Source organism: Leucopleurus acutus, assembly GCF_964270905.1.
Source record: "Leucopleurus acutus genome assembly, chromosome: 1".
Lineage (NCBI taxonomy): Eukaryota > Metazoa > Chordata > Mammalia > Artiodactyla > Delphinidae > Leucopleurus > Leucopleurus acutus.
This window is the reverse complement of record NC_139142.1, coordinates 108103996-108176084: the sequence shown is the minus strand read 5'-3', so window position 1 is coordinate 108176084 and position 72089 is coordinate 108103996.

Sequence of the window (72089 nt, the reverse complement as noted above, 5' to 3'; positions counted from 1 at the left end):
AAACGCATACGCCCTTTTTGGCCAAGAGCATCATTGTGGACTTTCTGCCTCTTTTCCTATGCGTTACATGCAATTCCTGTCTACCTCCTGAAATCGGTTTCCTGCAATTCTGCCCCACTTTCAACTCCTCTTGGCAGCCTTACTTCAATATATTTTTGGAAGATAGCTGTCATTTATAACTCTGCAGGTTTGTGAATTACAGTGCCCCTGAGCTACTTTCTTCAACTCGCTTTCTTGTGAGCTGGCCGCAACACCGCAGGATTGCTTCAGGCCCTAGTGTGGTTCCGACACGGCATGCTGAGCCTTTGGTTAATTCCTCTTCCTGGTGGGAAATGAGAGTTAAATTTGCCCGTCCAGACAGCTCCAGCTAGTCTCTCATTTGTTCACCTATTCCTGTTCAATTTCCACAGAAATTGCAAACTGGGCCAAACAGGAGGTTAAAGGCACTGACTCTCCAAGTGGGGAGAGTGTTAGTAAAGCGTCTGGAATGTTGCACCCGAGTACCAGGGGACGTAAACTGAGACACATTTGAACACGTTTTCCGATCACACGGTGGATCATACTCTGGGTTCCACATGCATGTTTTAGCTGAAGGAAGAATCCCTTAAACATGGAGAGTTGAGACCCATGGAATGGGTACCATGCAATATGACTTCAAAGGGTCTGCATTTGCTCACCGAACCTCACCAATCCTATCACTGCTGCGTTTATGCCGCTGTACACACGCTTGATTCTCTTTCGGAGACATATAAATCCATAGTTTTTAAGATTCTTACTAGTCAGGTATATTGTTAGGCGTTTAATATGGGGTGTTGAGTCCACTTCGTTGAGCAAGGAGTAGCACTTGTCTATTATATATTTGGCTTATGGAACGGTATCTGTGCTAATTTCAATCTCTTGTTGTATGCAGCACCCCAACTCACCTTTCCCCTTAAGCAAGCATAAATTGGTTTTCTACATTTGACACTCTGTTCTGTTTAGTAATTTAGTTCTTGTGTAACCAAGTTTACATTCCGTGTAGTAGTGATATCTTATGATGTTTCTTTTTCTGTGTGACTTATTTTTTTATTTTTTTTTTTTGCGGTACGTGGGCCTCTCACTGTTGTGGTCTTTCCCATTGCGGAGCACAGGCTGCGGACGCGCAGGCTCAGCGGCCATGGCTCACAGGCCCAGCCGCTCCGCGGCATGTGGGATCTTCACGGAGCGGGGCACGAACCCATGTCCTCTGCATCGGCAGGCGGACTCTCAACCACTGCGCCACCAGGTAAGCCCTGTGTGACTTATTTCACTTAGAATCATCGTACCTGAATCCACTCATTATGCTGCGACGGGCCTGATGACATAGATTTCATTGCTGAGTGATATTGCATTGTACGTAAGTACCACAACTTCTTTATCCATTTTTCGCTTTCTGTGATATTGAACTTGTACGGTGAACAAGGTTCTTGTAAACAGAGCCGTCCCAAACTTGGGGTGGCTGTGTCTTTTTGATTTTAATTTCCCTAAGCTATAGGACCATAAGTGGAAGTGCCCTAGGCTCTGTTGCTTTGTTTTTTGGATGTTTCAGGAAACACCATACACTTCTCCAGAGTGGCTGCTGGCAATTTACATCCCGCCCATCAGCATAACAAGGCTCCCAGTTCTCCATGGCCTGTCCTGCCTTTCTGGATTTTACACTTTTTTCAGATGGCCCTTTTGACCGGGGGGCAGTGAGACTTCATTGTAGTGCAGATTTCCTTTGCAAGCGTGCTTGGTTGGCCAAAAAGGGCGTATGCGTTTTTTCCTGAATATATTCAGGAAAAAACGCATACGCCCTTTTTGGCCAAGTGCATCATTGTGGACGTTCTGCCTCTTTTCCTATGCTTTAAATGCAATTCCAGTCTACCTCCTGAAATCGGTTTCCTGCAATTCTGCCCCGCTTTCAACTCCTCTTGGCAGCCTTACTTCAATATATTTTTGGAAGATAGCTGTCATTTATAACTCTGCAGGTTTGTGAATTACAGTGCCCCTGAGCTCCTTTCTTCAACTCGCTTTCTTGTGAGCTGGCCGCAACACCGCAGGATTGCTTCAGGCCCTAGTTTGTTTCCGGCACGGCATGCTGAGCCTTTGGTTAATTCCTCTTCCTGGTGGGAAATGAGAGTTAAATTTGCCCGTCCAGACACCTCCAGCTAGTCTCTCATTGGTTCTCCCTATTCCTGTTCATCTTCCGAAGAAATTGCAAACTGGGCCAAACAGGAGGTTAAAGGCACTGACTCTCCAAGTGGGGAGAGTGTTAGTAAAGCGTCTGGAATGTTGCACCCGAGTACCAGGGGACGAAAACTGAGACACATTTGAACACGTTTCCCGATCACACGGTGGATCATACTCTTGGTTCCACATGCATGTTTTAGCTGAAGGAAGAATCCCTTAAACATGGAGAGTTGAGACCCATGGAATGGGTACCATGCAATATGACTTCAAAGGGTTTGCATTTGCTCACCAAACCTCACCAATCCTATCACTGCTGCGTTTATGCCACTGTACACATGCTTCATTCTCTTCCGGAGACATATAAATCCATAGGTTTTAAGATTCTTTCTAGTCAGGTATATTGTTAGGCGTTTAATATGGGGTGTTGAGTCCACTTCGTTGAGCAAGGAGTAGCTCTTGTCTATTACATATTTGGCTTATGGAACGGTATCTGTGCTAATTTCAATCTCTGGTTTTATGCAGCACCCCAACTCACCTTTCCCCTTAAGCAAGTATAAGTTGGTTTTCTACATTTGACACCCTGTTCTGTTTTGTAATTCAGTTCCTGTGTAGCCAAGTTTACATTCCGTGTAGTAATGATATTATGATGTTTCTTTTTCTGTGTGACTTATTTCACTTAGAATCATCGTACCTGAATCCACTCATTATGCTGCTACGGGCCTGATGACATAGATTTCATTGCTGAGTGATATTGCATTGTACGTAATTACCACAACTTCTTTATCCATTTTTCGCTTTCTGTGATATTGAACTTGTACCGTAAACGAGGTTCTTGTAAACAGAGCCGGCCCAAACTTTGGGGTGGCTGTGTCTTTTTGATTTTAATTTCCCTAAGCTATAGGACCATAAGTGGAAGTGCCCTAGGCTCTGTTGCTTTGTTTTTTAGATGTTTCAGGAAACACCATACACTTCTCCAGAGTGGCTGCTGGCAATTTACATCCCGCCCATCAGCATAACAAGGCTCCCAGTTCGACATGACCTATCCTGCCTTTCTGGATTTTACACTTTTTTCAGATGGCCCTTTTGACTGGGGGGCAGTGAGACTTCATTGTAGTGCAGATTTCCTTTGCAAACTTGCTTGGTTGGCCAAAAAGGGCGTATGCGTTTTTTCCTGAATATATTCAGGAAAAAACGCATACGCACTTTTTGGCCAAGTGCATCATTGTGGACGTTCTGCCTCTTTTCCTATGCTTTACATGCAATTCCAGTCTACCTCCTGAAATCGGTTTCCTGCAATTCTGCCCCGCTTTCAAGTCCTCTTGTCAGCCTTCCTTCAATATATTTTTGGACGATAGCTGTCATTTATAACTCTGCAGGTTTGTGAATTACAGTGCCCCTGAGCTCCTTTCTTCAACTCGCTTTCTTGTGAGCTGGCCGCAACACCGCAGGATTGCTTCGGGCCCTAGTTTGGTTCCGGCATGGCATGCTGATCCTTTGGTTAATTCCTCTTCCTGGTGGGAAAAGAGAGTTATATTTGCCCGTCCAGACACCTCCACCTAGTCTCTCATTGGTTCTCCCTATTCCTGTTCATTTTCCACAGAGATTGCAAACTGGGCCAAACAGGAGGTTAAAGGCACTGACTCTCCAAGTGGGCAGAGTGTTAGTAAAGCGTCTGGAATGTTGCACCCGAGTACCAGGGGACGAAAACTGAGACACATTTGAACACGTTTCCCGATCACATGGTGGATCATACTCTGGGTTCCACATGCATGTTTTAGCTGAAGTAAGAATCCCTTAAACCTGGAGAGTTGAGACCCATGGAATGGGTACCATGCAATATGACTTCAAAGGGTCTGCATTTGCTCACCAAACTTCACCAATCCTATCACTGCTGCGTTTATGCCGCTGTACACACGCTTGATTCTCTTTCGGAGACATATAAATCCTTAGGTATTAAGATTATTACTAGTCAGGTATATTCTTAGGCGTTTAATGTGGGGTGTTGAGTCCACTTCGTTGAGCAAGGAGTAGCTCTTGTCTATTACATATTTGGCTTATGGAACGGTATCTGTGCTAATTTCAATCTCTGGTTTTATGCAGCACCCCAACTAACCTTTCCACTTAAGCAAGCATAAGTTGGTTTTCTACATTTGACACCCTGTTCTGTTTTGTAATTCAGTTCTTGTGTAGCCAAGTTTACATTCCGTGTAGTAGTGATATCTTATGATGTTTCTTTTTCTGTGTGACTTATTTCACTTAGAATCATCGTACCTGAATCCACTCATTATGCTGCTACGGGCCTGATGACATAGATTTCATTGCTGAGTGATATTGCATTGTACGTAAGTACCACAACTTCTTTATCCATTTTTCGCTTTCTGTGATATTGAACTTGTACCGTAAACGAGGTTCTTGTAAACAGAGCCGGCCGAAACTTTGGGGTGGCTGAGTCTTTTTGATTTTAATTTCCCTAAGCTATAGGACCATAAGTGGAAGTGCCCTAGGCTCTGTTGCTTTGTTTTTTTGATGTTTGAGGAAACACCATACACTTCTTCAGAGTGGCTGTTGGCAATTTACATCCCGCCCATCAGCATAACAAGGTTCCCAGTTCTCCATGGCCTGTCCTGCCTTTCTGGATTTTACACTTTTTTCAGATAGCCCTTTTGACCGGGGGGGCAGTGAGACTTCATTGTAGTGCAGATTTCCTTTGCTAACTTGCTTGGTTGGCCAAAACGGGCGTATGCGTTTTTTCCTGTATATATTCAGGAAAAAACGCATATGCACGTTTTGGCCAAGTGCATCATTGTGGACGTTCTGCCTCTTTTCCTATGCTTTACATGCAATTCCAGTCTACCTCCTGAAATCGGTTTCCTGCAATTCTGCCCCGCTTTCAAGTCCTCTTGGCAGCCTTCCTTCAATATATTTTTGGAAGATAGCTGTCATTTATAACTCTGCAGAATTGTGAATTACAGTGCCCCTGAGCTACTTTCTTCAACTCGCTTTCTTGTGAGCTGGCCGCAACACCGCAGGATTGCTTCAGGCCCTAGTTTGGTTCCGGCATTGCATGCTGAGCCTTTGGTTAATTCCTCTTCCTGGTTGGAAATGAGAGTTAAATTTGCCCGTCCTCACAGCTCCAGCTAGTCTCTCATTGGTTCTCCCTATTCCTGTTCATCCTACGCAGAAATTGCAAACTGGGCCAAACAGGAGGTTAAAGGCACTGACTCTCCAAGTGGAGAGAGTGTTAGTAAAGCGTCTTGAATGTTGCACCCGAGTACCAGGGGACGAAAACTGAGACACATTTGAACACGTCTCCTGATCACACGGTGGATCATACTCTGTGTTCCACATGCATGTTTCAGCTGAAGGAAGAATCCCTTAAACCTGGAGAGTTGAGACCCATGGAATGGGTACCATGCAGTATGACTTCAAAGGGTCTACATTTGCTCACCGAACCTCACCAATCCTATCACTGCTGCGTTTATGCCGCCGTACACACGCTTGATTCTCTTTCGGAGACATATAAATCCATAGGTTTTAAGATTATTTCTAGTCAGGTATATTCTTAGGCGTTTAATATGGGGTGTTGAGTCCACTGCGTTGAGCAAGGAGTAGCTCTTGTCTATTACATATTTGGCTTATGGAACGGTATCTGTGCTAATTTCAATCTCTGGTTTCATGCAGCACACCAACTCACCTTTCCCCTTAAGCAAGCATAAGTTGGTTTTCTACATTTGAGACCCTGTTCTGTTTTGTAATTCAGTTCCTGTGTAGCCAAGTTTACATTCCGTGTAGTAGTGATACCTTATGATGTTTCTTTTTCTGTGTGACTTATTTCACTTAGAATCATCGTACCTGCATCCACTCATTATGCTGCTACGGGCCTGATGACATAGATTTCATTGCTGAGTGATATTGCATTGTACGTAAGTACCACAACTTCTTTATCCATTTTTCGCTTTCTGTGATATTGAACTTGTACCGTAAACGAGGTTCTTGTCAACAGAGCCGGCCCAAACTTTGGGGTGGCTGTGTTTTTCTGATTTTAATTTCCCTAAGCTATAGGACCATAAGTGGAAGTGCCCTAGGCTCTTTTGCTTTGTTTTTTAGATGTTTCAGGAAACACCGTACACTTCTCCAGAGTGGCTGTTGGCAATTTACATCCCGCCCACCAGCATAACAAGGCTCCCAGTTCTCCATAGCCTGTCCTGCCTTTCTGGATTTTACACTTTTTTCAGATGGCCCTTTTGACCGTGGGGCAGTGAGACTTCATTGTAGTGCAGATTTCCTTTGCAAGCTTGCTTGGTTGGCCAAAAAGGGCGTATGCGTTTTTTCCTGAATATATTCAGGAAAAAACGCATACGCCCTTTTTGGCCAAGTGCATCATTGTGGACGTTCTGCCTCTTTTCCTATGCTGTACATGCAATTCCCATCTACCTCCTGAAATCGGTTTCCTGCAATTCTGCCCCGCTTTCAAGTCCTCTTGGCAGCCTTCCTTCAATATATTTTTGGAAGATAGCTGTCATTTATAACTCTGCAGGATTGTGAATTACAGTGCCCCTGAGCTACTTTCTTCAACTCGCTTTCTTGTGAGCTGGCCACAACACCGCAGGATTGCTTCAGGCCCTAGTGTGGTTCCGGCACGGCACGCTGAGCCTTTGGTTAATTCCTCTTCCTGGTGGGAAATGAGAGTTAAATTTGCACGTCCAGACACCTCCAGCTAGTCTCTCTTTGGTTCTCCCTATTCCTGTTCATTTTCCACAGAAATTGCAAACTGGGCCAAACAGGAGGTTAAAGGAACTGACTCTCCAAGTGGGGAGAGTGTTAGTAAAGCATCTGGAATGTTGCACCCGAGTTCCACGGGATGAAAACTGAGACACATTTGAACACGTTTCCCGATCACATGGTGGATCATACTCTGGGTTCCACATGCATGTTTTAGCTGAAGGAAGAATCCCTTAAACCTGGAGAGTTGAGACCCATGGAATGGGTACCATGCAATATGACTTCAAAGGGCCTGCATTTGCTCACCGAACCTCACCAATCCTATCACTGCTGCGTTTATGCCGCTGTACACACGCTTGATTCTCTTTTGGAGACATATAAATCCAAAGGTTTTAAGATTCTTACTAGTCAGGTATATTCTTAGGCGTTTATTATGGGGTGTTGAGTCCACTTCTTTGAGCAAGGAGTAGCTCTTGCCTATTACATATTTGGCTTATGGAACGGTATCTGTGCTAATTTCAATCTCTGGTTTTTTGCCGCACCCCAACTCACCTTTCCCCTTAAGCAAGCATAAGTTGGTTTTCTACATTTGAGACCCTGTTCTGTTTTGTAATTCAGTTCCTGTGTAGCCAAGTTTACATTCCGTGTAGTAGTGATATCTTATGATGTTTCTTTTTCTGTGTGATTTATTTCACTTAGAATCATCGTACCTGAATCCACTCATTATGCTGCTACGGGCCTGATGACATAGATTTCATTGCTGAGTGATATTGCATTGTACGTATGTACCACAACTTCTTTATCCATTTTTCGCTTTCTGTGATATTGAACTTGTACAGTAAATGAGGTTCTTGTAAACAGAGCCGGCCGAAACTTTGGGGTGGCTGTGTCTTTTTGATTTTAATTTCCCTAAGCTATAGGACCATAAGTGGGAGTGCCCTAGGCTCTGTTGCTTTGTTTTTTGGATGTTTCAGGAAACACCATACACTTCTCCAGAGTGGCTGTTGGCAATTTACATCCCACCCATCAGCATAAAAAGGCTCCCAGTTCTCCTTAGCCTGTCCTGCCTTTCTGGATTTTACACATTTTTCACATGGCTCTTTTGACTGGGGGGCAGTGAGACTTCATTGTAGTCCAGATTTCCTTTGCAAGCTTGCTTGGTTGGCCAAAAAGGGCGTATGCGTTTTTTCCTGAATATATTCAGGAAAAAACGCATACGCCCTTTTTGGCCAAGTGCATCATTGTGGACGTTCTGCCTCTTTTCCTATGCTTTACATGCAATTCCAGTCTACCTCCTGAAATCGGTTTCCTGCAATTCTGCCCCGCTTTCAAGTCCTCTTGGCAGCCTTAGTTCAATATATTTTTGGACGATAGCTGTCATTTATAACTCTGCATCTGCAGGTTTGTGAATTACAGTACCCCTGAGTTCCTTTCTTCAACTTGCTTTCCTGTGAGCTCGCTGCAACACCGCAGGATTGCTTCAGGCCCTAGTGTGCTTCTGGCATGGCACGCTGAGCCTTTGGTTAATTCCTCTTCGTGGTGGGAAATGAGAGTTAAATTTGCCCGTCCAGACACCTCCACCTAGTCTCTCATTGGTTCTCCCTGTTCCTGTTCATCTTACGCAGAAATTGCAAACTGGGCCAAACAGGAGGTTAAAGGCACTCACTCTCCAAGTGGGGAGAGTGTTAGTAAAGCGTCTGGAATGTTGCACCCGAGTTCCACGGGACGAAAACTGAGACACATTTGAACACGTTTCCCGATCACATGGTGGATCATACTCTGGGTTCCACATGCATGTTTTAGCTGAAGGAAGAATCCCTTAAACCTGGAGAGTTGAGACCCATGGAATGGGTACCATGCAATATGACTTCAAAGGGCCTGCATTTGCTCACCGAACCTCACCAATCCTATCACTGCTGCGTTTATGCCGCTGTACACACGCTTGATTCTCTTTTGGAGACATATAAATCCAAAGGTTTTAAGATTCTTACTAGTCAGGTATATTCTTAGGCGTTTATTATGGGGTGTTGAGTCCACTTCTTTGAGCAAGGAGTAGCTCTTGCCTATTACATATTTGGCTTATGGAACGGTATCTGTGCTAATTTCAATCTCTGGTTTTATGCCGCACCCCAACTCACCTTTCCCCTTAAGCAAGCATAAGTTGGTATTCTACATTTGAGACCCTGTTCTGTTTTGTAATTCAGTTCCTGTGTAGCCAAGTTTACATTCCGTGTAGTAGTGATATCTTATGATGTTTCTTTTTCTGTGTGATTTATTTCACTTAGAATCATCGTACCTGAATCCACTCATTATGCTGCTACGGGCCTGATGACATAGATTTCATTGCTGAGTGATATTGCATTGTACGTATGTACCACAACTTCTTTATCCATTTTTCGCTTTCTGTGATATTGAACTTGTACAGTAAATGAGGTTCTTGTAAACAGAGCCGGCCGAAACTTTGGGGTGGCTGTGTCTTTTTGATTTTAATTTCCCTAAGCTATAGGACCATAAGTGGGAGTGCCCTAGGCTCTGTTGCTTTGTTTTTTGGATGTTTCAGGAAACACCATACACTTCTCCAGAGTGGCTGTTGGCAATTTACATCCCACCCATCAGCATAAAAAGGCTCCCAGTTCTCCTTAGCCTGTCCTGCCTTTCTGGATTTTACACATTTTTCACATGGCTCTTTTGACTGGGGGGCAGTGAGACTTCATTGTAGTCCAGATTTCCTTTGCAAGCTTGCTTGGTTGGCCAAAAAGGGCGTATGCGTTTTTTCCTGAATATATTCAGGAGAAAACGCATACGCCCTTTTTGGCCAAGTGCATCATTGTGGACGTTCTGCCTCTTTTCCTATGCTTTACATGCAATTCCAGTCTACCTCCTGAAATCAGTTTCCTGCAATTCTGCCCCGCTTTCAACTCCTCTTGGCAGCCTTACTTCAATATATTTTTGGAAGATAGCTGTCATTTATAACTCTGCAGGTTTGTGAATTACAGTGCCCCTGAGCTCCTTTCTTCAACTCGCTTTCTTGTGAGCTGGCCGCAACACCGCAGGATTGCTTTAGGCCTTAGTGTGCTTCTGGCATGGCACGCTGAGCCTTTGGTTATTTCCTCTTCGTGGTGGGAAATGACAGTTAAATTTGCCCGTCCAGACACCTCCACCTAGTCTCTCATTGTTTCTCCCTGTTCCTGTTCATCTTACGCAGAAATTGCAAACTGGGCCAAACAGGAGGTTAAAGGCACTCACTCTCCAAGTGGGGAGAGTGTTAGTAAAGCGTCTGGAATGTTGCACCCAAGTACCAGGGGACGAAAACTGAGACACATTTGAACACGTTTCCCGATCACACGGTGGGTCATACTCTGGGTTCCACATGCATGTTTTAGCTGAAGGAAGAATCCCTTAAACCTGGAGAGTTGAGACCCATGGAATGGGTACCATGCAATATGACTTCAAAGGGCCTGCATTTGCTCACCGAACCTCACCAATCCTATCACTGCTGCGTTTATGCCGCTGTACACACGCTTGATTCTCTTTTGGCGACATATAAATCCGAAGGTTTTAAGATTCTTACTAGTCAGGTATATTCTTAGGCGTTTATTATGGGGTGTTGAGTCCACTTCTTTGAGCAAGGAGTAGCTCTTGTCTATTACATATTTGGCTTATGGAACGGTATCTGTGCTAATTTCAATCTCTGGTTTTATGCCGCACCCCAACTCACCTTTCCCCTTAAGCAAGAATAAGTTGGTTTTCTACATTTGAGACCCTGTTCTGTTTTGTAATTCAGTTCCTGTGTAGCCAAGTTTACATTCCGTGTAGTAGTGATATCTTATGATGTTTCTTTTTCTGTGTGATTTATTTCACTTAGAATCATCGTACCTGAATCCACTCATTATGCTGCTACGGGCCTGATGACATAGATTTCATTGCTGAGTGATATTGCATTGTATGTATGTACCACAACTTCTTTATCCATTTTTCGCTTTCTGTGATATTGAACTTGTACAGTAAATGAGGTTCTTGTAAACAGAGCCGGCCGAAACTTTGGGGTGGCTGTGTCTTTTTGATTTTAATTTCCCTAAGCTATAGGACCATAAGTGGGAGTGCCCTAGGCTCTGTTGCTTAGTTTTTTGGATGTTTCAGGAAACACCATACACTTCTCCAGAGTGGCTGTTGGCAATTTACATCCCACCCATCAGCATAAAAAGGCTCCCAGTTCTCCTTAGCCTGTCCTGCCTTTCTGGATTTTACACTTTTTTCAGATGGCTCTTTTGACTGGGGGGCAGTGAGACTTCATTGTAGTGCAGATTTCCTTTGCAAGCTTGCTTGGTTTGCCAAAAAGGGCGTATGCGTTTTTTCCTGAATATATTCAGGAAAAAACGCATACGCCCTTTTTGGCCAAGTGCATCATTGTGGACGTTCTGCCTCTTTTCCTATGCTTTACATGCAATTCCAGTCTACCTCCTGAAATCGGTTTCCTGCAATTCTGCCCCGCTTTCAACTCCTCTTGGCAGCCTTACTTCAATATATTTTTGGAAGATAGCTGTCATTTATAACTCTGCAGGTTTGTGAATTACAGTGCCCCTGAGCTCCTTTCTTCAACTCGCTTTCTTGTGAGCTGGCCGCAACACCGCAGGATTGCTTCAGGCCTTAGTGTGCTTCTGGCATGGCACGCTTTGCCTTTGGTTATTTCCTCTTCCTGGTGGGAAATGAGAGTTAAATTTGCCCGTCCAGACACCTCCACCTAGTCTCTCATTGGTTATCCCTATTCCTGTTCATCTTACGCAGAAATTGCAAACTGGGCCAAACAGGAGGTTAAAGGCACTCACTCTCCAAGTGGGGAGAGTGTTAGTAAAGCGTCTGGAATGTTGCACCCGAGTACCAGGGGACGAAAACTGAGACACATTTGAACACGTTTCCCGATCACACGGTGGGTCATACTCTGGGTTCCACATGCATGTTTTAGCTGAAGGAAGAATCCCTTAAACCTGGAGAGTTGAGACCCATGGAATGGGTACCATGCAATATGACTTCAAAGGGCCTGCATTTGCTCACCAAACCTCACCAATCCTATCACTGCTGCGTTTATTCCGCTGTACACACGCTTGATTCTCTTTTGGAGACATATAAATCCAAAGGTTTTAAGATTCTTACTAGTCAGGTACATTCTTAGGCGTTTATTATGGGGTGTTGAGTCCACTTCTTTGAGCAAGGAGTAGCTCTTGTCTATTACATATTTGGCTTATGGAACGGTATCTGTGCTAATTTCAATCTCTGGTTTTATGCCGCACCCCAACTCACCTTTCCCCTTAAGCAAGCATAAGTTGGTTTTCTACATTTGAGACCCTGTTCTGTTTTGTAATTCAGTTCCTGTGTAGCCAAGTTTACATTCCGTGTAGTAGTGATATCTTATGATGTTTCTTTTTCTGTGTGATTTATTTCACTTAGAATCATCGTACCTGAATCCACTCATTATGCTGCTACGGGCCTGATGACATAGATTTCATTGCTGAGTGATATTGCATTGTACGTAAGTACCACAACTTCTTTTTCCATTTTTCGCTTTCTGTGATATTGAACTTGTACAGTAAACGAGGTTCTTGTAAACAGAGCCGGCCGAAATTTTGGGGTGGCTGTGTCTTTTTGATTTTAATTTCCCTAAGCAATAGGACCATAAGTGGGAGTGCCCTAGGCTCTGTTGCTTTGTTTTTTGGATGTTTCAGGAAACACCATACACTTCTCCAGAGTGGCTGTTGGCAATTTACATCCCACCCATCAGCATAAAAAGGCTCCCAGTTCTCCTTAGCCTGTCCTGCCTTTCTGGATTTTACACTTTTTTCAGATGGCTCTTTTGACTGGGGGGCAGTGAGACTTCATTGTAGTGCAGATTTCCTTTGCAAGCTTGCTTGGTTGGCCAAAAAGGGCGTATGCGTTTTTACCTGAATATATTCAGGAAAAAACGCATACGCCCTTTTTGGCCAAGTGCATCATTGTGGACGTTCTGCCTCTTTTCCTATGCTTTACATGCAATTCCAGTCTACCTCCTGAAATCGGTTTCCTGCAATTCTGCCCCGCTTTCAACTCCTCTTGGCAGCCTTACTTCAATATATTTTTGGAAGATAGCTGTCATTTATCTCTGCAGGTTTGTGAATTACAGTGCCCCTGAGCTCCTTTCTTCAAGTCGCTTTCTTGTGAGCTGGCCGCAACACCGCAGGATTGCTTCAGGCCTTAGTGTGCTTCAGGCATGGCACGCTGAGCCTTTGGTTATTTCCTCTTCCTGGTGGGAAATGAGAGTTAAATTTGCCCGTCCAGACACCTCCAGCTAGTCTCTCATTGGTTATCCCTATTCCTGTTCATCTTACGCAGAAATTGCAAACTGGGCCAAACAGGTGGTTAAAGGCACTGACTCTCCAAGTGGGGAGAGTGTTAGTAAAGCGTCTGGAATGTTGCACCGGAGTACCAGGGGACGAAAACTGAGACACATTTCAACACGTTTCCCGATCACACGGTGGATCATACTCTGGGTTCCACATGCATGTTTTAGCTGAAGGAAGAATCCCTTAAACCTGGAGAGTTGAGACCCATGGAATGGGTACCATGCAATATGACTTCAAAGGGCCTGCATTTGCTCACCGAACCTCACCAATCCTATCACTGCTGCGTTTATGCCGCTGTACACACGCTTGATTCTCTTTTGGCGACATATAAATCCGAAGGTTTTAAGATTCTTACTAGTCAGGTATATTCTTAGGCGTTTATTATGGGGTGTTGAGTCCACTTCTTTGAGCAAGGAGTAGCTCTTGTCTATTACATATTTGGCTTATGGAACGGTATCTGTGCTAATTTCAATCTCTGGTTTTATGCCGCACCCCAACTCACCTTTCCCCTTAAGCAAGAATAAGTTGGTTTTCTACATTTGAGACCCTGTTCTGTTTTGTAATTCAGTTCCTGTGTAGCCAAGTTTACATTCCGTGTAGTAGTGATATCTTATGATGTTTCTTTTTCTGTGTGATTTATTTCACTTAGAATCATCGTACCTGAATCCACTCATTATGCTGCTACGGGCCTGATGACATAGATTTCATTGCTGAGTGATATTGCATTGTATGTATGTACCACAACTTCTTTATCCATTTTTCGCTTTCTGTGATATTGAACTTGTACAGTAAATGAGGTTCTTGTAAACAGAGCCGGCCGAAACTTTGGGGTGGCTGTGTCTTTTTGATTTTAATTTCCCTAAGCTATAGGACCATAAGTGGGAGTGCCCTAGGCTCTGTTGCTTAGTTTTTTGGATGTTTCAGGAAACACCATACACTTCTCCAGAGTGGCTGTTGGCAATTTACATCCCACCCATCAGCATAAAAAGGCTCCCAGTTCTCCTTAGCCTGTCCTGCCTTTCTGGATTTTACACTTTTTTCAGATGGCTCTTTTGACTGGGGGGCAGTGAGACTTCATTGTAGTGCAGATTTCCTTTGCAAGCTTGCTTGGTTTGCCAAAAAGGGCGTATGCGTTTTTTCCTGAATATATTCAGGAAAAAACGCATACGCCCTTTTTGGCCAAGTGCATCATTGTGGACGTTCTGCCTCTTTTCCTATGCTTTACATGCAATTCCAGTCTACCTCCTGAAATCGGTTTCCTGCAATTCTGCCCCGCTTTCAACTCCTCTTGGCAGCCTTACTTCAATATATTTTTGGAAGATAGCTGTCATTTATAACTCTGCAGGTTTGTGAATTACAGTGCCCCTGAGCTCCTTTCTTCAACTCGCTTTCTTGTGAGCTGGCCGCAACACCGCAGGATTGCTTCAGGCCTTAGTGTGCTTCTGGCATGGCACGCTTTGCCTTTGGTTATTTCCTCTTCCTGGTGGGAAATGAGAGTTAAATTTGCCCGTCCAGACACCTCCAGCTAGTCTCTCATTGGTTATCCCTATTCCTGTTCATCTTACGCAGAAATTGCAAACTGGGCCAAACAGGAGGTTAAAGGCACTCACTCTCCAAGTGGGGAGAGTGTTAGTAAAGCGTCTGGAATGTTGCACCCGAGTACCAGGGGACGAAAACTGAGACACATTTGAACACGTTTCCCGATCACACGGTGGGTCATACTCTGGGTTCCACATGCATGTTTTAGCTGAAGGAAGAATCCCTTAAACCTGGAGAGTTGAGACCCATGGAATGGGTACCATGCAATATGACTTCAAAGGGCCTGCATTTGCTCACCAAACCTCACCAATCCTATCACTGCTGCGTTTATTCCGCTGTACACACGCTTGATTCTCTTTTGGAGACATATAAATCCAAAGGTTTTAAGATTCTTACTAGTCAGGTATATTCTTAGGCGTTTATTATGGGGTGTTGAGTCCACTTCTTTGAGCAAGGAGTAGCTCTTGTCTATTACATATTTGGCTTATGGAACGGTATCTGTGCTAATTTCAATCTCTGGTTTTATGCCGCACCCCAACTCACCTTTCCCCTTAAGCAAGCATAAGTTGGTTTTCTACATTTGAGACCCTGTTCTGTTTTGTAATTCAGTTCCTGTGTAGCCAAGTTTACATTCCGTGTAGTAGTGATATCTTATGATGTTTCTTTTTCTGTGTGATTTATTTCACTTAGAATCATCGTACCTGAATCCACTCATTATGCTGCTACGGGCCTGATGACATAGATTTCATTGCTGAGTGATATTGCATTGTACGTAAGTACCACAACTTCTTTTTCCATTTTTCGCTTTCTGTGATATTGAACTTGTACAGTAAACGAGGTTCTTGTAAACAGAGCCGGCCGAAATTTTGGGGTGGCTGTGTCTTTTTGATTTTAATTTCCCTAAGCAATAGGACCATAAGTGGGAGTGCCCTAGGCTCTGTTGCTTTGTTTTTTGGATGTTTCAGGAAACACCATACACTTCTCCAGAGTGGCTGTTGGCAATTTACATCCCACCCATCAGCATAAAAAGGCTCCCAGTTCTCCTTAGCCTGTCCTGCCTTTCTGGATTTTACACTTTTTTCAGATGGCTCTTTTGACTGGGGGGCAGTGAGACTTCATTGTAGTGCAGATTTCCTTTGCAAGCTTGCTTGGTTGGCCAAAAAGGGCGTATGCGTTTTTACCTGAATATATTCAGGAAAAAACGCATACGCCCTTTTTGGCCAAGTGCATCATTGTGGACGTTCTGCCTCTTTTCCTATGCTTTACATGCAATTCCAGTCTACCTCCTGAAATCGGTTTCCTGCAATTCTGCCCCGCTTTCAACTCCTCTTGGCAGCCTTACTTCAATATATTTTTGGAAGATAGCTGTCATTTATCTCTGCAGGTTTGTGAATTACAGTGCCCCTGAGCTCCTTTCTTCAAGTCGCTTTCTTGTGAGCTGGCCGCAACACCGCAGGATTGCTTCAGGCCTTAGTGTGCTTCAGGCATGGCACGCTGAGCCTTTGGTTATTTCCTCTTCCTGGTGGGAAATGAGAGTTAAATTTGCCCGTCCAGACACCTCCAGCTAGTCTCTCATTGGTTATCCCTATTCCTGTTCATCTTACGCAGAAATTGCAAACTGGGCCAAACAGGAGGTTAAAGGCACTGACTCTCCAAGTGGGGAGAGTGTTAGTAAAGCGTCTGGAATGTTGCACCGGAGTACCAGGGGACGAAAACTGAGACACATTTCAACACGTTTCCCGATCACACGGTGGATCATACTCTGGGTTCCACATGCATGTTTTAGCTGAAGGAAGAATCCCTTAAACCTGGAGAGTTGAGACCCATGGAATGGGTACCATGCAATATGACTTCAAAGGGTCTGCATTTGCTCACCGAACCTCACCACTCCTATCACTGCTGCGTTTATGCCACTGTACACACGCTTGATTCTCTTTAGGAGACATATAAATCCATAGGTTTTAAGATTCTTACTAGTCGGGTATATTGTTAGGCGTTTAATATGGGGTGTTGAGTCCACTTCGTTGAGCAAGGAGTAGCTCTTGTCTATTACATATTTGGCTTATGGAACGGTATCTGTGCTAATTTCAATCTCTGGTTTCATGCAGCACCCCAACTCACCTTTCCCCTTAAGCAAGTGTAAGTTGGTTTTCTACATTTGAGATCCTGTTCTGTTTTGTAATTCAGTTCCTGTGTAGCCAAGTTTACATTCCGTGTATTGGTGATATCTTATGATGTTTCATTTTCTGTGAGACTTATTTCACTTAGAATCATCGTACCTGAATCCACTCATTATGCTGCTACGGGCCTGATGACATAGATTTCATTGCTGAGTGATATTGCATTGTACGTAAGTACCACAACTTCTTTATCCATTTTTCCCTTTCTGTGATATTGAACTTGTACATTAAACGAGGTGCTTGTAAACAGAGCCCTCCCAAGCTTTGGGGTGGCTGTGTCTTTTTGATTTTAATTTCCCTAAGCTATAGGACCATAAGTGGAAATGCCCTAGGCTCTGTTGCTTTGTTTTTTGGATGTTTCAGGAAACACCATACACTTCTCCAGAGTGGCTGTTGGCAATTTACATCGCACCCATCAGAATAACAAGGCTCCCAGTTCTCCATGGCCTGTCCGGCCTTTCTGGATTTAACACTTTTTTCAGATGGCCCTTTTGAGCGGGGGGCAGTGAGACTTCATTGTAGTGCAGATTTCCTTTGCAAGCTTGCTTGGTTGGCCAAAAAGGGCGTATGCGTTTTTTCCTGAATATATTCAGGAAAAAACGCATACGCCCTTTTTGGCCAAGTGCATCATTGTGGACGTTCTGCCTCTTTTCCTATGCTTTACATGCAATTCCAGTCTACGTCCTGAAATCGGTTTCCTGCAATTCTGCCCCGCTTTCAACTCCTCTTGGCAGCCTTACTTCAATATATTTTTGGAAGATAGCTGTCATTTATCTCTGCAGGTTTGTGAATTACAGTGCCCCTGAGCTCCTTTCTTCAACTCGCTTTCTTTTGAGCTGGCCGCAACACCGCAGGATTGCTTCAGGCCCTAGTGTGCTTCCGGCATGGCATGCTGAGCCTTTGGTTAATTCTTCTTCTTGGTGGGAAATGATAGTTAAATTTGCCCGTCCAGACACCTCCACCTAGTCTCTCATTGGTTCTCCCTATTCCTGTTCATTTTCCAAAGAAATTGCAAACTGGGCCAAACAGAAGGTTAAAGGCACTGACTCTCCAAGTGGGGAGAGTGTTAGTAAAGCGTCTGGAATGTTGCATCCGAGTACCAGGGGACGAAAACTGAGACACATTTGAACACGTTTCCCGATCACACGGTGGATCATACTCTGGGTTCCACATGCATGTTTTAGCTGAAGGAAGAATCCCTTAAACCTGGAGAGTTGAGACCCATGGAATGGGTACCATGCAATATGACTTCAAAGGGTCTGCATTTGCTCACCGAACCTCACCAGTCCTATCACTGCTGCGTTTATGCCGCTGTACAAACGCTTGATTCTCTTTTAGAGACATATAAATCCAAAGGTTTTAAGATTCTTAATAGTCAGGTATATTTTTACGCGTTTATTTTGGGGTGTTGAGTCCACTTCGTTGAGCAAGGAGTAGCTCTTGTCTATTACATATTTGGCTTATGGAACGGTATCTGTGCTAATTTCAATCTCTGGTTTTATGCAGTACCCCAACTCACCTTTCCCCTTAAGCAAGCATAAGTTGGTTTTCTACATTTGAAACCCTGTTTTGCTTTGTAATTCAGTTCCTGCGTAGCCAAGTTTACATTGCGTGTATTAGTGATACCTTATGATGTTTCTTTTTCTGTGTGACTTATTTCACTTAGAATCATCGTACCTGAATCCACTCATTATGCTGCTACGGGCCTGATGACATAGATTTCATTGCTGAGTGATATTGCATTGTACGTAAGTACCACAACTTCTTTATCCATTTTTCGCTTTCTGTGATATTGAACTTGTACTGTAAACGAGGTTCTTGTAAACAGAGCCGTCCCAAACTTTGGGGTGGCTGTGTCTTTTTGATTTTAATTTCCCTAAGCTATAGGACCATAAGTGGAATTGCCCTAGGCTCTGTTGCTTTGTTTTTTAGATGTTTCAGGAAACACCATACACTTCTCCAGAGTGGCTGCTGGCAATTTACATCCCGCCCATCAGCATAACAAGGCTCCCAGTTCTCCATGGCCTGTCCTGCCTTTCTGGATTTAACACTTTTTTCAGATGGCCCTTTTGAGCGGGGGGCAGTGAGACTTCATTGTAGTGCAGATTTCCTTTGCAAGCTTGCTTGGTTGGCCAAAAAGGGCGTATGCGTTTTTTCCTGAATATATTCAGGAAAAAACGCATACGCCCTTTTTGGCCAAGTGCATCATTGTGGACGTTCTGCCTCTTTTCCTATGCTTTACATGCAATTCCAGTCTACCTCCTGAAATCGGTTTCCTGCAATTCTGCCCCGCTTTCAACTCCTCTTGGCAGCCTTACTTCAATATATTTTTGGAAGATAGCTGTCATTTATCTCTGCAGGTTTGTGAATTACAGTGCCCCTGAGCTCCTTTCTTCAACTCGCTTTCTTTTGAGCTGGCCGCAACACTGCAGGATTGCTTCAGGCCCTAGTGTGTTTCCGGCATGACATGCTGAACCTTTGGTTAATTCTTCTTCTTGGTGGGAAATGAGAGTTAAATTTGCCCGTCCAGACACCTCCACGTAGTCTCTCATTGGTTCTCCCTATTCCTGTTCATTTTCCACAGAAATTGCAAACTGGGCCAAACAGGAGGTTAAAGGCACTCACTCTCCAAGTGGGGAGAGTGTTAGTAAAGCATCTGGAATGTTGCACCCGAGTACCAGGGGACAAAAACTGAGACACATTTGAACACGTTTCCCGATCACATCGTGGGTCATACTCTGGGTTCCACATGCATGTTTTAGCTGAAGGAAGAATCCCTTAAACCTGGAGAGTTGAGACCTATGGAATGGGTACCATGCAATATGACTTCAAAGGGTCTGCATTTGCTCACCGAACCTCACCAATCCTATCACTGCTGCGTTTATGCCTCTGCACACACGCTTGATTCTCTTTCGGAGACATATAAATCCATAGGTTTTAAGATTCTTACTAGTCAGGTATATTGTTAGGCGTTTAATATGGGGTGTTGAGTCCACTTCGTTGAGCAAGGAGTAGCTCTTGTCTATTACATATTTGGCTCATGGAATGGTATCTGTGCTAATTTCAATCTCTTGTTGTATGCAACACCCCAACTCACCTTTCCCCTTAAGCAAGCATAAGTTGGTTTTCTACATTTGACACCCTGTTCTGTTTAGTAATTCTGTTCCTGTGTAGCCAAGTTTACATTCCGTGTAGTAGTGATATCTTATGATGTTTCTTTTTCTGTGTGACTTATTTCACTTAGAATCATCGTACCTGAATCCACTCATTATTCTGCTATGGGCTTGATGACATAGATTTCATTGCTGAGTGATATTGCATTGTACGTAAGTACCACAACTTCTTTATCCATTTTTTGCTTTCTGTGATATTGAACTTGTACCGTAAACGAGGTTCTTGTAAACAGAGCCGTCCCAAACTTTGGGGTGGCTGTGTCTTTTTGATTTTAATTTCCCTAAGCTATAGGACCATAAGTGGAAGTGCCCTAGGCTCTGTTGCTTTGTTTTTTGAATGTTTCAGGAAACACCATACACTTCTCCAGAGTGGCTGCTGGTAATTTACATCCCGCCCATCATCATAACAAGGCTCCTAGTTCTCCTTGGCCTGTCCTGCCTTTCTGGATTTTACACTTTTTTCAGATGGCCCTTTTGACCGGGGGGCAGTGAGACTTCATTGTAGTGTAGATTTCCTTTGCAAGCTTGCTTGGTTGGCCAAAAAGGGCGTATGCGTTTTTTCCTGAATATATTCAGGAAAAAACGCATACGCCCTTTTTGGCCAAGTGCATCATTGTGGACGTTCTGCCTCTTTTCCTATGCTTTACATGCAATTCCAGTCTACCTCCTGAAATCGGTTTCCTGCAATTCTGCTCCGCTTTCAACTCCTCTTGGCAGCCTTACTTCAATATATTTTTGGAGGATAGCTGTCATTTATAACTCTGCAGGTTTGTGAATTACAGTGCCCCTGAGCTCCTTTCATCAACTCGCTTTCTTGTGAGCTGGCCACAACACCGCAGGATTGCTTCAGGCCCTAGTGTGGTTCCGGCACGGCACGCTGAGCCTTTGGTTAATTCCTCTTCCTGGTGGGAAATGAGAGTTAAATTTGCACGTCCAGACACCTCCAGCTAGTCTCTCTTTGGTTCTCCCTATTCCTGTTCATTTTCCACAGAAATTGCAAACTGGGCCAAACAGGAGGTTAAAGGAACTGACTCTCCAAGTGGGGAGAGTGTTAGTAAAGCATCTGGAATGTTGCACCCGAGTTCCACGGGATGAAAACTGAGACACATTTGAACACGTTTCCCGATCACATGGTGGATCATACTCTGGGTTCCACATGCATGTTTTAGCTGAAGGAAGAATCCCTTAAACCTGGAGAGTTGAGACCCATGGAATGGGTACCATGCAATATGACTTCAAAGGGCCTGCATTTGCTCACCGAACCTCACCAATCCTATCACTGCTGCATTTATGCCGCTGTACACACGCTTGATTCTCTTTTGGAGACATATAAATCCAAAGGTTTTAAGATTCTTACTAGTCAGGTATATTCTTAGGCGTTTATTATGGGGTGTTGAGTCCACTTCTTTGAGCAAGGAGTAGCTCTTGCCTATTACATATTTGGCTTATGGAACGGTATCTGTGCTAATTTCAATCTCTGGTTTTTTGCAGCACCCCAACTCACCTTTCCCCTTAAGCAAGCATAAGTTGGTTTTCTACATTTGAGACCCTGTTCTGTTTTGTAATTCAGTTCCTGTGTAGCCAAGTTTACATTCGGTGTAGTAGTGATATCTTATGATGTTTCTTTTTCTGTGTGATTTATTTCACTTAGAATCATCGTACCTGAATCCACTCATTATGCTGCTACGGGCCTGATGACATAGATTTCATTGCTGAGTGATATTGCATTGTACGTATGTACCACAACTTCTTTATCCATTTTTCGCTTTCTGTGATATTGAACTTGTACCGTAAACGAGGTTCTTGTAAACAGAGCCGGCCGAAACTTTGGGGTGGCTGTGTCTTTTTGATTTTAATTTCCCTAAGCTATAGGACCATAAGTGGGAGTGCCCTAGGCTCTGTTGCTTTGTTTTTTGGATGTTTCAGGAAACACCATACACTTCTCCAGAGTGGCTGTTGGCAATTTACATCCCGCCCATCAGCATAACAAGGCTCCCAGTTCTCCATGGCCTGTCCTGCCTTTCTGGATTTTACACATTTTTTAGATGGCCCTTTTGACTGGGCTGCAGTGAGACTTCATTGTAGTGTAGATTTCCTTTGCAAGCCTGCTTGGTTTCCCAAAAAGGGCGTATGCGTTTTTTCCTGAATATATTCAGGAAGGAACACATACGCCCTTTTTGGCCAAGTGCATCATTGTGGACGTTCTGCCTCTTTTCCTATGCTTTACATGCAATTCCCGTCTACCTCCTGAAATCGGTTTCCTGCAATTCTGCCCCGCTTTCAAGTCCTCTTGGCAGCCTTACTTCAATATATTATTGGACGATAGCTGTCATTTATAACTCTGCAGGTTTGTGAATTACAGTGCCCCTGAGCTCCTTTCTTCAACTCACTTTATTGTGAGCTGGCCGCAATACCGCAGGATTGCTTCAGGCCCTAGTGTGGTTCCGGCACGGCATGCTGAACCTTTGGTTAATTCCTCTTTCTGGTCGGAAATGAGAGTTAAATTTGCCCGTCCAGACACCTCCAGCTAGTTTCTCATTGGTTCTCCCTATTCCTGTACATTTTCCGCAGAAATTGCAAACTGGGCCATAAAGGAGGTTAAAGGCACTGACTCTCCAAGTGGGGAGAGTGTTAGTAAAGCGTCTGGAGTGTTGCACCCGAGTACCAGGGGACGAAACCTGAGACACATTTGAACACGTTTCCTGATCACACGGTGGATCATACTCTGTGTTCCACATGCATGTTTTAGCTGAAGGAAGAATCCCTTAAACTTGGAGAGTTGAGACCCATGGAATGGGTACCATGCAATATGACTTCAAAGGGTCTGCATTTGCTCACTGAACCTCACCAATCCTATCACTGCTGCGTTTATGCCACTGTACACACGCTTGATTCTCTTTCGGAGACATATAAATCCGTAGTTTTTAAGATTATTTCTAGTCAGGTGTATTCTTAAGCGTTTAATATGTGGTGTTGAGTCCACTTCGTTGAGCAAGGAGTAGCTCTTGTTTATTACATATTTGGCTTATGGAACGGTATCTGTGCTAATTTCAATCTCTGGTTTTATGCAGCACCCCAACTCACCTTTCCCCTTAAGCAAGCATAAGTTGGTTTTCTACATTTGAGACCCTGTTCTGTTTTGTAATTCAGTTCCTGTGTAGCCAAGTTTACATTCCGTGTAGTAGTGATACCTTATGATGTTTCTTTTTCTGTGTGACTTATTTCACTTAGAATCATCGTACCTGCATCCACTCATTATGCTGCTACGGGCCTGATGACATAGATTTCATTGCTGAGTGATATTGCATTGTACGTAAGTACCACAACTTCTTTATCCATTTTTCGCTTTCTGTGATATTGAACTTGTACCGTAAACGAGGTTCTTGTAAACAGAGCCGGCCCAAACTTTGGGGTGGCTGTGTCTTTTTGATTTTAATTGCCCTAAGCTATAGGACCATAAGTGGAAGTGCCCTAGGCTCTGTTGCTTAGTTTTTTAGATGTTTCAGGAAACACCATACACTTCTCCAGAGTGGCTGTTGGCAATTTACATCCCGCCCATCAGCATAACAAGGCTCCCAGTTCTCCATGGCCTGTCCTGCCTTTCTGGATTTTACACTTTTTTCAGATGGCCCTTTTGACCGGGGGGCAGTGAGACTTCATTGTAGTGCAGATTTCCTTTGCAAGCTTGCTTGGTTGGCCAAAAAGTGCGTATGCGTTTTTTCCTGAATATATTCAGGAAAAAACGCATACGCCCTTTTTGGCCAAGTGCATCATTCTGGACGTTCTGCCTCTTTTCCTATGCTTTACATGCAATTCCCGGCTACCTCCTGAAATCGGTTTCCTGCAATTCTGCCCCGCTTTCAACTCCTCTTGGCAGCCTTACTTCAATATATTTTTGGACGATAGCTGTCATTTATAATTCTGCAGGTTTGTGAATTACAGTGCCCCTGAGCTCCTTTCTTCAACTCGCTTTCTTGTGAGCTGGCCGCAACACCGCAGGATTGCTTCAAGCCCTAGTGTGGTTCCGGCACGGCACGCTGAGCCTTTGGTTAATTCCTCTTCCTGGTGGGAAATGAGAGTTAAATTTGCCCGTCCAGACACCCCCAGCTAGTCTCTCATTGGTTCTCCCTATTCCTGTACATTTTCCGCAGAAATTGCAAACTGGGCCACACAGGAGTTTAAAGGCACTGACTCTCCAAGTGGGGAGAGTGTTAGTAAAGCGTCTTGAATGTTGCACCCAAGTACCAGGGGACGAAAACTGAGACACATTTGAACACGTTTCCTGATCACACGGTGGATCATACTCTGTGTTCCACATGCATGTTTCAGCTGAAGGAAGAATCCCTTAAACCTGGAGAGTTGAGACCCATGGAATGGGTACCATGCAATATGACTTCAAAGGGTCTGCATTTGCTCACCGAACCTCACCAATCCTATCACTGCTGCGTTTATGCCGCCGTACACACGCTTGATTCTCTTTTGGAGACATATAAATCCGTAGGTTTTAATATTATTTCTGGTCACTTATATTCTTAGGCGTTTAATATGGGGTGTTGAGTCCACTTCGTTCAGCAAGGAGTAGCTCTTATCTATTACATATTTGGCTTATGGAACGGTATCTGTGCTAATTTCAATCTCTGGTTTTATGCAGCACCCCAACTCACCTTTCCCCTTAAGCAAGCATAAGTTGGTTTTCTACATTTGAGACCCTGTTCTGTTTTGTAATTCAGTTCCTGTGTAGCCAAGTTTACATTCCGTGTAGTAGTGATACCTTATGATGTTTCTTTTTCTGTGTGACTTATTTCACTTAGAATCATCGTACCTGCATCCACTCATTATGCTGCTACGGGCCTGATGACATAGATTTCATTGCTGAGTGATATTGCATTGTACGTAAGTACCACAACTTCTTTATCCATTTTTCGCTTTCTGTGATATTGAACTTGTACCGTAAACGAGGTTCTTGTAAACAGAGCCGGCCCAAACTTTGGGGTGGCTGTGTCTTTCTGATTTTAATTTCCCTAAGCTATAGGACCATAAGTGGAAGTGCCCTAGGCTCTGTTGCTTAGTTTTTTAGATGTTTCAGGAAACACCATACACTTCTCCAGAGTGGCTGTTGGCAATTTACATCCCGCCCACCAGCATAACAAGGCTCCCAGTTCTCCATGGCCTGTCCTGCCTTTCTGGATTTTACACTTTTTTCAGATGGCCCTTTTGACCGGGGGGCAGTGAGACTTCATTGTAGTGCAGATTTCCTTTGCAAGCTTGCTTGGTTGGCCAAAAAGGGCGTATGCGTTTTTTCCTGAATATATTCAGGAAAAAACGCATACGCCCTTTTTGGCCAAGTGCATCATTGTGGACGTTCTGCCTCTTTTCCTATGCTTTACATGCAATTCCTGTCTACCTCCTGAAATCGGTTTCCTGCAATCCTGCCCCGCTTTCATGTCCTCTTGGCAGCCTTACTTCAATATATTTTTGGACGATAGCTGTCATTTATAACTCTGCTGGTTTGTGAATTACAGTGCCCCTGAGCTCCTTTCTTCAACTCGCTTTCTTGTGAGCTGGCCGCAACACCGCAGGATTGCTTCAGGCCCTAGTGTGGTTCCGGCACGGCATGCTGAGCCTTTGGTTAATTCCTCTTTCTGGTGGGAAATGAGAGTTAAATTTGCCCGTCCAGACACCTCCAGCTAGTTTCTCATTGGTTCTCCCTATTCCTGTACATTTTCCGCAGAAATTGCAAACTGGGCCAAACAGGAGTTTAAAGACACTGACTCTCCAAGTGGGGAGAGAGTTAGTAAAGCGTCTTGAATGTTGCACCCGAGTACCAGGGGATGAAAACTGAGACACATTTGAACACGTTTCCTGATCACACGGTGGATCATACTCTGTGTTCCACATGCATGTTTCAGCTGAAGGAATTATCCCTTAAACCTGGAGAGTTGAGACCCATGGAATGGGTACCATGCAGTATGACTTCAAAGGGTCTGCATTTGCTCACCGAACCTCACAAATCCTATCACTGCTGCGTTTATGCCGCTGTACACACGCTTGATTCTCTTTCGGAGACATATAAATCCACAGGTTTTAAGATTCTTACTAGTCAGGTGTATTCTTAGGTGTTTAATATGGGGTGTTGAGTACACTTCGTTTAGCAAGGAGTAGCTCTTGTCTATTACATATTTGGCTTATGGCACGGTATCTGTGCTAATTTCAATCTCTGGTTTCATGCAGCACCCCAACTCACCTTTTCCCTGAAACAAGCATAAGTTGGTTTTCTACATTTGAGACCCTGTTCTGTTTTGTAATTCAGTTCCTGTGTAGCCAAGTTTATATTCCGTGTAGTAGTGATATCTTATGATGTTTCTTTTTCTGTGTGACTTATTTCACTTAGAATCATCGTAGCTGAATCCACTCATTATGCTGCGACGGGCCTGATGACAAGATTTCATTGCTGAGTGATATTGCATTGTACGTAAGTACCACAACTTCTTTATCCATTTTTCGCTTTTGTGATATTGAACTTGTACCGTAAAGAAGATTCTTGTAAACAGAGCCGTCCCAAACTTTGGGGTGGCTGTGTCTTTTTGATTTTAATTTCCCTAAGCTATAGGACCATAAGTGGATGTGCCCTAGGCTCTGTTGCTTGTTTTTTAGATGTTTCAGGAAACACCATACACTTCTCCAGAGTGGCTGTTGGCAATTTACATCCCGCCCATCAGCATAACAAGGCTCCCAGTTCTCCATGGCCTGTCCTGCCTTTCTGGATTTTACACTTTTTTCAGATGGCCCTTTTGACCGGGGGGCAGTGAGACTTCATTGTAGTGCAGATTTCCTTTGAAAGCTTGCTTGGTTGGCCAAAAAGGGCGTATGCGTTTTTTCCTGAATATATTCAGGAAAAAACGCATACGCCCTTTTTGGCCAAGTGCATCATTGTGGACGTTCTGCCTCTTTTCCTATGCTTTACATGCAATTCCCGTCTACCTCCTGAAATCGGTTTCCTGCAATTCTGCCCCGCTTTCAAGTCCTCTTGGCAGCCTTACTTCAATATATTTTTGGACGATAGCTGTCATTTATAACTCTGCAGGTTTGTGAATTACAGTGCCCCTGAGCTCCTTTCTTCAACTCGCTTTCTTGTGAGCTGGCCGCAACACCGCAGGATTGCTTCAGGCCCTAGTGTGGTTCCGGCACGGCACGCTGAGCCTTTGGTTAATTCCTCTTCCTGGTGGGAAATGAGAGTTAAATTTGCCCGTCCAGACACTTCCAGCTATTCTCTCTTTGGTTCTCCCTATTCCTGTTCATTTTCCACAGAAATTGCAAACTGGGCCAAACAGGAGGTTAAAGGCACTGACTCTCCAAGTGGGGAGAGTGTTAGTAAAGCATCTGGAATGTTGCACCCGAGTTCCACGGGACAAAAACTGAGATACATTTGAACACGTTTCCCGATAACACGGTGGATCATACTCTGGGTTCCACATGCATGTTTTAGCTGAAGGAAGAATCCCTTAAACCTGGAGAGTTGAGACCCATGGAATGGGTACCATGCAATATGACTTCAAAACGTCTGCATTTGCTCACCGAACTTCACCAATCCTATCACTGCTGCGTTTATGCCGCCGTACACACGCTTGATTCTCTTTTGGAGACATATAAATCGGTAGGTTTTAATATTCTTACTAGTCAGGTATATTCTTAGGCGTTTAATATGGGGTGTTGAGTCCACTTCGTTGAGGAAGGAGTAGCTCTTGTCTATTACATATTTGGCTTATGGAACGGTATCTGTGCTAATTTCAATCTCTGGTTTCATGCAGAACCCCAACTCACCTTTCCCCTCAAGCAAGCATAAGTTGGTTTTCTACATTTGAGACCCTGTTCTGTTTTGTAATTCAGTTCCTGTGTAGCCAAGTTTACATTACGTGTAGTAGTGATATCTTATGATGTTTCTTTTTCTGTGTGATTTATTTCACTTAGAATCATCGTACCTGAATCCACTCATTATGCTGCTACGGGCCTGATGACATAGATTTCATTGCTGAGTGATATTGCATTGTACGTAAGTACCACAACTTCTTTATCCATTTTTTGCTTTCTGTGATATTGAACTTGTACCGTAAACGAGGTTCTTGTAAACAGAGCCGTCCCAAATTTTGGGGTGGCTGTGTCTTTTTGATTTTAATTTCCCTAAGCTATAGGACCATAAGTGGAAGTGCCCTAGGCTCTGTTGCTTTGTTTTTTAGATGTTTCAGGAAACACCATACACTTCTCCAGAGTGGCTGTTGGCAATTTACATCCCGCCCACCAGCATAACAAGGCTCCCAGTTCTCCATGGCCTGTCCTGCCTTTCTGGATTTTACACTTTTTTCAGATGGCCCTTTTGACCGGGGGGCAGTGAGACTTCATTGTAGTGCACATTTCCTTTGCAAGCTTGCTTGGTTGGCCAAAAAGGGCGTATGCGTTTTTTCCTGAATATATTCAGGAAAAAACCCATACGCCCTTTTAGGCCAAGTGCATCATTGTGGACGTTCTGCCTCTTTTCCTATGCTTTACATGCAATTCCCGTCTACCTCCTGAAATCGGTTTCCTGCAATTCTGCCCCGCTTTCAAGTCCTCTTGGCAGCCTTACTTCAATATATTTTTGGACGATAGCTGTTATTTATAACTCTGCAGGTTTGTGAATTACAGTGCCCCTGAGCTCCTTTCTTCAACTCGCTTTCTTGTGAGCTGGCCGCAACACCGCAGGATTGCTTCAGGCCCTAGTGTGGTTCCGGCACGGCACGTTGAACCTTTGGTTAATTCCTCTTCCTGGTGGGAAATGAGAGTTAAATTTGCCCGTCCAGACACCTCCAGCTAGTCTCTCATTGGTTCTCCCTATTCCTGTTCATTTTCCACAGAGATTGCAAACTGGGCCAAACAGGAGGTTAAAGGCACTGACTCTCCAAGTGGGCAGAGTGTTAGTATAGAGTCTGGAATGTTGCACCCGAGTACCAGGGGACGAAAACTGAGACACATTTGAACACGTTTCCCGATCACATGGTGGATCATACTCTGGGTTCCACATGCATGTTTTAGCTGAAGGAAGAATCCCTTAAACATGGAGAGTTGAGACCCATGGAATGGGTACCATGCAATATGACTTCAAAGGGTCTGCATTTGCTCACCAAACTTCACCAATCCTATCACTGCTGCGTTTATGCCGCTGTACACACGCTTGATTCTCTTTCGGAGACATATAAATCCTTAGGTATTAAGATTATTACTAGTCAGGTATATTCTTAGGCGTTTAATGTGGGGTGTTGAGTCCACTTCGTTGAGCAAGGAGTAGCTCTTGTCTAATACATATTTGTCTTATGGAACGGTATCTGTGCTAATTTCAATCTCTGGTTTTATGCAGCACCCCAACTAACCTTTCCACTTAAGCAAGCATAAGTTGGTTTTCTACATTTGACACCCTGTTCTGTTTTGTAATTCAGTTCTTGTGTAGCCAAGTTTACATTCCGTGTAGTAGTGATATCTTATGATGTTTCTTTTTCTGTGTGACTTATTTCACTTAGAATCATCGTACCTGAATCCACTCATTATGCTGCTACGGGCCTGATGACATAGATTTCATTGCTGAGTGATATTGCATTGTACGTAAGTACCACAACTTCTTTATCCATTTTTCGCTTTCTGTGATATTGAACTTGTACCGTAAACGAGGTTCTTGTAAACAGAGCCGGCCGAAACTTTGGGGTGGCTGAGTCTTTTTGATTTTAATTTCCCTAATCTATAGGACCATAAGTGGAAGTGCCCTAGGCTCTGTTGCTTTGTTTTTTTGATGTTTCAGGAAACACCATACACTTCTTCAGAGTGGCTGTTGGCAATTTACATCCCGCCCATCAGCTTAACAAGGCTCCCAGTTCTCTATGGTCTGTCCTGCCTTTCTGGATTTTACACTTTTTTCAGATAGCCCTTTTGACCGGGGGACAGTGAGACTTCATTGTAGTGCAGATTTCCTTTGCAAGCTTGCTTGGTTGGCCAAAAAGGGCGTATGCGTTTTTTCCTGAATATATTCAGGGAAAAACGCATACGCCCTTTTTGGCCAAGTGCATCATTGTGGACGTTCTGCCTCTTTTCCTATGCTTTACATGCAATTCCAGTCTACCTCCTGAAATCGGTTTTCTGCAATTCTGCCCCGCTTTCAACTCCTCTTGGCAGCCTTCCTTCAATATATTTTTGGACGATAGCTGTCATTTATAACTCTGCAGGATTGTGAATTACAGTGCCCCTGAGCTCCTTTCTTCAACTCGCTTTTTTGTGAGCTGGCCGCAACACCGCAGGATTGCTTCAGGCCCTAGTTTGGTTCCGGCATCGCATGCTGAGCCTTTCGTTAATTCCTCTTCCTGGTGGGAAATGAGAGTTAAATTTGCCCGTCCTCACAGCTCCAGCTAGTCTCTCATTGGTTCTCCCTATTTCTGTTCATCTTACGCAGAAATTGCAAACTGGGCCAAACAGGAGGTTAAAGGCACTGACTCTCCAAGTGGGGAGAGTGTTAGTAAAGCGTCTGGAATGTTGCACCCGAGTACCAGGGAACGAAAACTGAGACACATTTGAAAACGTTTCCCGATCACACGGTGGATCATACTCTGGGTTCCACATGCATGTTTTAGCTGAAGGAAGAATCCCTTAAACCTGGAGAGTTGAGACCCATGGAATGGGTACCATGCAATATGACTTCAAAGAGTCTGCATTTGCTCACCGAACCTCACCAATCCTATCACTGCTGCGTTTATGCTGCTGTACACACGCTTGATTCTCTTTCGGAGACATATAAATCCATAGGTTTTAAGATTCTTACTAGTCAGGTATATTGTTAGGCGTTTAATATGGGGTGTTGAGTCCACTTCGTTGAGCAAGGAGTAGCTCTTGTCTATTACATATTTGGCTTATGGAACGGTATCTGTGCTAATTTCAATCTCTGGTTTTATGCCGCACCGCAACTCACATTTCCCCTTAAGCAAGCATAAGTTGGTTTTCTACATTTGAGACCCTGTTCTGTTTTGTAATTCAGTTCCTGTGTAGCCAAGTTTACATTCCGTGTAGTAGTGATACCTTATGATGTTTCTTTTTCTGTGTGACTTATTTCACTTAGAATCATCGTACCTGCATCCACTCATTATGCTGCGACGGGCCTGATGACATTGATTTCATTGCTGAGTGATATTGCATTGTACGTAAGTACCACAACTTCTTTATCCATTTTTCGCTTTCTGTGATATTGAACTTGTACCGTAAACGAGGTTCTTGTCAACAGAGCCGGCCCAAACTTTGGGGTGGCTGTGTCTTTCTGATTTTAATTTCCCTAAGCTATAGGACCATAAGTGGAAGTGCCCTAGGCTCTGTTGCTTTGTTTTTTAGATGTTTCAGGAAACACCGTACACTTTTCCAGAGTGGCTGTTGGCAACTTACATCCCGCCCAACAGCATAACAAGGCTCCCAGTTCTCCATGGCCTGTCCTGCCTTTCTGGATTTTACACTTTTTTCAGATGGCCCTTTTGACCGTGGGGCAGTGAGACTTCATTGTAGTGCAGATTTCCTTTGCAAGCTTGCTTGGTTGGCCAAAAAGGGCGTATGCGTTTTTTCCTGAATATATTCAGGAAAAAACGCATACGCCCTTTTTGGCCAAGTGCATCATTGTGGACGTTCTGCCTCTTTTCCTATGCTGTACATGCAATTCCCGTCTACCTCCTGAAATCGGTTTCCTGCAATTCTGCCCCGCTTTCAAGTCCTCTTGGCAGCCTTCCTTCAATATATTTTTGGACGATAGCTGTCATTTATAACTCTGCAGGTTTGTGAATTACAGTGCCCCTGAGCTCCTTTCTTCAACTCGCTTTCTTGTGAGCTGGCCGCAACACCGCTGGATTGCTTCAGGCCCTAGTGTGGTTCCGGCACGGCACGCTGAGCCTTTGGTTAATTCCTCTTCCTGGTGGGAAATGAGAGTTAAATTTGCACGTCCAGACACCTCCAGCTAGTCTCTCTTTGGTTCTCCCTATTCCTGTTCATTTTCCACAGAAATTGCAAACTGGGCCAAACAGGAGGTTAAAGGAACTGACTCTCCAAGTGGGGAGAGTGTTAGTAAAGCATCTGGAATGTTGCACCCGAGTTCCACGGGACGAAAACTGAGACACATTTGAACACGTTTCCCGATCACACGGTGGATCATACTCTGGGTTCCACATGCATGTTTTAGCTGAAGGAAGAATCCCTTAAACCTGGAGAGTTGAGACCCATGGAATGGGTACCATGCAATATGACTTCAAAGGGTCTGCATTTGCTCACCGAACTTCACCAATCCTATCACTGCTGCGTTTATGCCGCCGTACACACGCTTGATTCTCTTTCGGAGACATATAAATCCGTAGGTTTTAATATTCTTACTAGTCAGGTATATTCTTAGGCATTTAATATGGGGTGTTGAGTCCACTTCGTTGAGCAAGGAGTAGCTCTTGTCTATTACATATTTGGCTTATGGAACGGTATCTGTGCTAATTTCAATCTCTGGTTTCATGCAGCACCCCAACTCACCTTTCCCCTCAAGCAAGCATACGTTGGTTTTCTACATTTGAGACCCTGTTCTGTTTTGTAATTCAGTTCTTGTGTAGCCAAGTTTACCTTCCTTGTAGTAGTGATATCTTATGGTGTTTCTTTTTCTGTGTGACTTATTTCACTTAGAATCATCATACCTGAATCCACTCATTATGCTGCTACGGGCCTGATGACATAGATTTCATTGCTGAGTGATATTGCATTGTACGTAAGTACCACAACTTCTTTATCCATTTTTCGCTTTCTGTGATATTGAACTTGTACCGTAAACGAGGTTCTTGTAAACAGAGCCGTCCCAAACTTTGGGGTGGCTGTGTCTTTTTGATTTTAATTTCCCTAAGCTATAGGACCATAAGTGGAAGTGCCCTAGGCTCTGTTGCTTAGTTTTTTAGATGTTTCAGGAAACACCATACACTTCCCCAGAGTGGCTGTTGGCAATTTACATCCCGCCCATCAGCATATCAAGGCTCCCAGTTCTCCATGGCCTGTCCTGCCTTTCTGGATTTTACACTTTTTTCAGATGGCCCTTTTGACCGGGGGGCAGTGAGACTTCATTGTAGTGCAGATTTCCTTTGCAAGCTTGCTTGGTTGGCCAAAAAGGGCGTATGCGTTTTTTCCTGAATATATTCAGGAAAAAACGCATACGCCCTTTTTGGCCAAGTGCATCATTGTGGACGTTCTGCCTCTTTTCGTATGCTTTACATGCAATTCCTGTCTACCTCCTGAAATCGGTTTCCTGCAATCCTGCCCCGCTTTCATGTCCTCTTGGCAGCCTTACTTCAATATATTTTTGGACGATAGCTGTCATTTATAACTCTGCTGGTTTGTGAATTACAGTGCCCCTGAACTCCTTTCTTCAACTCGCTTTCTTGTGAGCTGGCCGCAACACCGCAGGATTGCTTCAGGCCCTAGTGTGGTTCCGGCACGGCATGCTGAGCCTTTGGTTAATTCCTCTTTCTGGTGGGAAATGAGAGTTAAATTTGCCCGTCCAGACACCTCCAGCTAGTTTCTCATTGGTTCTCCCTATTCCTGTACATTTTCCGCAGAAATTGCAAACTGGGCCAAACAGGAGTTTAAAGACACTGACTCTCCAAGTGGGGAGAGAGTTAGTAAAGCGTCTTGAATGTTGCACCCGAGTACCAGGGGATGAAAACTGAGACACAATTGAACACGTTTCCTGATCACACGGTGGATCATACTCTGTGTTCCACATGCATGTTTCAGCTGAAGGAAGAATCCCTTAAACCTGGAGAGTTGAGACCCATGGAATGGGTACCATGCAGTATGACTTCAAAGGGTCTGCATTTGCTCACCGAACCTCACAAATCCTATCACTGCTGCGTTTATGCCGCTGTACACACGCTTGATTCTCTTTCGGAGACATATAAATCCACAGGTTTTAAGATTCTTACTAGTCAGGTGTATTCTTAGGCGTTTAATATGGGGTGTTGAGTACACTTCGTTTAGCAAGGAGTTGTTCTTGTCTATTACATATTTGGCTTATGGCACGGTATCTGTGCTAATTTCAATCTCTGGTTTCATGCAGCACCCCAACTCACCTTTCCCCTTAAACAAGCATAAGTTGGTTTTCTACATTTGAGACCCTGTTCTGTTTTGTAATTCAGTTCCTGTGTAGCCAAGTTTACATTCCGTGTAGTAGTGATATCTTATGATCTTTCTTTTTCTGTGTGACTTATTTCACTTAGAATCATCGTACCTAAATCCACTCATTATGCTGCGACGGGCCTGATGACATAGATTTCATTGCTGAGTGATATTGCATTGTACGTAAGTACCAAAACTTCTTTATCCATTTTTCGCTTTCTGTGATATTGAACTTGTACCGTAAACGAGGTTCTTGTAAACAGAACCGTCCCAAACTTTGGGGTGGCTGTGTCTTTTTGATTTTAATTTCCCTAAGCTATAGGACCATAAGTGGAAGTGCCCTAGGCTCTGTTGCTTTGTTTTTTAGATGTTTCAGGAAACACCATACACTTCTCCAGAGTGGCTGTTGGCAATTTACATCCCGCCCATCGGCATAACAAAGCTCCCAGTTCTCCATGGCCTGTCCTGCCTTTCTGGATTTTACACTTTTTTCAGATGGCCCTTTTGACCGGGGGCAGTGAGACTTCATTGTAGTGTAGATTTCCTTTGCAAGCTTTCTTGGTTGGCCAAAAAGGGCGTATGCGTTTTTTCCTGAATATATTCAGGGAAAAACGCATACGCCCTTTTTGGCCAAGTGCATCATTGTGGACGTTCTGCCTCTTTTCCTATGCTTTACATGCAATTCCCGTCTACCTCCTGAAATTGGTTTCCTGCAATTCTGCCCCGCTTTCAAGTCCTCTTGGCAGCCTTACTTCAATATATTTTTGGACGATAGCTGTCATTTATAACTCTGCAGGTTTGTGAATTACAGTGCCCCTGAGCTCCTTTCTTCAACTCGCTTTCTTGTGAGCTGGCCGCAACACCGCAGGATTGCTTCAGGTCCTAGTGTGGTTCCGGCACGGCACGCTGAGCCTTTGGTTAATTCCTCTTCCTGGTGGGAAATGAGAGTTAAATTTGCCCGTCCACACACCTCCAGCTAGTCTCTCATTGGTTCTCCCTATTCCTGTACATTTTCCGCAGAAATTGCAAACTGGGCCAAACAGGAGTTTAAAGGCACTGACTCTCCAAGTGGGGAGAGTGTTAGTAAAGCGTCTTGAATGTTGCACCCGAGTACCAGGGGACGAAAACTGAGACACATTTGAACACGTTTCCTGATCACACGGTGGATCATACTCTGTGTTCCACATGCATGTTTCAGCTGAAGGAAGAATCCCTTAAACCTGGAGAGTTGAGACCCATGGAATGGGTACCATGCAGTATGACTTCAAAGGGTCTGCATTTGCTCACCGAACCTCACCAATCCTATCACTGCTGCGTTTATGCCACCGTACACACGCTTGATTCTCTTTCGGAGACATATAAATCCGTAGGTTTTAATATTATTTCTGGTCACTTATATTCTTAGGCGTTTAATATGGGGTGTTGAGTCCACTTCGTTCAGCAAGGAGTAGCTCTTATCTATTACATATTTGGCTTATGGAACGGTATCTGTGCTAATTTCAATCTCTGGTTTTATGCAGCACCCCAACTCACCTTTCCCCTTAAGCAAGCATAAGTTGGTTTTCTACATTTGAGACCCTGTTCTGTTTTGTAATTCAGTTCCTGTGTAGCCAAGTTTACATTCCGTGTAGTAGTGATACCTTATGATGTTTCTTTTTCTGTGTGACTTATTTCACTTAGAATCATCGTACCTGCATCCACTCATTATGCTGCTACGGGCCTGATGACATAGATTTCATTGCTGAGTGATATTGCATTGTACGTAAGTACCACAACTTCTTTATCCATTTTTCGCTTTCTGTGATATTGAACTTGTACCGTAAACGAGGTTCTTGTAAACAGAGCCGGCCCAAACTTTGGGGTGGCTGTGTCTTTCTGATTTTAATTTCCCTAAGCTATAGGACCATAAGTGGAAGTGCCCTAGGCTCTGTTGCTTAGTTTTTTAGATGTTTCAGGAAACACCATACACTTCTCCAGAGTGGCTGTTGGCAATTTACATCCCGCCCACCAGCATAACAAGGCTCCCAGTTCTCCATGGCCTGTCCTGCCTTTCTGGATTTTACACTTTTTTCAGATGGCCCTTTTGACCGGGGGCAGTGAGACTTCATTGTAGTGTAGATTTCCTTTGCAAGCTTTCTTGGTTGGCCAAAAAGGGCGTATGCGTTTTTTCCTGAATATATTCAGGGAAAAACGCATACGCCCTTTTTGGCCAAGTGCATCATTGTGGACGTTCTGCCTCTTTTCCTATGCTTTACATGCAATTCCCGTCTACCTCCTGAAATTGGTTTCCTGCAATTCTGCCCCGCTTTCAAGTCCTCTTGGCAGCCTTACTTCAATATATTTTTGGACGATAGCTGTCATTTATAACTCTGCAGGTTTGTGAATTACAGTGCCCCTGAGCTCCTTTCTTCAACTCGCTTTCTTGTGAGCTGGCCGCAACACCGCAGGATTGCTTCAGGTCCTAGTGTGGTTCCGGCACGGCACGCTGAGCCTTTGGTTAATTCCTCTTCCTGGTGGGAAATGAGAGTTAAATTTGCCCGTCCACACACCTCCAGCTAGTCTCTCATTGGTTCTCCCTATTCCTGTACATTTTCCGCAGAAATTGCAAACTGGGCCAAACAGGAGTTTAAAGGCACTGACTCTCCAAGTGGGGAGAGTGTTAGTAAAGCGTCTTGAATGTTGCACCCGAGTACCAGGGGACGAAAACTGAGACACATTTGAACACGTTTCCTGATCACACGGTGGATCATACTCTGTGTTCCACATGCATGTTTCAGCTGAAGGAAGAATCCCTTAAACCTGGAGAGTTGAGACCCATGGAATGGGTACCATGCAGTATGACTTCAAAGGGTCTGCATTTGCTCACCGAACCTCACCAATCCTATCACTGCTGCGTTTATGCCACCGTACACACGCTTGATTCTCTTTCGGAGACATATAAATCCGTAGGTTTTAAGATTATTTCTAGTCAGGTATATTCTTAGGCGTTTAATATGGGGTGTTGAGTCCACTTCGTTCAGCAAGGAGTAGCTCTTGTCTATTGCATATTTGGCTTATGGAACGGTATCTGTGCTATTTTCAATCTCTGGTTTCATGCAGCACCCCAACTCACCTTTCCCCTTAAGCAAGCATAAGTTGGTGTTCTACATTTGAGAACCTGTTCTGTTTTGTAATTCAGTTCCTGTGTAGCCAAGTTTATATTCCGTGTAGTAGTGATATCTTATGATGTTTCTTTTTCTGTGTGACTTATTTCACTTAGAATCATCGTACCTGAATTCACTCATTATGCTGCGACGGGCCTGATGACAAGATTTCATTGCTGAGTGATATTGCATTGTACGTAATTACCACAACTTCTTTATCCATTTTTCGGTTTTGTGATATTGAACTTGTACCGTAAACAAGATTCTTGTAAACAGAGCCGTCCCAAACTTTGGGGTGGTTGTGTCTTTTTGATTTTAATTTCCCTAAGCTATAGGACCATAAGTGGATGTGCCCTAGGCTCTGTTTCTTGTTTTTTAGATGTTTCAGGAAACACCATACACTTCTCCAGAGTGGCTGTTGGCAATTTACATCCCGCCCATCAGCATAACAAGGCTCCCAGTTCTCCATGGCCTGTCCTGCCTTTCTGGATTTTACACTTTTTTCAGATGGCCCTTTTGACCGGGGGGCAGTGAGACTTCATTGTAGTGCAGATTTCCTTTGCAAGCTTGCTTGGTTGGCCAAAAAGGGCGTATGCGTTTTTTCCTGAATATATTCAGGAAAAAACGCATACGCCCTTTTTGGCCAAGTGCATCATTGTGGACGTTCTGCCTCTTTTCCTATGCTTTACATGCAATTCCCGTCTACCTCCTGAAATCGGTTTCCTGCAATTCTGCCCCGCTTTCAAGTCCTCTTGGCAGCCTTACTTCAATATATTTTTGGACGATAGCTGTCATTTATAACTCTGCAGGTTTGTGAATTACAGTGCCCCTGAGCTCCTTTCTTCAACTCGCTTTCTTGTGAGCTGGCCGCAACACCGCAGGATTGCTTCAGGCCCTAGTGTGGTTCTGGCACGGCACGCTGAGCCTTTGGTTAATTCCTCTTCCTGGTGGGAAATGAGAGTTAAATTTGCCCGTCCACACACCTCCAGCTAGTCTCTCATTGGTTCTCCCTATTCCTGTACATTTTCCGCAGAAATTGCAAACTGGGCCAAACAGGAGTTTAAAGGCACTGACTCTCCAAGTGGGGAGAGTGTTAGTAAAGCGTCTTGAATGTTGCACCCGAGTACCAGGGGACGAAAACTGAGAAACATTTGAACACGTTTCCTGATCACACGGTGGATCATACACTGTGTTCCACATGCATGTTTCAGCTGAAGGAAGAATCCCTTAAACCTGGAGAGTTGAGACCCATGGAATGGGGACCATGCAGTATGACTTCAAAGGGTCTGCATTTGCTCACTGAACCTCACCAATCCTATCACTGCTGCGTTTATGCCGCCGTACACACGCTTGATTCTCTTTCGGAGACATATAAATCCATAGGTTTTAAGATTATTTCTAGTCAGGTATATTCTTAGGCGTTTAATATGGGGTGTTGAGTCCACTGCGTTGAGCAAGGAGTAGCTCTTGTCTATTACATATTTGGCTTATGGAACGGTATCTGTGCTAATTTCAATCTCTGGTTTTATGCAGCACCCCAACTCACCTTTCCCCTTAAGCAAGCATAAGTTGGTTTTCTACATTTGAGACCCTGTTCTGTTTTGTAATTCAGTTCCTGTGTAGCCAAGTTTACATTCCGTGTAGTAGTGATACCTTATGATGTTTCTTTTTCTGTGTGACTGATTTCACTTAGAATCATCGTACCTGCATCCACTCATTATGCTGCTACGGGCCTGATGACATAGATTTCATTGCTGAGTGATATTGCATTGTACGTAAGTACCACAACTTCTTTATCCATTTTTCGCTTTCTGTGATATTGAACTTGTACCGTAAACGAGGTTCTTGTAAACAGAGCCGGCCCAAACTTTGGGGTGGCTGTGTCTTTCTGATTTTAATTTCCCTAAGCTATAGGACCATAAGTGGAAGTTCCCTAGGCTCTGTTGCTTTGTTTTTTAGATGTTTCACGAAACACCATACACTTCTCCAGAGTGGCTGTTGGCAGTTTACATCCCGCCCACCAGCATAACAAGGCTCCCAGTTCTCCATGGCCTGTCCTGCCTTTCTGGATTTTACACTTTTTTCAGATGGCCCTTTTGACCGGGGGGCAGTGAGACTTCATTGTAGTGCAGATTTCCTTTGCAAGCTTGCTTGGTTGGACAAAAAGGGCGTATGCGTTTTTTCCTGAATATATTCAGGAAAAAACGCATACGCCCTTTTTGGCCAAGTGCATCATTGTGGACGTTCTGCCTCTTTTCCTATGCTTTACATGCAATTCCTGTCTACCTCCTGAAATCGGTTTCCTGCAATTCTGCCCCGCTTTCAAGTCCTCTTGGCAGCCTTACTTCAATATATTTTTGGACGATAGCTGTCATTTATAACTCTGCAGGTTTGTGAATTACAGTGCCCCTGAGCTCCTTTCTTCAACTCGCTTTCTTGTGAGCTGGCCGCAACACCGCAGGATTGCTTCAGGCCCTAGTGTGGTTCTGGCACGGCATGCTGAGCCTTTGGTTAATTCCTCTTTCTGGTGGGAAATGAGAGTTAAATTTGCCCGTCCACACACCTCCAGCTAGTCTCTCATTGGTTCTCCCTATTCCTGTACATTTTCCGCAGAAATTGCAAACTGGGCCAAACAGGAGTTTAAAGGCACTGACTCTCCAAGTGGGGAGAGTGTTAGTAAAGCGTCTTGAATGTTGCACCCGAGTACCAGGGGACGAAAACTGAGACACATTTGAACACGTTTCCTGATCACACGGTGGATCATACTCTGTGTTCCACATGCATGTTTCAGCTGAAGGAAGAATCCCTTAAACCTGGAGAGTTGAGACCCATGGAATGGGTACCATGCAGTATGACTTCAAAGGGTCTGCATTTGCTCACCGAACGTCACCAATCCTATCACTGCTGCGTTTAAGCAGCCGTACACAGGCTTGATTCTCTTTCGGAGACATAAATACGTAGGTTTTAAGATTATTTCTAGTCAGGTATATTCTTAGGCGTTTAATATGGGGTGTTGAGTCCACTGCGTTGAGCAAGGAGTAGCTCTTGTCTATTACATATTTGGCTTATGGAACGGTATCTGTGCTAATTTCAATCTCTGGTTTCATGCAGCACCCCAACTCACCTTTCCCCTTAAGCAAGCATAAGTTGGTTTTCTACATTTGAGACCCTGTTCTGTTTTGTAATTCAGTTCCTGTGTAGCCAAGTTTACATTCCGTGTAGTAGTGATATCTTATGATCTTTCTTTTCCTGTGTGACTTATTTCACTTAGAATCATCGTACCTAAATCCACTCATTATGCTGCGACGGGCCTGATGACATAGATTTCATTGCTGAGTGATATTGCATTGTACGTAAGTACCACAACTTCTTTATCCATTTTTCGCTTTCTGTGATATTGAACTTGTACCGTAAACGAGGTTCTTGTAAACAGAGCCGGCCCAAACTTTGGGGTGGCTGTGTCTTTCTGATTTTAATTTCCCTAAGCTATAGGACCATAAGTGGAAGTGCCCTAGGCTCTGTTGCTTTGTTTTTTAGATGTTTCAGGAAACACCATACACTTCTCCAGAGTGGCTGTTGGCAATTTACATCCCGCCCACCGGCATAACAAGGCTCCCAGTTCTCCATGGCCTGTCCTGCCTTTCTTGATTTTACACTTTTTTCAGATGGCCCTTTTGACCGTGGGGCAGTGAGACTTCATTGTAGTGCAGATTTCCTTTGCAAGCTTGCTTGGTTGGCTAAAAAGGGCGTATGCGTTTTTTCCTGAATATATTCAGGAAAAAACGCATACGCCCTTTTTGGCCAAGTGCATCATTGTGGACGTTCTGCCTCTTTTCCTATGCTGTACATGCAATTCCCGTCTACCTCCTGAAATCGGTTTCCTGCAATTCTGCCCCGCTTTCAAGTCCTCTTGGCAGCCTTACTTCAATATATTTTTGGACGATAGCTGTCCTTTATAACTCTGCAGGTTTGTGAATTACAGTGCCCCTGAGCTCCTTTCTTCAACTTGCTTTCTTGTGAGCTGGCCGCAACACCGCAGGATTGCTTCAGGCCCTAGTGTGGTTCCGGCACGGCACGCTGAGCCTTTGGTTAATTCCTCTTCCTGGTGGGAAATGAGAGTTAAATTTGCCCGTCCAGACACCTCCAGCTAGTCTCTCTTTGGTTCTCCCTATTCCTGTACATTTTCCGCAGAAATTGCAAACTGGGCCAAACAGGAGTTTAAAGACACTGACTCTCCAAGTGGGGAGAGTGTTAGTAAAGCGTCTTGAATGTTGCACCCGAGTACCAGGGGACGAAAACTGAGACACATTTGAACACGTTTCCCGATCACACGGTGGATCATACTCTGGGTTCCACATGCATGTTTCAGCTGAAGGAAGAATCCCTTAAACCTTGAGAGTTGAGACCCATGGAATGGGGACCATGCAGTATGACTTCAAAGGGTCTGCATTTGCTCACCGAACCTCACCAATCCTATCACTGCTGCGTTTATGTCGCCGTACACACGTTTGATTCTCTTTCGGAGACATATAAATCCACAGGTTTTAAGATTCTTACTAGTCAGGTGTATTCTTAGGCGTTTAATATGGGGTGTTGAGTACACTTCGTTTAGCAAGGAGTAGCTCTTGTCTATTACATATTTGGCTTATGGCACGGTATCTGTGCTAATTTCAATCTCTGGTTTCATGCAGCACCCCAACTCACCTTTCCCCTTAAGCAAGCATAAGTTGGTTTTCTACATTTGAGACCCTGTTCTGTTTTGTAATTCAGTTCCTGTGTAGCCAAGTTTACATTCCGTGTAGTAGTGATATCTTATGATCTTTCTTTTCCTGTGTGACTTATTTCACTTAGAATCATCGTACCTGAATCCACTCATTATGCTGCTACGGGCCTGATGACATAGATTTCATTGCTGAGTGATATTGCATTGTACGTAAGTACCACAACTTCTTTATCCATTTTTCGCTTTCTGTGATATTGAACTTGTACCGTAAACGAGGTTCTTGTAAACAGAGCCGGCCCAAACTTTGGGGTGGCTGTGTCTTTCTGATTTTAATTTCCCTAAGCTATAGGACCATAAGTGGAAGTGCCCTAGGCTCTGTTGCTTTGTTTTTTAGATGTTTCAGGAAACACCATACACTTCTCCAGAGTGGCTGTTGGCAATTTACATCCCGCCCACCGGCATAACAAGGCTCCCAGTTCTCCATGGCCTGTCCTGCCTTTCTTGATTTTACACTTTTTTCAGATGGCCCTTTTGACCGTGGGGCAGTGAGACTTCATTGTAGTGCAGATTTCCTTTGCAAGCTTGCTTGGTTGGCTAAAAAGGGCGTATGCGTTTTTTCCTGAATATATTCAGGAAAAAACGCATACGCCCTTTTTGGCCAAGTGCATCATTGTGGACGTTCTGCCTCTTTTCCTATGCTGTACATGCAATTCCCGTCTACCTCCTGAAATCGGTTTCCTGCAATTCTGCCCCGCTTTCAAGTCCTCTTGGCAGCCTTACTTCAATATATTTTTGGACGATAGCTGTCCTTTATAACTCTGCAGGTTTGTGAATTACAGTGCCCCTGAGCTCCTTTCTTCAACTTGCTTTCTTGTGAGCTGTCCGCAACACCGCAGGATTGCTTCAGGCCCTAGTGTGGTTCCGGCACGGCACCCTGAGCCTTTGGTTAATTCCTCTTCCTGGTGGGAAATGAGAGTTAAATTTGCCCGTCCAGACACCTCCAGCTAGTCTCTCTTTGGTTCTCCCTATTCCTGTACATTTTCCGCAGAAATTGCAAACTGGGCCAAACAGGAGTTTAAAGACACTGACTCTCCAAGTGGGGAGAGTGTTAGTAAAGCGTCTTGAATGTTGCACCCGAGTACCAGGGGACGAAAACTGAGACACATTTGAACACGTTTCCCGATCACACGGTGGATCATACTCTGGGTTCCACATGCATGTTTCAGCTGAAGGAAGAATCCCTTAAACCTGGAGAGTTGAGACCCATGGAATGGGGACCATGCAGTATGACTTCAAAGGGTCTGCATTTGCTCACCGAACCTCACCAATCCTATCACTGCTGCATTTATGCAGCCGTACACACGCTTGATTCTCTTTCGGAGACATATAAATCCGTAGGTTTTAAGATTATTTCTAGTCAGGTATATTCTTAGGCGTTTAATATGGGGTGTTGAGTCCACTGCGTTGAGCAAGGAGTAGCTCTTGTCTATTACATATTTGGCTTATGGAACGGTATCTGTGCTAATTTCAATCTCTGGTTTCATGCAGCACCCCAACTCACCTTTCCCCTCAAGAAAGCATAAGTTGGTTTTCTACATTTGAGACCCTGTTCTGTTTTGTAATTCAGTTCTTGTGTAGCCAAGTTTACCTTCCGTGTAGTAGTGATATCTTATGGTGTTTCTTTTTCTGTGTGACTTATTTCACTTAGAATCATCATACCTGAATCCACTCATTATGCTGCGACGGGCCTGATGACATAGATTTCATTGCTGAGTGATATTGCATTGTACGTAAGTACCACAACTTCTTTATCCATTTTTCGCTTTCTGTGATATTGAACTTGTACCGTAAACGAGGTTCTTGTAAACAGAGCCGTCCCAAACTTTGGGGTGGCTGTGTCTTTTTGATTTTAATTTCCCTAAGCTATAGGACCATAAGTGGAAGTGCCCTAGGCTCTGTTGCTTTGTTTTTTAGATGTTTCAGGAAACACCATACACTTCTCCAGAGTGGCTGTTGGCAATTTACATCCCGCCCACCAGCATAACAAGGCTCCCAGTTCTCCATGGCCTGTCCTGCCTTTCTGGATTTTACACTTTTTTCAGATGGCCCTTTTGACCGGGGGGCAGTGAGACTTCATTGTAGTGCAGATTTCCTTTGCAAGCTTTCTTGGTTGGCCAAAAAGGGCGTATGCGTTTTTTCCTGAATATATTCAGGAAAAAACGCATACGCCCTTTTTGGCCAAGTGCATCATTGTGGACGTTCTGCCTCTTTTCCTATGCTTTACATGCAATTCCCGTCTACCTCCTGAAATCGGTTTCCTGCAATTCTGCCCCGCTTTCAAGTCCTCTTGGCAGCCTTACTTCAATATATTTTTGGACGATAGCTGTCATTTATAACTCTGCAGGTTTGTGAATTACAGTGCCCCTGAGCTCCTTTCTTCAACTCGCTTTCTTGTGAGCTGGCCGCAACACCGCAGGATTGCTTCAGGCCCTAGAGTGGTTCCGGCACGGCACGCTGAGCCTTTGGTTAATTCCTCTTTCTGGTGGGAAATGAGAGTTAAATTTGCCCGTCCAGACACCTCCAGCTAGTTTCTCATTGGTTCTCCCTATTCCTGTACATTTTCCGCAGAAATTGCAAACTGGGCCATACAGGAGGTTAAAGGCACTGACTCTCCAAGTGGGGAGAGTGTTAGTAAAGCGTCTGGAGTGTTGCACCCGAGTACCAGGGGACAAAAACTGAGACACATTTGAACACGTTTCCTGATCACACGGTGGATCATACTCTGTGTTCCACATGCATGTTTTAGCTGAAGGAAGAATCCCTTAAACTTGGAGAGTTGAGACCCATGGAATGGGTACCATGCAATATGACTTCAAAGGGTCTGCATTTGCTCACCGAACCTCACCAATCCTATCACTGCTGCGTTTATGCCGCTGTACACACGCTTGATTCTCTTTCGGAGACATATAAATACGTAGTTTTTAAGATTATTTCTAGTCAGGTGTATTCTTAGGCGTTTAATATGGGGTGTTGAGTCCACTTCGTTGAGCAAGGTGTAGCTGTTGTCTATTACATATGTGGCTTATGGAGCGGTATCTGTGCTAATTTCAATCTCTGGTTTCATGCAGCACCCCAACTCACCTTTCCCCTTAAGCAAGCATAAGTTGGTTTTCTACATTTGACACCCTGTTCTGTTTTGTAATTCAGTTCCTTTGTAGCCAAGTTTACATTCCGTGTAGTAGTGATATCTTATGATGTTTCTTTTTCTGTGTGACTTATTTCACTTAGAATCATCATACCTGAATCCACTCATTATGCTGCTACGGGCCTGATGACATAGATTTCATTGCTGAGTGATATTGCATTGTACGTAAGTACCACAACTTCTGTATCCATTTTTCGCTTTCTGTGATATTGAACTTGTACAGTAAACGAGGTTCTTGTAAACAGAGCCGTCCCAAAGTTTGGGGAGGCTGTGTCTTTTTTATTTTAATTTCCCTAAGCTATAGGACCATAAGTGGAAGTGCCCTAGGCTCTGTTGCTTTGTTTTTTAGATGTTTCAGGAAACACCATACACTTCTCCAGAGTGGCTGTTGGCAATTTACATCCCGCCCATCAGCATAACAAGGCTCCCAGTTCTCCATGCCAAGTCCTGCCTTTCTGGATATTACACTTTCTTCAGATGGCCCTTTTGACCGGGGGGCAGTGAGACTTCATTGTAGTGTAGATTTCCTTTGCAAGCCTGCTTGGTTGGCGAAAAAGGGCGTATGCGTTTTTTCCTGAATATATTCAGGAAAGAACACATACGCCCTTTTTGGCCAAGAGCATCATTGTGGACGTTCTGCCTCTTTTCCTATGCTTTACATGCAATTCCTGTCTACCTCCTGAAATCGGTTTCCTGCAATTCTGCCCCGCTTTCAAGTCCTCTTGGCAGCCTTACTTCAATATATTTTTGGACGATAGCTGTCATTTATAACTCTGCAGGTTTGTGAATTACAGTGCCCCTGAGCTCCTTTCTTCAACTCGCTTTCTTGTGAGCTGGCCGCAACACCGCAGGATTGCTTCAGGCCCTAGTGTGGTTCCGGCACGGCATGCTGAGCCTTTGGTTAATTCCTCTTTCTGGTGGGAAATGAGAGTTAAATTTGCCCGTCCAGACACCTCCAGCTAGTTTCTCATTGGTTCTCCCTATTCCTGTACATTTTCCGCAGAAATTGCAAACTTGGCCAAACAGGAGTTTAAAGACACTGACTCTCCAAGTGGGGAGAGTGTTAGTAAAGCGTCTTGAATGTTGCACCCGAGTACGAGGGGATGAAAACTGAGACACATTTGAACACGTTTCCTGATCACACGGTGGATCATACTCTGTGTTCCACATGCATGTTTCAGCTGAAGGAAGAATCCCTTAAACCTGGAGAGTTGAGACCCATGGAATGGGTACCATGCAGTATGACTTCAAAGGGTCTGCATTTGCTCACCGCACCTCACCAATCCTATCACTGCTGCGTTTATGCCGCTGTACACACGCTTGATTCTCTTTCGGAGACATATAAATCCGTAGGTTTTAAGATTATTTCTAGTCAGGTATATTCTTAGGCGTTTAATATGGGGTGTTGAGTCCACTGCGTTGAGCAAGGAGTAGCTCTTGTCTATTACATATTTGGCTTATGGAACGGTATCTGTGCTAATTTCAATCTCTGGTTTTATGCAGCACCCCAACTCACCTTTCCCCTTAAGCAAGCATAAGTTGGTTTTCTACATTTGAGACCCTGTTCTGTTTTGTAATTCAGTTCTTGTGTAGCCAAGTTTACCTTCCGTGTAGTAGTGATATCTTATGGTGTTTCTTTTTCTGTGTGACTTATTTCACTTAGAATCATCATACCTGAATCCACTCATTATGCTGCTACGGGCCTGATGACATAGATTTCATTGCTGAGTGATATTGCATTGTACGTAAGTACCACAACTTCTTTATCCATTTTTCGCTTTCTGTGATATTGAACTTGTACCGTAAACGAGGTTCTTGTAAACAGAGCCGTCCCAAATTTGGGGTGACTGTGTCTTTTTGAATTTAATTTCCCTAAGCTATAGGACCATAAGTGGAAGTGACCTAGGCTCTGTTGCTTTGTTTTTTAGATGTTTCAGGAAACACCATACACTTCTCCAGAGTGGCTGTTGGCAATTTACATCCCGCCCATCAGCATAACAAGGCTCCCAGTTCTCCATGGCCTGTCCTGCCTTTCTGGATTTTACACTTTTTTCAGATGGCCCTTTTGACCGGGGGGCAGTGAGACTTCATTGTAGTGCAGATATCCTTTGCAAGCTTGCTTGGTTGGCCAAAAAGGGCGTATGCGTTTTTTCCTGAATATATTCAGGAAAAATCGCATACGCCCTTTTTGGCCAAGTGCATCATTGTGGACGTTCTGCCTCTTTTCCTATGCTTTACATGCAATTCCCGTCTACCTCCTGAAATCGGTTTCCTGCAATTCTGCCCCGCTTTCAAGTCCTCTTGGCAGCCTTACTTCAATATATTTTTGGACGATAGCTGTCATTTATAACTCTGCAGGTTTGTGAATTACAGTGCCCCTGAGCTCCTTTCTTCAACTCGCTTTCTTGTGAGCTGGCCGCAACACCGCAGGATTGCTTCAGGCCCTAGTGTGGTTCCGGCACGGCATGCTGAGCCTTTGGTTAATTCCTCTTTCTGGTGGGAAATGAGAGTTAAATTTGCCCGTCCAGACACCTCCAGCTAGTTTCTCATTGGTTCTCCCTATTCCTGTACATTTTCCGCAGAAATTGCAAACTTGGCCAAACAGTAGTTTAAAGACACTGACTCTCCAAGTGGGGAGAGTGTTAGTAAAGCGTCTTGAATGTTGCACCCGAGTACGAGGGGATGAAAACTGAGACACATTTGAACACGTTTCCTGATCACACGGTGGATCATACTCTGTGTTCCACATGCATGTTTCAGCTGAAGGAAGAATCCCTTAAACCTGGAGAGTTGAGACCCATGGAATGGGTACCATGCAGTATGACTTCAAAGGGTCTGCATTTGCTCACCGAACCTCACCAATCCTATCACTGCTGCGTTTATGCCGCTGTACACACGCTTGATTCTCTTTCGGAGACATATAAATCCGTAGGTTTTAAGATTATTTCTAGTCAGGTATATTCTTAGGCGTTTAATATGGGGTGTTGAGTCCACTGCGTTGAGCAAGGAGTAGCTCTTGTCTATTACATATTTGGCTTATGGAACGGTATCTGTGCTAATTTCAATCTCTGGTTTTATGCAGCACCCCAACTCACCTTTCCCCTTAAGCAAGCATAAGTTGGTTTTCTACATTTGAGACCCTGTTCTGTTTTGTAATTCAGTTCTTGTGTAGGTAAGTTTACATTCCGTGTAGTAGTGATATCTTATGGTGTTTCTTTTTCTGTGTGACTTATTTCACTTAGAATCATCATACCTGAATCCACTCATTATGCTGCTACGGGCCTGATGACATAGATTTCATTACTGAGTGATATTGCATTGTACGTAAGTACCACAACTTCTTTATCCATTTTTCGCTTTCTGTGATATTGAACTTGTACCGTAAACGAGGTTCTTGTAAACAGAGCCGTCCCAAATTTGGGGTGACTGTGTCTTTTTGAATTTAATTTCCCTAAGCTATAGGACCATAAGTGGAAGTGCCCTAGGCTCTGTTGCTTTGTTTTTTAGATGTTTCAGGAAACACCATACACTTCTCCAGAGTGGCTGTTGGCAATTTACATCCCGCCCATCAGCATAACAATGCTCCCAGTTCTCCATGGCCTGTCCTGCCTTTCTGTATTTTACACTTTTTTCAGATGGCCCTTTTGACCGGGGGGCAGTGAGACTTCATTGTAGTGCAGATATCCTTTGCAAGCTTGCTTGGTTGGCCAAAAAGGGCGTATGCGTTTTTTCCTGAATATATTCAGGAAAAAACGCATACGCCCTTTTTGGCCAAGTGCATCATTGTGGACGTTCTGCCTCTTTTCCTATGCTTTACATGCAATTCCAGTCTACCTCCTGAAATCGATTTCCTGCAATTCTGCCCCGCTTTCAAGTCCTCTTGGCAGCCTTACTTCAATATATTTTTGGACGATAGCTGTCATTTATAACTCTGCAGGTTTGTGAATTACAGTGACCCTGAGCTCCTTTCTTCAACTCGCTTTCTTGTGAGCTGGCCGCAACACCGCAGGATTGCTTCAGGCCCTAGTGTGGTTCCGGCACGGCACGATGAGCCTTTGGTTAATTCCTCTTCCTGGTGGGAAATGAGAGTTAAATTTGCCCGTCCAGACACCTCCAGCTAGTCTCTGTTTCGTTCTCCCTATTCCTGTTCATTTTCCACAGAAATTACAAACTGGGCCAAACAGGAGGTTAAAGGCACTGACTCTCCAAGTGGGGAGAGTGTTAGTAAAGCATCTGGAATGTTGCACCCGAGTACCAGGGGACGAAAACGAGACACATTTGAACACGTTTCCCGATCACACGGTGGATCATACTCTGGGTTCCACATGCATGTTTTAGCTGAAGGAAGAATCCCTTAAACCTGGAGAGTTGAGACCCATGGAATGGGTACCATGCAATATGACTTCAAAGGGTCTGCATTTGCTCACCGAACCTCACCAATTCTATCACTGCTGCGTTTATGCCGCTGTACACACGCTTGATTCTCTTTCGGAGACAAATGAATCCGTAGGTTTTAAGATTATTTCTAGTCAGGTATATTCTTAGGCGTTTAATATGGGGTGTTGAGTCCACTTCGTTCAGCAAGGAGTAGCTCTTGTCTATTGCATATTTGGCTTATGGAACGGTATCTGTGCTAATTTCAATCTCTGGTTTCATGCAGCACCCCAACTCACCTTTCCCCTTAAGCAAGCATAAGTTGGTTTTCTACATTTGAGACCCTGTTCTGTTTTGTAATTCAGTTCCTTTGTAGCCAAGTTTACATTCCGTGTATTGGTGATATCTTATGATGTTTCTTTTTCTGTGTGACTTATTTCACTTAGAATCATCGTACCTGAATCCACTCATTATGCTGCTACGGGCCTGATGACATAAATTTCATTGCTGAGTGATATTGCATTGTACGTAAGTACCACAACTTCTTTATCCATTTTTCGCTTTCTGTGATATTGAACTTGTACCATAAACGAGGTTCTTGTAAACAGAGCCGTCCCAAACTTTGGGGTGGCTGTGTCTTTTTGATTTTAATTTCCCTAAGCTATAGGACCATAAGTGCAAGTGCCCTAGGCTCTGTTGCTTTGTATTTTAGATGTTTCAGGAAACACCATACACTTCTCCAGAGTGGCTGCTGGCAATTTACATCCCGCCCATCAGCATAACAAGGCTCCCAGTTCTCCATGGCCTGTCCTGCCTTTCTGGATTTTACACTTTTTTCAGATGGCCCTTTGACCGGGGTGAAGTGAGACTTCATTGTAGTGCAGATTTCCTTTGAGAGCTTGCTTGGTTGGCCAGAAAGGGCGTATGCGTTTCTTCCTGAATATATTCAGGAAAAAACGCATACGCCCTTTTTGGCCAAGTGCATCATTGTCGACGTTCTGAGTGTTTTCATATGTTTTCAGTGCAATTCCTGTCTACCTCCTGAAATCGGTTTCCTGCAGTTCTGCCTTGCTCTCAGTGCCTCTTCATAGCCTTACCTCAATATACTTTTGGAGAATAGTTGGCCTTTATAACTCTGCAGGTTTTTGAATTGCAGTGGCCCTTAGCTCCATTTTTCAGCTCTTATTTTTGTGATCTTGCCTCATATCCACAGGATTTCTTCAGGCCCTATTCTTCTTCTGGGGTGCCTTGCTCTGCCTTTGGTTAATTCTTCTTCCTGATGTGAAGTTAGAGTGACATGTGCCCATTGAAACCGCTACAGCTATTTTCTCACTGGTTCCCCCTATTCCCATTCATCCTCCGCACTAACTGCAGACTGTGCGATACCGGAACTTAAAGGCATTGACTCTCCATGTGGAGATGTTGTTAGTAAAGTGGCTGGAATGTTGATCCGGAGCCCCAGGAGAGGAAAATGAGGTGCATTTTAGAAACCTTTCCCGATCATATGGTATACCATCCGCTGGATTTCCCATGCATGGTTTAGCTGTAGGAAGATTCCCTTCAACTTGGAGTGTTGGGACCCTTGGAATAAGTAGCATGAAGTATTGCATTAAACTTTCGGCAGTTGCTCACCAAAGCTCTCCAATCCTTTCAGCCCCAAGTGTCCAGCCTTATGTCTTATCCAGCTGTGGGTTTATATGTGGTCATTCCAGGTTGCATCACAGCCCCTGAGCGAATTTTGTAAGAATTTTTCTCTCTTTCATTGTTTCTGCGTTTTGGTTTTAAAATTTATTTCTATAATGGGGTTTAGCTCATTTTCACTGCTGTGTTTGTGCCGCTCTGCGCACACTTGATTCCCTTATGGAGATATATCAATACATGGGTTTTAAGATTCTTATTACTCAGATATATTTCTCTGCGGTGTATAGGGTGTGTTGAGGCCAGTTCATTGAGCGAGGTGTAGATCTTGTCTGATACCTATTTGGTTTATTGAACGGTATCTGTGCTAATTTCAAACTCTGGTTTTATGCATCACCCCACCTCTCCTTTCCCCTTAAGCTGACATAAGTGTGTTTTCTAAATGTGAGACACTGTTCTGTTTTGTAATTCATTTTTTGTGCAGCCATATTTATCCTCCCTCTATAAGTGATATCTTATGATATGTTTCTTTTTCTGTTTGACTTATTTCAAGTAGTATTATCGGACCTCAATCCACTCTTTATCCTTCTACTAGCCTTATTACATTGATTTCATGGTGAAGAGATATTCCATTGTACATAAGTACCACATTTTCTTTATCCATTGTTCTCTTTCCTGGGATATTTAAGGTGTACTGAAGTTGAGGTTCTTGTAAACAGAGTAGCCCTAAACTGTGGTGTGCTTGTGTCTTGTTGATTTTTAGACTTCCCTAGATATACTCCCGTGATTGGAAGTGCCCTATGCTCTGTCGCTCTGTTTTTTAGATGATTTAGGAACCACCATACACTTCTCCAGAGTGGCTCTCGGCAGTTCACACACTGTCCATCAGCGTATAAAGGCTCCCTGTTCTCCATGGCCTGTCCTGCATTTCTGGTGTTTACAATTTTTTCGGATGGCCCTTTTGACCGGTGGGAAATGAGACTTCTTTGTTGTGCACATTTGCATTGCTTGCTTGCTTGGTTGCCCATAAAGTGCGTATGTGTTTTTTCCTGGATATATTCAGGAAATAACGCATACTCCCTTTTGGGCCAACTGCATCATTGTCGAAATTCTGCCGCTTTTCATGTGCTTTAAAGGCGAGTCCAATCTATCTCTTGAAATCTGTTTCTTGCAATTCTGTCTTGCATTCAGATCCTCTTCTTTGCCTTACCTCAACATATTTTTGGACGTTAGTTTTCATTTATAACTCTGCAGGTTTGTGAATTGCAGTGACCCTGAGCTCCATTTTTTAAGTTGCTCTTTTGTGAGCTGGCCTCAAAACCGCAGGATTGCTTCAGGCCCTATTTTGGCTCCGGCGAGGCGGGCTGAGCCTTTTTTTAATTCTTATTCTTAATGGGAAATTAGAGTGACATGTGCCCGTCCAAACCCCTACAACTATTCTCTCATTGTTTCCCCCTCTTCCCGTTCATCCTCCTCACAATTTGCAAAATGTGTGAAACAGAAGTTTAAATGTGCTGATTCTCTAAGTGGGGAGATTCTAAGTAACGTGGCTGGAATGATGAACAGGAGCACCAGGAGAGGATAAATGAGGTGCATTTTAGACACATCTCCCGATCACATGGTGTACAGTCCTCTGGGTTTTCCATGCATGTTTTAGCTGTAGGAAGATTCCTTCAACCTGCAGATTTGGGACCCATTGAATGGGTACCAGGTAGTATTACTTTAAAGGGTGTGCATTTCCTCACCCAACCTCACATTTCTCTTAGCGCGAACAGTTTCCAGCCTTATGTCTCATCCTGCTGTGGGTCTAGATGTGTTCAATCCATGTTGCATCACCGTCCCTGAGGAAAAGTTGTAAGAGGTTTTCTCTGTCTCTCTGTCGTTTATTTTTTTCAATTTATTACTATATTGGTTACAGCTGATTTTCAAAGCTCTGTTTCTTGCTGCTGTACATCCACTTGATTCACGTACAGAGAGACATCAATAAATTCTTTTTCAGATTCTTACCAGTCATAGATATTCTTTTCCGGTGACTTGAGTGTGCTGAGTGCAGTTCTTTTAGCTACCGTGTAGGCCTTGTTGATTATCAGTTTGGTATTTGGAATGGTATCTTTGCTAATTTCAACCTCCTGGATGATGCCTCACCCCTCCCCACCTTTCCCGTTTAGCAGCCTTACGCGTGTTTTCTACATATTTGACTATGTTTTTGTTTTGTAATTTATTTCATGTGTAGCCATTTTGGATTCCACCTTTAAGTGATATCTTATGATATGTGTCTTTTTCTTTTTGAATTATGTCACTTAGAATGATCATACGTAACTCCTCCGGAGTTGTTACAACTGGCCATATTTCATTGATTTCCAGGCTGAGTAATATTCCACTCTACATAAGTACCACATCTCTATCCATTTTTTCCCTCCAGAGACATTTAAGTTATATCCTAGTCGAGGATCTTTTAAACAGAGAGGCAGTAAACATTGGGGTGCCTGTGTCCTCTCGATTTTTGTTTTTCCCAAGATATACGCCCATGAGTGCAAGTGCCCTATGCTCTGTAGCTCATTTTTTAGATGCTTTAGTAAACACAATACACTTCTCCAGAATGGCCGTTGGCAATATACATTTCCACTATAAGCCTCACAGGGCTCCCTCTTCTCCTTGCCCTGTCCTGCATTTCTGGCGTTTACACTTTATGAGGATGGCTCTTCTGACTGATGCGAAGTGATATCTTTTGTAGTATTGATTTCCAGTGCCCACCTGTTTGGTTGGCTAAAAAAGTGTATGCCCTTTTCTTGAATATATACAGAAAAAAACGCATACAGCCTTTTTGGCCAACTGCAATGTCGGAAATGTTCAGCCCCTTTTCTTGTGCTTAATGGCGAATCCTTTCTACCTCCTCAAATCCCTTTCTTGCCATTCTCCCTTGCTTGCCAATCCTTTTCTTTGACTTTCCTCAAGACATTTTTCAGTGATAGATATTTTCAACTCTGCAGTTTCGTGAATTTTACTGCCCCTGAGTTCCATTGTTCAACTTGTGTTTATGGGAACTGGCCACAAAGCAGTGGGATTTCCTCAAGCCCTATACTGTTTCCATGGGCAACCCTAGCCTTTGGTCAATTCATCTTCCTGATTGGAAATTAGAGTGACATGTGCCTGTCTGAACACCTAGGACTTGTCTCTCATTGTTCCTCATCCTTCCACTTCATCCTCTGGACAAATTCCAAACTGTACGCAACAGGATGTTGACAGTGTTGACATCTCCAAGTGGGGAGACTGTTAGTAAAGACGCTGGAGGGGTGAACCCGAGCACCAGGAGATGAGGAGATGAGATGCCTTTTCCAAACTCTTCCCGATCAGACGGTATACCATCCTCTGGGTGTGACAGACATGTTTTAGCAGTAGGAAGAGTCCCATTCATGTAAGGAGAACACCAGGGCTTTTTCAAAATCAGTGTCTCCCCGAAACCCAAACTGGGGAGTTTTTTAAGCTACGGCTACACATATGTTCATTAAGGGCCTTGGGAAGTAGGCAGAGTCCAAACTTTAGATGACTGAAGTCTTCAGGGTCAGAAGCACTCACCACCGGCTTCCCTTAGGTTACACTTTAACTGTCATTGATAGATGATGTCAATAAAAATATCTATTCTTTTTCCGATTATTTCCCCTTATAGGTTATTGCACAATATTGAGTGTAGTTCCCTGTGCTATACAGTAGTTCCTTGTTGATGATCTATTTTATACATAGCAGTGTGTATGTGTTAATTCCAAACTGTTAATTTATCCCTCCTCCCACCTTTCCCCTTTGGTAATAATAAATTATAAGATTTTATACTTCTCAGAAATGGGGGAGCTGAAAGAGAGGTATCATTTTCAATGGAAAAGCATTTAAAACAAGATTGAAGCTTTAACCAAGATTATTAGATGTACATCCTTGGAAAGAAATCACTTCATTTCTCTAATATTGACCTGACAAATAAGACAAACCTTTTCACTGAACTTGCTTATAATAAAGTGATGGAAATATCAAATGGAAGTGTTAGAAACATCTTATTTTACCCGAGCCTTATAAACTGTTCTATGTTAACTACAGTTTGGCTCACACATCTGTTCATTGAAGTTACAATAGTCTCAATTTCTGTTACTGATCCTCCAGAGTGGACCCCAACAAGGGTCCCCCTGCCCAGTGTCATTGGGGCCAACAGATAGAGACTGAGTTTGGTTCCCAAGCAAAGGAAACTTTATATTTTCATCAGAGAATGGAGAGGTGAGAGCATGCACTACCCCGTGGGCTGTGGGCTGGGCTGCTGTGTAGAGATCCTGTCAGAGTCAGTGAGAGGGAGGGGGCGGAGCTCTCAAGGGCCGGGTTGGCTGCAGCTCAGGCTCTATATCTCGGAGTCTGCACTGGGCCCCAGGAGCTGAGGTGTCGACCCAGCCATTCTGCACCAGGAAATCTGGTCTGAAGTGCCGGGTGTGGAACCTCTGCATGTGGGACCCTAGGAGCACGTGAAATTAGACAAAGCACAAAGGATAAAAAAGGTCAGACTTGACTTTATTGCCCACATTCTATTTTTATCTCCCAGGGATTTTTAATGGGCTTTGCTGGGGACAAACCCCTCCTCTGCCTTTTGTCCCGTTCCTCATTCTTGGAGTGCTGAGGGTGCAGACCCTTCTTCTGTAACTGCTGAGTGCTGAGTTGGGAGCCCTCATACCAGGGGACGAGGGTCAGAACTTCTCCCCAGCAGCCTCCAGGTGACGTTGATTGGCCCCAGGACCCCTGCCTCCCTGCTCGTCCGCCTGAGCACCAGCATTGGAAGTGTTATAGATTCTAATGACCTTTAAGGGTCCAGGAAAGAGATGTGCAGAGACGCTGTGGGGGCCGGTTTCACCCCACCCCACATTTGTTCGGCCACCTTAGGCTGACCGTTTCTGCCAGCCTAGATGCTCTGACCAGTAGTCTGCTCTTTCTTCAATTAGGCCCCTGAATTAACGTAAAAACAGCACCAGGTGTCAGAGCCCTGCCCGCTCAACTCCCAGACAGTCCAGGGTCAGTGGTGATCAAGGACCATGATGGCCACTGAGTCAACAGCCTTTTGAAGTAAACAGGAGTCCAGCCGGTCTTATTGGCCACCATCATCACGGTGTCTGTAGGCTTTTCTATGGTGACAGTGTGATATACGGTTCCCCCGCCAAGATTATTAGCTCCCCTCCGGGTGCAGGAAGTCCTGCAAGCAGTAGTCTACTCCTTCGGGACACACTATTGTTGTTTTATGAGAGAAACTCCAGGTCAAGTGATGTTCACACGAGTCGTCATGGTGCCCTGTTGCCCCCGGTTATCTCTCTGGATGTTGGAGTTGGAGGGCCTCCTCACTCGAGGTCGGTGTGCCCACGGAGCGAACCCTGCAACTTCAGGGCATGGTTGGTGATTAGGATCACCACGTGGGGTCCTTTTCCCTTAGGAGGGAGGTGGCCTTTTGGGCTGCTGATTTCCAGGTTTTTAGATACCGCCAGTATCTTGGCCAGATGTGGCAGTGGGCCAAGCCCCTTGGTGACTGTAGTTTATCCTACCTGGATGGCATTCTTGCGTTGTTCCATTTCAAGTGGTCCCAGTTTTTGCACTAATTCTCCAATGGCGATTCACCTTTCACCGGGAATGGAAAGGTCAAAGGGTTTAGCTCAATTAGGGAGTTCCAGGGCAAGGGTCTGAATTGACTGCTCTTTCCATTCTTGAAAGGCCACTTCTGGATTCTGTTCAAAAGGATCATCATCTTTTCCTTTCAGTGTTTCATATAGAGGCCCAGCTAGTAGACTGTAGTTAGGGATCCAGAAGCAGCAAACCCTGGCCTCCCCAGGAACCCCTAAGCTGTCTTCTAGTTTTAGAAAGGGGTAAGGCTGCAAATGGTTTCTTCCCTTTCCTGGGATGGGCTTCTCTGACCTTGTGTGAGAATGAAGCCCAGGCAGGTCACTGCAGTCTGTGATATTTGAGCTTTTTCTTGGACAACTTCTATCCTTTATTGGCTTGGTAGTTCAGAGGCCTCCTTAGTAGGGCTGGCGATCAGAATGTCGTCTGCATATTGAAGGAGGGTTTCCTTTTCCAGAGGTAGAACTTTTCGGTCTTTAGCTAAGCTTTCCCCAAAGATGGTGTGGGAATTTTTGAACCCTTGGGGCAAGACGGCCCGGAAGTATTGTTTTAGTTGTATGTTGAGTCCTGCCACTCACAAGCCAAAATTTCTTGTGACTCTGGGACTAATGGAATACAAAAGAAGGCATCATTGAAGACTAATACAGAATACCATGTCCTGGTGGTTGGTAGAATGACCAGCAGGGTGTAGGAATCAGGAGCAACTGGAGGTATATCCTCGGTGGCTTCACTGACTGTCCTGACATCCTTTACCAGGTCCCCAGCAGCCCATGGGGCTCTCGTGGTCAGGCCAATCCCAGGATATGGAGCTCTCCTGGGCAGGTACCCCACCCCCAACCCAGCCCACGGGGCTCTCATGGTCAGGCCCCTCCCAGGATACAGAGCTACCCTTGCAGGTACCGTGGCAGGGCTGGGCACACAGGAACCGTGCACATAGCCCTCATTGAAGAGCACCCCCAGCTCACCTGTCGCTCAGAGCTGACACAGAGCACCTCAGAGCAGGACTTGAACTAACAAACAGCAGCTCCGACAGGTCTGTGACCCTGGGCATCACTCTGTGTGGCCTCCCTCCACCTGGTCTTCCAGAGACTTCCACTGCACCCAGGGCACCAGGCCTCTGTCTCCAACCACCACCCACCCCTCCTCTCCCTGACTCCTGGGTTCCTCTCATTAGGAGAGGGTTTTCTTGAAGTTGTCTCCCACTCATGGGCCAGATAAAATGATTAGAAAACAAGCCAAAGCTGCAGCCCCTTGTCTATCCTGACTCTCAGGAGCCCACACCTGTTCCTTGGACCTGGCCGGTTCAGCAAGTTCCATTTTCTGCAACTGTGAGCCCCTGAGGGGTGATGATTGGCTGACCTGGGCAACCTTACCATGCCGGCCAGCCCTCCCCAGGTGTGCCTGGGTTGAGATCAATATAAATACCACTCCAGGCAGCAAAAGCCCCTGCAGCTGTGCCTGACGCCATTTTCTCTGCCCTGTCAGCAGTCTCGGGGCTGGGCTGGTGGGAGGGAGTGAGAGGCCACGGCTTTGTGGGTGGCCCAGTGTGAGTGGGGCTCTGCTGGACTTTCTGCAGCAGTTGCCAGGCTGCCACCTGCTAAAGAAGAGGATGTGTCACCCATACCTGCTGCTGGAATTTCTCCCTGGGCAGAGGTGAGGAAGGAAAAAAGCAGTGGGGGCAGGGACAGGACGGGTATCTCAGGCAGGGAAATGGAAATCTTCCAGAAGAGCACCCAGGGCCAGGACCATCCTGGCTGGCCTGCAGGCACCAAGTCAGCTGGCATGCTGTCACTCGTGTGGCTCCATGGCCCTTCCTCTAGGCTTTCAAGTCCTTGTATATATTCAGGTGTTTTACCTGGGAAGGGCGGGAACAGTTCAGCAGCAACTGGCCTGGGGCTCAGCTCACGTTTACTCACAGATGCCTCGGCACGGTGCCCCAGCTTTGCAATGAGGACGCTTGTTGTGTGGGGGCTGCTGGCTGAATGGGAGACGATTCCCCACCACTGACCAACTTCAGAATTGTTTACAACTGGAGCAAGTGCCCTGATACGGTTTTCCTCTGAGTAACTGGTGGGTTCTGTTTTTTTATTTCTCTTTTTTGTTTTTGGTTCAAGGTAGATTTTATTCCTCTTTTTTGTATTTACAGATATAAGCATGGAAATAATTTATTCATATAAATGTATGTGAAGGGAATAATTGTTTTTTCTGTTTTATTTTTTAAATTTTATTTCTTTTTAATTTTGAATTTTATTTTATATTTTTATACAGCAGGTTCTCATTGGTTATCTATTTTATACATATAAATGTTTACATGCCAATCCCAATCTCTCAACTCCTCCCACCACCACCCCTCCAAGAGCTTTCCCCCCTTGTTGTCCATACGATTGTTGTCTACATCTGTTGCTCTATTTATGCCTTGCAAAACGGTTAATCTGTACAGTTTTTCTAGGTTCCACATATATGCATGAATATACAAGATTTGTTTTTCTCTTTCTGACTTACTTCACTCTGTATGACAGTCTCTAGATCCATCGACGTCTCTACAAATGACCCAATTTCATTCCTTTCATGGCTTAGTAATATTCCATTTTATATATGTACCACATCTTTATGCATTCGTCTGTCTGTGGGCATTTAGGTTGCTTCCATTACCTCGATATTGTAAATAGTGATGCAATGAACATTGCGGTGAATGTCTCTTTTTGATTTATGGTTTTGTCTGGGTATATGTCCAGTCCTGGGATCGCTGTATCATATGGTAATTCTATTATTAGTTTCTTAAGAAACTCCATATTGTTCTCCATAGTGACTGTATCAACTTATATTCCCAACAATAGTGGAAGAGGGTTCCTTTTCTCCACACCCTTTCCAGCATTTGTTGTTTGTAGATTTTCAGATGATGCCCATTCTAACAGGTGTGAGGTGATACCTCATTGTTGAGTCCATTTCGTTGAGCAGGGGGTAGGTCTTGTCTATTACATATTTGGCTTATGGAACGGTATCTGTGCTAATTTCAATCTCTGGTTTTATGCAGCACCCCCTTAACTCACCTTTCCCTTTAAGCAAGCATAAGTTGGTTTTCTAATCTTGAGACCCTGTTCTGTTTTGTAATTCAGTTCATGTGTAGCCAAGTTTACATTCCGTGCATTAGTGATACCTTATGATGTTTCTTTTTCTGTGTGACTTATTTCACTTAGAATCATCATGCCTCAATCCACTCATTATGCTGGTACAGGCCTGGTGACACAGATTTCATTGCTGAGTGGTATTCTGTTGTACATAAGTACTGCAACTTCTTTATCAATTATTTGTTCTCTGGGATATTTAACTCGTACTGTAGAAGAGGTTCCTGTAAACAGAGCCGTCCCAAATTTTGGGGTGGCTGTGTCTTTTTGATTTTAATTTCCCTAAGCTATAGGACCATAAGTGGAAATGCCCTAGACTCTGTTGCTTTGTTTTTCAGATGTATCAGGAAACACCATACACTTCTCCAGAGTGGCTGTTGGCAATTTACATCCCGCCCATCAGCATAACAAGGCTCCTTTTTCCCCATGGCCTGTCTTGCCTTTCTGGATTTTACACTTTTCTCAGATGGCCCTTTAGACCGGGGGGAAGTGACACTTCATAGTAGTTCGGATTTCCATTGCAAGCTTGCTTGGTTTGCCAAAAAGGGCATATGTGTTTTTTCCTGAATATATTCAGGAACAAACTCATACGCCCTTTGTTGCCAAGTGCATCATTGTCGATGTTCTGCCTCTTTTCCTATGCTTTAAATGCAATTCCAGTCTACCTCCTGAAATCGGTTTCCTGTAATTCTGCCCCGCTTTCAAGTCCTTTTCGCAGCCTTACTTCAATATATTTTTGGACGTTATCTGTTATTTATAACTCTCCAGGTTTGTGAATTACAGGGCCCCTGAGCTCCTTTCTTCAACTCGCTTTCTTGTGAGCTGGCCGCAAACCCGCAAGACTGCTTCAGGCCCTAATCTGCTTCTGGCAGGGCACGCTGAGCCTTTGGTTAATTTCTCTTCCTGGTGGGAAATGAGTGTTAAATATACCCGTCCAGACACCTACCTCACTCTCAACCCCTTGGTGATGTGGGTCCTCTGGTTTGTGGCCACCTTTGCTGGGTTCCTCACCTTTCGATGATGTGGCCCCACTAGTGTGAGGACACTCCTGCTTGGTTCTCATCCACGTGGTTATGTGGACCCCCTGGTGAGAGTCTGTTCCTGGCTTTGTTCCTCACCCACCTGTGAGGGAGACCCTCTGCTGATAGGTCACTCCTGCATGGCTGGCACACATTGCCTTGGTGAAGTCAGCCGTGTGGTGGCAGTTGGAGCGTGCTGGGAATCTCCTCCCCCCGGTGATGAGGACCCTCTTGCGTCAGGCCCTAACTGCTGGACTCACCAACTTTTCTTAGGGAGCCTGGTGATGCTTTGGCACTCCTCTTAGGATCCCATCTCCATGGGGTTGTGGGCCTTCTGCTCTGAGGTCCCAACGGCTGGGTTGTTCACATTTTCATGATGTGGGCTCTCTGGTGTTCACAGAAGCCTGGATCCCATAGCCTCTGTGCTCTTGGCCGCCTGCTGGGAGGTTCCAACTGCTGGATTCCTCACTTTTTTAATTTTTTGGGCCCTCTGTTGTGAGGATCCTCCTGCCTGCCTCACTCCCATCCCCTTCGTGATGTGTGTCGTCTGGTTTGAGGCCACATGTGCTGGGTTCCTCACCTTTCGATGATGTGGGACCAATGGTCTTAGGAGACTCCTGCCTGGTTCACATCCCCTTGGTGATGTGGGCCCTCTGTTGAGAGTCTGATCCTGGCTGGGTTCCTCACCCATCTGTGAGGTGGGCCGTCTGATGTGAGGTCACTCCTGCCTGGCTTGCTCACCTCGCCTTGTGGACATGAGCCCTCTGGTGGCACTTGGAGCCTGCTGGGAGCCTCCTCTCCTCGGTGATGAGGGCCCTCTGGCATCAGGCCTTAACTGCTGGGCTCCCCACATTTTGTGATGTGCGCCCAGTGGTGCGAGGACACTCCAGCCAGGTTCACATCCCCATTGGGGTGTGGGCCTTCTGCTCTGAGGTCCCAAAGCCTGGGTTGTTCACAGTTTTATGATGTGGGCTCTCTGGTATTAGTTCACTCCTGCCTGCATCCCATAGCTTCTGTGCTCTGGACCGCCTGCTGGGAGGTTCCAACTGCTGGATTCCTCACCTTTCTTATTCTTTGGGCCCTCTGATTTTAGGCTACTCCTGCCTGCCTCACTCCCATTCCCTTTGTGATATGTGTCCTCTGATTTGAGGCCACATGTGCTGGGTTCCGCACCTTTCGATGATGTGACCCCACTGGAGGGAAGACAGTCCTGACTGGTTCCCATCCCCTTGCTGATGTGGGCCCTCAGGTGAGAGTCTGATCCTGGCTGGGTTCCTCACCCATCTGTGAGGTGGGCCCTCTACTATCAGGTAACTCTTGCCTGGGTTGCTCACCTCGCCTTGTTGACATGAGCCCTCTGGTGGCAATTGGACCCTGCTGGGAGCCTCCTCAGCTCTGTGATGAGGGCCCTCTGACGTCAGGCCCTAACTGCTGGGCTCCCCAACTTTTCTTGGTGAGCCCAGTGTTGCTCAAGCACTCCTCTTAGGTTCCCATCCCCATGGGGATGTGGGCCTTCTGCTCTGAGGTTCCAACGGCTGGGTTGATCACAATTTCATGATGTGGGCTCTCTGGTGTTAGTTCACTGTGGCCTGGATCCCATAGCCTCTGTGGTCTTGGCTGCCTGCTGGGAGGTTCCAACTGCTCGATTCCTCAACTTTTGTATTCTATGGGTCCTGTGTTGTGATGCTCCTCCTGCCTGCCTCACTTGCAACCCCTTCGTGATGTGGGTCTTCTGGTTTGAGGCCACATGTGCTGGGTTAGGCAACTTTCAATGATGTGGCCCCACTGGTGTGAGGACACTCCTGCCTGGTTCCCATCCCCTTGGTGATGTGGGCCTTCTGGTGACAGTCTTATCCTGGCTGGGTTCCTCACTCTTCTGTGAGGTAGGCCCTCTGCTGTGAGGTCAATCCTGCCTGACTTGCACACATCACCTTGGCGACGTGGGCCCTCTGTTGGCACATGGAACCTGCTGGGAGCCTCCTCCCCTCGGTGATGATGGCCCTCTAGCATCAGGCTCTAACTGCTGGGCTCCCCACGTTTTCTGATGTGAGCCCAGTGATGCCAGGACACTCCTGTCAGGTTCCCATCCCCATGGGGATGTGGGCTTTCTGCTCTGAGGTCCCAATGCCTGGGTTGCTCACAGTTTCATGATGTGGGCTCTCTGGTGTTAGTTAACTCCTGCCTGCATCCCATAGCTTCTGTGCTCTCGGCCGCCTGCTGGGAGGTTCCAAATGCTGGATTCCTCACTTTTTTTATTCTTTGGGCCCTCTGTTTTTAGGCTACTCCTACCTGCCTCACTCCCATCCCCTTTGTGATGTATGTCCTCTGATATGAGGCCACATGTGCTGGGTTCCTCACCTTTCGATGATGTGGCCCCACTGGTGGGAGGACAGTCCTGACTGGTTCCCATCCCCTTGGTGTTGTGGGCCCTCTGGTGAGAGTCTCATCCTGCCTCGGTTCCTCACCCTTCTGTGAGATAGGCCCTCTGCTGTGAGGTCACTACTGCCTGGCTGGCGCATGCCACCTTGTAGACGTGGGCCCTCTGTTGGCAGTTGGAACCTGCTGGGAGTCTCCTCCCCTCAGTTATGAGGGCCCCCTGGCGTCAGGCCCTAACTGCTGGGCTCCTAACATTTTCTGATATGTGCTAAGTGGTGCAAAGCCACTCCTGCCAGGTTCCCATCCCAATGGGGATGTGGGCCTTCTGTTCTGAGGTCCCAACAGCTGGGCTGCTCACAGGTTCATGATGTGGGCCCTCTGCTGTGAGTTCACTGCGGCCTGGATCCCATAGCCTCGGTGCTCTGGGCCACTTGCTGGGAGGTTCCAACTGCTGGATTCCTCAACTTTTATATTCTATGGACCCTGTGTTGTGAGGCCAGTCCTGCCAGCCTCATTCCGAACCCCTTGGTGATGTGGTTCCTCTGGTTTGAGGACACATGTGCTGGGATCCTCACCTTTCGATGATGTTGTCCCACTTGTGTGGGGACACTCCTGCCTGGTTCCCATCCCCTTGGTGATGTGGGCCCTCTGGTGAGAGTCTGATCCTGGCTGTGTTCCTCACCCTTCTGTGAGGTGGGCCCTCTGCTGTGAGGTCACTCCTGCCAGACTGGCACACATCGCCTTGGCGACGTTGGCCCTCTGGTGGCAGCTGGAGCCTGCTGGGAGCCTCCTCCTCTCGGTGATGAGTGCCCTCTAGCGTCAGGCCCTAACTTCTGAGCACCCCACGTTTTCTGATGTGAGCCCAGTGATGCCAGGACACTCCTGTCATGTTCCCATCACCATGGGGATGTGGGCCTTCTGCTCTGAGGTCCCAATGTCTGGGTTGCTCACAGTTTCATGATGTGGGCTATCTGGTGTTAGTTCACTCTGGCCTGGTTCCTCTAGCCTCTGTGCTCTGGGCCGCCTGCTGGGAGGTTCCAACTGCTGGATTCCTCACCTTTCTTATTTTTGGGCCCTCTGTTATGAGGCTCCTCCTGCCTGCCTCACTCCCAGCCCCTTGGTGATGGGTGTCCTATGGTTTGAAGCCACATGTTCTGGGTTCCTCACCTTTAGATGATGTGGCCCTACTCATGTGAGGACACTCCTGCCTGGTTCCAATCCATTTGGTGATGTGGGCCCTCTGGTGCGAGTCTGATCCTGACTGGGTTCGTCACACTTCTCTGAGGTGGGCCCTCTGCTGTGAGGTCATTCGTGCCTGGTTGGCACACATCGCCTTGGCGACGTCAGCCCTCTGGTGGCAGTTGGAGCCTGCTGGGAGCCTCCTTCCCTTGGTGATGAGGGTCCTCTGGCGTCAGGCCCTAACTGCTGGTCACCCCAAATTTTCTGATACGTTCTCAGTGGTGCGAGGACACTCCTACCAGAATTCCATCCCCATGGGGATGTGGGCCTCCTGCTCTGAGGTCCCAATGGCTGGTTTGCTCAGTTTCATGACATGGGCCCTCTTCTGTGAGTTCACTGTGGCCTGGATCCCATAGCCTCGGTGCTCTGGGCCGCCTGCTGGGAGGTTCCAACTGCTGGATTCCTCACTTTTTTATTCTATGTGCCCAGTGTTGTGAGGTTACTCCTGCCTGCCTCACTCCGAGGTCCTTGGTGATGTGGGTCCTCTGGTTTGAGGACACATGTGCTGAGTACCTCAGCTTTCGATGATGTGGCCCCACTGATGTGAAGACACTCCTGCCTGGTTCCCATCCCCTTGGTGATGTGGGCCCTCTGGTGAGAGTCTGATGTTGGCTGGGTTTCTCACCCTTCTGTGAGGTGGGACCTCTGCTGTGAGGTAACTCCTGCCTGGCATGCTCACGTTGCCTTGGCAATGTGAGCCCTCAGGTGGCAGTGGAGCCTGCTGGGAATCTCCTCCCCTCAGTTATGAGAGCTCTGGATAAAACACATATGCCCTTTTTTGCCAAGTGCATTATTTTCCAAGTTCTGTCTCTTTTCCTATGCTTTAAGAACTACTCCCGTGTACGTTCTGAAATCAGTTTCCAGCAATTCTGCCCGGCATTCAAGTCCTCATCGCAGCCTTACTTCAGTATAATTTTGGATGATAGCTGTCATTTATAACTCCGCAGGTTTCTGAATTACAGTGCCCCTGAGCTGCTTTCTTCAACTCGCTTTCTTGTGAGCTGGCCGCAACACCGCAGGATCTCCTCAGGCCCTAATCTAGTTCCAGCATGGCACGCAGAGCCTTTGGTTCATTTATCTTCCTGGTGGGAAATGAGAGTTAAATTTGCCCGTCCAGACACCTACAGATAGTCTCCCATTGCTTCTCCTTATTGCTGTTCATCTTCCGAAGAAATTGCAAACTGGGCCAAACAGGAGGTTAAAGGCACTGACTCTCCAAGTGGGGAGAGTGTTAGTAAAGTGTCTGGAATGTTGCACCCGAGTACCAGGGGACGAAAACTGAGACACATTTGAACACGTTTCCCGATCACACGGTGGATCATACTCTTGGTTCCACATGCATGTTTTAGATGAAGGAAGAATCCCTTAAACATGGAGAGTTGAGACCCATGGAATGGGTACCATGCAATATGACTTCAAAGGGTCTGCATTTGCTCACCAAACCTCACCAATCCTATCACTGCTGCGTTTATGCCACTGTACACACGCTTCATTCTCTTCCGGAGACATATAAATCCATAGGTTTTAAGATTCTTACTAGTCAGGTATATTGTTAGGCGTTTAATATGGGGTGTTGAGTCCACTTCGTTGAGCAAGGAGTAGCTCTTGTCTATTACATATTTGGCTTATGGAACGGTATCTGTGCTAATTTCAATCTCTGGTTTTATGCACCACCCCAACTCACCTTTCCCCTTAAGCAAGTATAAGTTGGTTTTCTACATTTGACACCCTGTTCTGTTTTGTAATTCAGTTCCTGTGTAGCCAAGTTTACATTCCATGTAGTAGTGATATCTTATGATGTTTCTTTTTCTGTGTGACTTATTTCACTTAGAATCATCGTACCTGAATCCACTCATTATGCTGCTACGGGCCTGATGACATAGATTTCATTGCTGATTGATATTGCATTGTACGTAATTACCACAACTTCTTTATCCATTTTTCGCTTTCTGTGATATTGAACTTGTACCATAAACGAGGTTCTTGTAAACAGAGCCTTTCCAAACTTTGGGGTGGCTGTGTCTTTTTTATTTTAATTTCCCTAAGCTATAGGACCATAAGTGGACGTGCCCTAGGCTCTGTTGCTTTGTTTTTTAGATGTTTCAGGAAACACCATACACTTCTCCAGAGTGGCTGCTGGCAATTTACATCCCGCCCATCAGCATAACAAGGCTCCCAGTTCTCCATGACCTATCCTGCCTTTCTGGATTTTACACTTTTTTCAGATGGCCCTTTTGACTGGGGGGCAGTGAAACTTCATTGTAGTGCAGATTTCCTTTGCAAACTTGCTTGGTTGGCCAAAAAGTGCGTATGCGTTTTTTCCTGAATATATTCAGGAAAAAACGCATACGCCCTTTTTGGCCAAGTGCATCATTGTGGACGTTCTGCCTCTTTTCCTATGCTTTACATGCAATTCCAGTCTACCTCCTGAAATCGGTTTCCTGCAATTCTGCCCCGCTTTCAAGTCCTCTTGTCAGCCTTCCTTCAATATATTTTTGGACGATAGCTGTCATTTATAACTCTGCAGGTTTGTGAATTACAGTGCCCCTGAGCTCCTTTCTTCAACTCGCTTTCTTGTGAGCTGGCCGCAACACCGCAGGATTGCTTCAGGCCCTAGTTTGGTTCCGGCATCGCATGCTGAGCCTTTCGTTAATTCCTCTCCTGGTGGGAAATGAGAGTTAAATTTGCCCGTCCTCACAGCTCCAGCTAGTCTCTCATTGGTTCTCCCTATTCCTGTTCATCTTACGCAGAAATTGCAAACTGGGCCAAACAGGAGGTTAAAGGCACTGACTCTCCAAGTGGGTAGAGTGTTAGTAAAGCGTCTGGAATGTTGCACCCGAGTACCAGGGAACGAAAACTGAGACACATTTAAAAACGTTCCCCGAGCACACGGTGGATCATACTCTGGGTTCCACATGCATGTTTTAGCTGAAGGAAGAATCCCTTAAACCTGGAGAGTTGAGACCCATGGAATGGGTACCATGCAATATGACTTCAAAGGGTCTGCATTTGCTCACCGAACCTCACCAATCCTATCACTGCTGCGTTTATGCCGCCGTACACACGCTTGATTCTCTTTCGGAGACATATAAATCGGTAGGTTTTAATATTCTTACTAGTCAGGTATATTCTTAGGCATTTAATATGGGGTGTTGAGTCCACTTCGTTGAGCAAGGAGTAGCTCTTGTCTATTACATATTTGGCTTATGGAACGGTATCTGTGCTAATTTCAATCTCTGGTTTCATGCAGCACCCCAACTCACCTTTCCCCTCAAGCAAGCATAAGTTGGTTTTCTACATTTGAGACCCTGTTCTGTTTTGTAATTCAGTTCTTGTGTAGCCAAGTTTACCTTCCTTGTAGTAGTGATATCTTATGGTGTTTCTTTTTCTGTGTGACTTATTTCACTTAGAATCATCATACCTGAATCCACTCATTATGCTGCTACGGGCCTGATGACATAGATTTCATTGCTGAGTGATATTGCATTGTACGTAAGTACCACAACTTCTTTATCCATTTTTCGCTTTCTGTGATATTGAACTTGTACCGTAAACGAGGTTCTTGTAAACAGAGCCGTCCCAAACTTTGGGGTGGCTGTGTCTTTTTGATTTTAATTTCCCTAAGCTATAGGACCATAAGTGGAAGTGCCCTAGGCTCTGTTGCTTAGTTTTTTAGATGTTTCAGGAAACACCATACACTTCCCCAGAGTGGCTGTTGGCAATTTACATCCCGCCCATCAGCATATCAAGGCTCCCAGTTCTGCATGGCCTGTCCTGCCTTTCTGGATTTTACACTTTTTTCAGATGGCCCTTTTGACCGGGGGGCAGTGAGACTTCATTGTAGTGCAGATATCCTTTGCAAGCTTGCTTGGTTGGCCAAAAAGGGCGTATGCGTTTTTTCCTGAATATATGCAGGAAAAAACGCATACGCCCTTTTTGGCCAAGTGCATCATTGTGGACGTTCTGCCTCTTTTCCTATGCTTTACATGCAATTCCTGTCTACCTCCTGAAATCGGTTTCCTGCAATCCTGCCCCGCTTTCATGTCCTCTTGGCAGCCTTACTTCAATATATTTTTGGACGATAGCTGTCATTTATAACTCTGCTGGTTTGTGAATTACAGTGCCCCTGAGCTCCTTTCTTCAACTCGCTTTCTTGTGAGCTGGCCGCAACACCGCAGGATTGCTTCAGGCCCTAGTGTGGTTCCGGCACGGCATGCTGAGCCTTTGGTTAATTCCTCTTTCTGGTGGGAAATGAGAGTTAAATTTGCCCGTCCAGACACCTCCAGCTAGTTTCTCATTGGTTCTCCCTATTCCTGTACATTTTCCGCAGAAATTGCAAACTGGGCCAAACAGGAGTTTAAAGACACTGACTCTCCAAGTGGGGAGAGAGTTAGTAAAGCGTCTTGAATGTTGCACCCGAGTACCAGGGGATGAAAACTGAGACACATTTGAACACGTTTCCTGATCACACGGTGGATCATACTCTGTGTTCCACATGCATGTTTCAGCTGAAGGAATTATCCCTTAAACCTGGAGAGTTGAGACCCATGGAATGGGTACCATGCAATATGAATTCAAAGGGTCTGCATTTGCTCACCGAACCTCACAAATCCTATCACTGCTGCGTTTATGCCGCTGTACACACGCTTGATTCTCTTTCGGAGACATATAAATCCGTAGGTTTTAAGATTATTTCTAGTCAGGTATATTCTTAGGCGTTTAATATGGGGTGTTGAGTCCACTTCGTTCAGCAAGGAGTAGCTCTTGTCTATTGCATATTTGGCTTATGGAACGGTATCTGTGCTATTTTCAATCTCTGGTTTCATGCAGCACCCCAACTCACCTTTCCCCTTAAGCAAGCATAAGTTGGTTTTCTACATTTGAGAACCTGTTCTGTTTTGTAATTCAGTTCCTGTGTAGCCAAGTTTATATTCCGTGTAGTAGTGAAATCTTATGATGTTTCTTTTTCTGTGTGACTTATTTCACTTAGAATCATCGTACCTGAATCCACTCATTATGCTGCGACGGGCCTGATGACAAGATTTCATTGCTGAGTGATATTGCATTGTACGTAAGTACCACAACTTCTTTATCCATTTTTCGGTTTTGTGATATTGAACTTGTACCGTAAACAAGATTCTTGTAAACACAGCCGTCCCAAACTTTGGGGTGGCTGTGTCTTTTTGATTTTAATTTCCCTAAGCTATAGGACCATAAGTGGATGTGCCCTAGGCTCTGTTGCTTGTTTTTTAGATGTTTCAGGAAACACCATACACTTCTCCAGAGTGGCTGTTGGCAATTTACATCCCGCCCATCAGCATAACAAGGCTCCCAGTTCTCCATGGCCTGTCCTGCCTTTCTGGATTTTACACTTTTTTCAGATGGCCCTTTTGACCGGGGGGCAGTGAGACTTCATTGTAGTGCAGATTTCCTTTGCAAGCTTGCTTGGTTGGCCAAAAAGGGCGTATGCGTTTTTTCCTGAATATATTCAGGAAAAAACGCATACGCCCTTTTTGGCCAAGTGCATCATTGTGGACGTTCTGCCTCTTTTCCTATGCTTTACATGCAATTCCTGTCTACCTCCTGAAATCGGTTTCCTGCAATTCTGCCCTGCTTTCAAGTCCTCTTGGCAGCCTTACTTCAATATATTTTTGGACGATAGCTGTCATTTATAACTCTGCAGGTTTGTGAATTACAGTGCCCCTGAGCTCCTTTCTTCAACTCGCTTTCTTGTGAGCTGGCCGCAACACCGCAGGATTGCTTCAGGCCCTAGTGTGGTTCTGGCACGGCACGCTGAGCCTTTGGTTAATTCCTCTTCCTGGTGGGAAATGAGAGTTAAATTTGCCCGTCCAGACACCTCCAGCTAGTCTCTCATTGGTTCTCCCTATTCCTGTACATTTTCCGCAGAAATTGCAAACTGGGCCAAACAGGAGTTTAAAGGCACTGACTCTCCAAGTGGGGAGAGTGTTAGTAAAGCGTCTTGAATGTTGCACCCGAGTACCAGGGGACGAAAACTGAGACACATTTGAACACGTTTCCTGATCACACGGTGGATCATACACTGTGTTCCACATGCATGTTTCAGCTGAAGAAAGAATCCCTTAAACCTGGAGAGTTGCGACCCATGGAATGGGTACCATGCAGTATGACTTCAAAGGGTCTGCATTTGCTCACCGAACCTCACCAATCCTATCACTGCTGCGTTTATGCCGCCGTACACACGCTTGATTCTCTTTCGGAGACATATAAATCCATAGGTTTTAAGATTATTTCTAGTCAGGTATATACTTAGGCGTTTAATATGGGGTGTTGAGTCCACTGCGTTGAGCAAGGAGTAGCTCTTGTCTATTACATATTTGGCTTATGGAACGGTATCTGTGCTAATTTCAATCTCTGGTTTTATGCAGCACCCCAACTCACCTTTCCCCTTAAGCAAGCATAAGTTGGTTTTCTACATTTGAGACCCTGTTCTGTTTTGTAATTCAGTTCCTGTGTAGCTAAGTTTACATTCCGTGTAGTAGTGATACCTTATGATGTTTCTTTTTCTGTGTGACTTATTTCACTTAGAATCATCGTACCTGCATCCACTCATTATGCTGCTACGGGCCTGATGACATAGATTTCATTGCTGAGTGATATTGCATTGTACGTAAGTACCACAACTTCTTTATCCATTTTTCGCTTTCTGTGATATTGAACTTGTACCGTAAACGAGGTTCTTGTAAACAGAGCCAGCCCAAACTTTGGGGTGGCTGTGTCTTTTTGATTTTAATTTCCCTAAGCTATAGGACCATAAGTGGAAGTGCCCTAGGCTCTGTTGCTTTGTTTTTTAGATGTTTCAGGAAACACCATACACTTCTCCAGAGTGGCTGTTGGCAATTTACATCCCGCCCACCAGCATAACAAGGCTCCCAGTTCTGCATGGCCTGTCCTGCCTTTCTGGATTTTACACTTTTTTCAGATGGCCCTTTTGACCGGGGGGCAGTGAGACTTCATTGTAGTGCAGATTTCCTTTGCAAGCTTGCTTGGTTGGCCAAAAAGGGCGTATGCGTTTTTTCCTGAATATATTCAGGAAAAAACGCATACGCCCTTTTTGGCCAAGTGCATCATTGTGGACGTTCTGCCTCTTTTCCTATGCTTTACATGCAATTCCCGTCTACCTCCTGAAATCGGTTTCCTGCAATTCTGCCCCGCTTTCAAGTCCTCTTGGCAGCCTTACTTCAATATATTTTTGGACGATAGCTGTCA